Source organism: Diadema antillarum, unplaced genomic scaffold (genome assembly GCF_040938485.1).
Source record: "Diadema antillarum isolate AM-2024a unplaced genomic scaffold, OU_Dant_1.0 scf00000036, whole genome shotgun sequence".
Classification (NCBI taxonomy): Eukaryota; Metazoa; Echinodermata; class Echinoidea; order Diadematoida; family Diadematidae; genus Diadema; species Diadema antillarum.
This window is the reverse complement of record NW_027270925.1, coordinates 1,450,528-1,517,752: the sequence shown is the minus strand read 5'-3', so window position 1 is coordinate 1,517,752 and position 67,225 is coordinate 1,450,528. Positions and strand designations below refer to the sequence as shown.

The window sequence follows — 67,225 nt, the reverse complement described above, 5'->3', positions numbered from 1 at the left end:
AATACCGGAGGCTGAGAACGAAAATGTTACTAACACGGTGAAGGAATTTGGCACTCAACAGATGAAAATGCCTGCAGAAATTGTGAACAAAATAGAGTTTCAGTGGGCACACCGCATCATGGTCACTGGCAGTGCCACTATGGGTAAGTCAAAACCAATCAAAGTTAAGATTCGTGAGATACAGCCACAAAATGGAGGTACTAAAACATTCCAAAAACCTGAAAGCCACCAGTTTTTACGTTGCGGATGACTTACCCAAAAATGTCAGACTTGTAAGGCAAGTGCAAATTTGAGCATTCAAAGCGGCAAGGCAAGGGGGGAAATTGGCATATTTCTCTCGTTCAGCGCCTAAAAATCTCTTCATGGACCGCGTTGATTCCAAAGAAATATATAACCAGTCAAATTACGAGCAATACGGGATTTTCTGTAACAGTGTTACTTCACTGAACTTAAGTTGAACATTACAAGAATATGCCTGGAAAGGAAAGGCGACAAAAGTGTCTCTTCTAGGGAAATGTAAAAGAAAAATGATGTGTAGACATAATGTACAATTGACAGTATAAAAGGACGTGAATATCTCCAGCGTATATGATAACACATACATGTTCACTTTATCTGCAACATATGTCATATATAAATGGTGTGCTCAATGCAAGCTGATGTGCTCTTTGGTGCGACGCCTTTTCCAATGTACATAAATGTACATTTCAATAGCCATTCCCAATGTAACAGAGGCAACAGAGTTGGACTCTTTGTGGGCAAGTGTTGCCCCAAGAGGAAAATATCTGTGACTCTGGAAGCTAATCAAAGCCATAATGAGCTGTTTCATGGACCACAGGTAGAGAGCTCCTTCATTGTCACGGAGAGTGTCATCACAGAGCAAACTTCTTGCACAGACATAAAGACATTTAGCGCCATACAGATCGTAAAATTCACCTTGAAGTTTACTTGAAAGTACGGAGTCCCTAAGGGGACATGAAGTTATTATTATTTTTTTTAAATCTATCTCGGGGCCCCGACTTATTATCTCGGGGCCCCGACTTATTATCACGGGGCCCCGACTTATTATCTCGGGGGCCCGACTTAATATCACGGGGCCCCGACTTATTATCACGGGGCCCCGACTTATTATCTCGGGGCTCCGACTTATTATCACGGGGCCCCGACTTATTATCACGGGGCCCTGACTTATTATCTTGCGGCCCTGTGTTATTATCACGGGGCCCCGACTAATTATCTCGGGGCCCCGACTTAATTATCTCTATACGATACCGTATATGCCACGCGTACAACCATACAGCTACACATGTTGCCTATACTATGCTACAAGTACAAGTTATAGTCACCATAGCTTACAGTAAAAAAAAAAAAAAATGGACGGACAAGAAGAAGTACGAAATGCTATGATTAAGGTTTGTTTCGAAATGGGACTTTTGTATAAAGACATAGTGACTGTTCTTGCAACAGAGTGCGGAATTATCATTTCTACCCGTCATTTAAAACGGCTCCTCAAACAGCTTGGTCTGTCTCGAAGAAAAAACTACAGTCACATTGGTGAGGTTGTTGAATTTGTCCAAAGACAGGTCAAGGGTTCGGGTCGTCTACATGGTTACCGATGGATGTTTGAAAAATGTTTGGCACATCACATTAAATGCAAGAAAGAAGATGTAAGGATTATCCTCGGTGTTATGGATCCAGAAGAGACAACTCAGAGGAGAAGGAGAAGACTGAGGCGTCATCGCTACTCATCCAAAGGGCCAAACTATTTGTGGCATCTAGACAGCGATGACAAACTGAAAGTATTTGGAATATGCATAAATGGGTGCATTGACGGATTTTCCCGGAAGATAGTGTGGATGAATGCCTATCATACTTCGTCAGATCCGAAGGTGATTGGAGGATACTACATAGAAAAGGTCACAGAATTTGGAGGGTGTCCATCTGTTGTGCGTGGGGATCTAGGTACCGAGAATGGATACGTACGTGACTTTCAAAGGTTTTTCCGTGAAGAGGATGATGACGGCATGGCAGGTGTTCGCAGCTACTTGGAAGGTCCAAGCACTGCCAACCAGCGAATTGAGTATTGGTGGAACTTCCTTCGAAGAGAATGCATTGAGTTTTGGATCAGCCTCTTTCATGATTTGCAAGATGAAGGCAGTTTCATCGGCAACTTTCTAGATGTCAATCTTGTACGGTTTTGTTTCATGCATCTCATCCAGGTAAGAGTTAACAACTTAAACCAAATTCACCTTCAATACATATTAAAGATTGTCGATCAAGATTAAGATTCGATCCAAAGATTTAATTCAAATTATATGTAATGCAGTCAATCAGCATATAATTTCTCGTCCATCATCTTAATCTATGAACTAAATTATGAAATGGGTTCTTCAATATTTGCCTAAAAATTGGATGTGGCTCCAAATTAAGGGCAAGATTATTAAACGCCATGTGTTTTTTCTAGAGCTCGTCAGTTGGTTAACAGTATAATTACAGCAAATCGGATGGTCGCAGAGTTTCCAGAAATTTTCTCCCCCCCCCACACACACACACAAAAAAAAAGAAATACAAAAACAAAGACGGGCAATTGCTAAAACATACGGGTAAGACGTAACTGCCCAAAGTTTCAATTTAATGTGGTCTTCATATCAGCAAAATTTCTTTTACAGTACCTTCATTCATTTATTTTTTTTTCACAATGCAACAATGATTAAGCTGAATTGTCTATCTCTCCAACAAATTCACTAAGGTTATTTTTAAATTTTCATCGCCCGCAACGGCGTAGCCAGGATTTCATCTTAGGGGGGGCGGTTAGTCTGCGAGGGAGCGAAGCGACCGAGCCCGAGCGAGCGGAGCGAGCGAGGGGGGGAGGGTGTGGGAGGGGGGTGTCCCCCCTCCCACGGTAAGAACTTTTTGCATTTTGATGTTGTAAATGGTGCAATTTGATGCATGTTTCTGCGCGTTATATAGACGTGAAACAGTCCCACTTTTTAAGGCAGCAGTTTATTTTGATGTAGATTATTATTGAACAATTTGCCTATAAAATGCTATAAGTTAAATACACTTCTTGTATTAACTCTTTTCACTGAATATCATGAACGCGACTGAACCCGAGAGAGCGGAGCGAGTGAAGGGGGAGGGGAGGGTGTGGGAGGGGGGGTGTCCCCCTCCCATGGGGAGAACTTTTTGTATTTTGATGTTGCAAATGGTGCAATTTGATGCATGTTTTTGCGTGTTTTAACGAGTTGAAACAGTCCCACTTGTTTAAGGTTGCAGTATATTTTGATGTAGATTATCATTGAATAATTTGCCTATAATATGGTATAATTTAAATACACTTCTTGTATTACTTCTTTTCACTGAATATCATGAACGCGACTGAACCCGAGCGAGCGGAGCGAGCGAGGGGGGAGGGGAGGGTGTGGGAGGGGGTGTCCCCCTCCCACGGTAAGAACTTTTTGCATTTTGATATTGCAAATGGTGCAATTAGATGCATGTTTTTGCGCGTTTTATCGACGTGAAACAGTCCCACTTGTTTAGGGTTGCAGTATATTTTAGTGTAGATTATTATTGAACAATTTGCCTATAAAATGGTATACGTTAAATACACTTCTTGTATTAATTCTTTTCACTGAATATCATGAACGCGACTGAACCCGAGCGAGTGGAGCGAGTGAAGGGGGAGGGGAGAGTGTGGGAGGGGGGTGTCCCCCCTCCCACGGCGAGAACTTTTTGCATTTTGATGTTGCAAATGGTGCAATTTGATGCATGTTTTTGCGTGTTTTAACGAGTTGAAACAGTCCCACTTGTTTAAGGTTGCAGTATATTTTGATGTAGATTATCATTGAACAATTTGCCTATATAATGGTTTAATTTAGATACACTTTTTGTATCAATTCTTTTCACTGAATATCATGAACGCGACTGAACCCGAGCGAGCAGAGCCAGGGAGGGGGGAGGGGAGGGGGTGTCCCCCCTCCCACGGTGAGAACTTTTTGCATTTCGATGTTGCAAATGGTGCAATTTGATGCATGTTTTTGCGCGTTTTTTCGACGTGAAACAGTCCCACTTGTTTAAGGTTGCAGTATATTTTGATGTAGATTATCATTGAACAACTTGCCTATAAAATGGTATACGTTAAATACACTTCTTGTATTAATTCTTTTCACTGAATATCATGAACGCGACTGAACCCGAGCGAGTGGAGCGAGTGAAGGGGGAGGGGAGGGTGTGGGAGGGGGGTGTCCCCCCTCCCACGGTGAGAACTTCTTGCATTTTAATGTTGCAAATGGTGCAATTTGATGCATGTTTTTGCGTGTTTTAACGAGTTGAAACAGTCCCACTTGTTTAAGGTTGCAGTATATTTTGATGTAGATTATCATTGAACAATTTGTCTATATAATGGTATAATTTAAATACACTTTTTGTATCAATTCTTTTCACTGAATATCATGAACGCGACTGAACCCGAGCGAGCAGAGCGAGCGAGGGGGGAGGGGAGGGGGTGTCCCCCCTCCCACGGTGAGAACTTTTTGCATTTCGATGTTGCAAATGGTGCAATTTGATGCATGTTTTTGCGTGTTTTAACGTGATGAAACAGTCCCACTTGTTTAAGGTTGCAGTATAATTTAGTGTGTATTATTATTGAACAATTTGCCTATAAAATAGTATCATTTAAATAATCTTCTCGTATTAATTCTTACACTGAATATCATGAACACCGTCTGTTCAGCAGTCAAACAGAAAAAGCATGCACACGAGGGTGTAGAAATGGGCATATCCCCTCCCACACGAAGGTGACTTTGCGTTTTCAGACCTGAAATTCAGCGATCTGTTGCAAATTTTTGGTGCAATACTTTTTCATCGAAGTGATAAAATCACGGAATTTAGCTCTTATTCCGAATGTGCACCATCTGTGTGTATGTATAAAGTCTAGTGAGGTATATATAGAGGAAGGGGGATTCCTCCTCCCGCTCGCGGAGCTTTTGCGTTTTTAGAATTGAAATAAAGCGATCTGGGTGTAGCAACAGTCTATACTTCTATGCATGGTGGAAGGGGGAGGGGCGGGGGAGCAGGGAGAAGGCGTGGGCGAGTGTTATCCCCACCCTTCCCTTCCGATCGAGCTTTTGCCTTTTTAAGGTTGAAATTGAGATATCTCATCTACGCATTTTTGATGGAATCACCATTTGGGAAATCACACACACACACACACACACACAAAACTGATTGGGGGGGGGGCTGAGGGAGGAAAGGGTCGATTAAAAGGCCCGTTCCCCTTATACATGAGGGAACCTTGAGTTTTCGGAATATAAGTGATAAGTCTTGTGCACTCAGAATTATTCATAATTTTTTGTAAATCTAAAAAGTGTACTAAGCTAGGGAAAGAGGCATAGAGGGGGAGGGTTTGGGAGGGGGTATCCCCCTCCCAAGCACGAGAGATTTTGCATATTTTGAATTGAAATTCAACGATCTGGTGCACACTTTGAGTGAAATATTCAAAAAATATCTTATTTGATGAAAGGTTGCAAAGGAGACCCGCTTCATGTGCATGCATATACAGTATACACGCATTATTTTTTTTCCGCCTCCCAAATCCCCGGTCCAAATCTTAGGGGGGGCGATCGCCCCCATCGCCCCCCCCCCTGGCTACGCCAGTGATCGCCCGATGAGTGTAGAACACTGCAGAATTGATCCTCTCGTTTACAACAGCTTTTTTATTTTCGACCCCAACTACAGGGGGAGCTTGATGAAGTCGTGGATACGTGGGATCAGCATCTCATAAGACTATCGAGGAATGTCCAAGCTCCTACTGGTCGTCCCAACATATGTTCACCTTGCCGACTTTGTACGCGACCAGAGATTATCTGCATGGTGTACGTCGGGATCACCTGCTAGCATGCAAAGAAGAATGTGTCTTCAGAAAAACAATACCATATGACGAAGATGTGTTTGAGCTCTAATGTATCGTGATGAATGCACATGGATATGAGTACCCAAGAGACGCACAGGGTGCTCGATTTCTCTATCCTTCTCTTCGCCATGAGATTTTCAATCCTTCTGAACCATTAATTTCTATCTACATATGACTTGTATGTTTGAGAAAAAGAATACTTTCTACTGAAGGCCTATTATGTTTAAACTATGCGGGAGGTCAGGATTAGATGATTCGACATTGCACAGTGAGAACAGAGTCCATTTTCGCCATAATTCACAAATATTATGTATAAACTCCACAAACAAAGTTTGGAAACTTAAGTTTATATGGACATAGTATGGAATATTTATTTCCATATCGCGTCGCATCACTGAAAAGGGTGTTCTATTATCTAAAGAATGATGCATGTTTTGTTTCCACATGTTATTATTCCACAGCTCAGTAACTCCCTTTGAAAGGCACGACATCTAGTTGAAAAGATGATCGCAAGGAGAAATTGCCATATCAACATCCTGTAGAAATGATGATCAGATGAGATCTTAGATCTCATACTGGTCATTTCCTGGGATCAGTTCATATCGACACGAGATCTTTAATCTTCATATACAGTATCTAATAAATATTTTCTACAGAATGTAGTCACGACGAAATCCCAGGTAATCATTTACACTAAAGCAGTGAGTTTCAATAGATACTTCCCTGGTTGAATTTACGTGACAGCCTCGTCATGCTCGTAGCTATAGGTTTAACCCTAATCTCATTGTGCTTTTTTCATCATTTTACTCCATGGGGGTATATCAGAACCCGGGGGGGGGCACTCAACATATTGTTCATGGTATACATGTGCCGCCCAGAGGCATCATGAATTTTCACCTTCGCAAATCCGTTCCAAGGCATATCATTTCTTAAAATCTGCCCCAACGCCAAAGAAACCCGTTCCGAGGCATCTATTTTTTTTTTTACTTTTCGCTGAGGGAATCCAATTTTTTCCCCATTTTGCGTCAATCTGCCCATATTTATCCCATTTTCACCCTCGCAAATCCGTTCCAAGGCATATCATTTTTTAAAATCTGCCCCAACGCCAAAGAAACCCGTTCCGAGGCATCTATTTTTTTTACTTTTCGCTCCGGGAAGTAAACAAAGCACAGTTTGCTGAACAAGGTCCCAAAGAACACATTTAAGAGCAGAAAAAGAATCAGGTTTTACTGCTAAATCCACATGTTTGCTGAAAGTAGTACTCAAAGTAACTTTTCAATTCATTTAGATAGTGATAAAGCTTCTCTTCTTTCTTTGCTTGTACAATGGAAATCTTTCTATTCATTGAAAAACAACAGTCACAATTCAGTAACAACTAGCTTTGAAGAGATGGAGACTCTTCCTTTTTTGGACTCATTTTTTGACATTCTTCAAGTCTTCATCCTAAAATAAGCATCTCACCTCTTCTAAGTTTTTGTCATGTGGACTCAGACAGTTTAATTTGGGCAGCTCATGAGCCAGTTTGTAAAGGAATTCCTCATCCCCTCCCGCCCTCCTAGAAAAAAATGATCGACAATTTTAACATTGAGCAATGGGATGCCATTATTGAATTCCTTGCTTTCCTCTCGGAAGTCATGAACCAGATCGGGGCTGCAAAGGTGAAGAGTTATGCCAACTGTGATATTGTGGAAGCAGTCTTGAAGACAATCAATCCCGGACTGAAGTTGAGATCTAATTTGGAGAATTATAGAGACCTCACCCTAGACACCCTCAAGACCATATTGAGGGCTCATCACCAGGAAAAGGACACCACCAAAAAGTTTCAGGAGCTGGTGAACATCACACAGGGGAAGATCGAGAGTGCTCAAAGCTTCAATATGAGGGCACTTGTTCTTCGACAAAGCATTATACAGGCTTCACATGAAAATGTGGAAGGGATTAAATATAATAAAGCATTCGTAAAGAACATGTTTCTTCACATGGTCATTACATGGCTGAACAATGACAGTGCATGTGAAGATCTGAAGCCACACCTCTACAGTGCAGGGCTTCAATGATACTACTTTTTCGTAGCTGGATTTCTCAAACAGAAAAGAGATAGTAACTCAAACAGAAAAGAGATAGTAACTCATACGGCAACCCCTTGGACCCCCAGCCTACGTAGATTCCCCCCCCCCCCCACTATCATCCCTAAAAGTGCTTGGAGAGATTATCAGTCACCATCATTGCTTTCAAGCCTACAGCAATGTGAATGGATAGCAAAGATGAAAAGGCAGCCTAATATCTGACAGCAAGCTTGAAAGGCAAAGCACTGTGACATGTAGTGGTCTAAGTGGTGAAGTAAGGCGAAACTGATCAGAATGCTTGGAAGGAGATTTGGTTCAAGCCAACAAGCAGAGGATTATCTATTACTGGAGTTGAGACATAGAAAACAAGGTCCACGAGAACCTCTGCAAGAACTTGGACAAGCCATCCATGAGCTATCAATTACAGCCTATCCAGAAATTCTGGCCATGGCACACGAGAGACTAGAAAAGAACCACTTAATTGATGCTGTAGAAAAATCAATCCACCCGAGAGGACATTCATCAAGCCCAAACATCCACCCTAAATGAAGCTGTGCAAGCTGCGCTCGAAACTGGGAGTTTCTAAAAGGCAAATTCAGATGCAAAGGAGAAGTGAACGTTACAGGTCTGGTCTACATACAAGAGGACTTAAACATGACCCAGATGCCCGTCTCTAACAGGCGGAAAACATGCTAACATAGTAAATGAAGTACATGCAGACTCTCACAGAACTGCTCCAGAAAATAGAAGCTAGCCAAGCAGGTGCAGGTAAAGCTCAGTCTCCCCCTCCATCTAGCCAGGTCGGCTCAGATTGTTCACAGTGGGTAGAAGGAAGAGTCTGCTATAGATATGGAGAAACTAGACATTTGTGTCGCCAACGCCCTCTGCTGAGAAGGAACAATTCACAGTCAGGAAGCATGGTGGGTGTATAGGTAAGTTTGTAATCGATGCAGAAGGTCATCGGGAGAGTCCATCGACTCTTCTTTCTTCGCTAGTACCATGTAGCGCTTTCTATTTATCAAAAAGCAACAGTTGCCATTCAGTAACAACTAGTATTGAAGAGTTGGAGACTCTTTCTTTTCTTCAAGACTCCATCTTACAAAAAGCATATCACCTCTTCTAGTTTTTGTCATGTGGACTGGGGCAGTTTAATTTGGGCAGCTCAAGAGCCAGTTTGCGTAGGATCTCCCCATTCCCTCCCTCCCCCCCCCCCCCCCCCCCGAAAAAAGAAGAAGAAAGATTGACAACTTCAACATCGAACAGTTGGATGCTGTCATTGAATTTATCGCTTTTATACTGGAAATTATCCTGGAAATTGTTGCACACATGGAGGACCCCCTCATTGACCTCAGAAGTCTTTTTGACTAGCAGCCGAGTTGGGGCAAATTAGAAGAAAGTGGCATGACAATGACATGACATGGCTTTTGGAGCTCTCACCAAGGGTGATGAGGAGACAGAAAGATCCTTCAGACCACTCAGGAGACCACTTCAGAAAAACAGACAACATCTATCAAGTGTCACCACCCTGTGGATTGAGTGCAAGGATGAAAATGGGTCTACTTACCATGCTCTCTGATGCCAGTGGATCAATAGTGGACTTACATTGACATAGCCCCATGTACTCAAAAGCGTGTGGTGGTTTGCTGTTTTTGTGCTGCTGCCTTGATACGACTCTGGTCTTCTTATTCTTGTTTAAGGTATGCTACCTGCATTCGCAAACAGCTGAACACTTGTGATGTTTTACCAGCTAATTTTACCTGCGGATGGCATGCAGAGTTGCAAACAGGTAAGCTTCATGATACCTGTTCAGTTGTGTTGTTTTAGACTGAGCAATAGACCCATATCTTCGACAACATCATGTGTGGTCATGCCTCACGTTAGTATCACTTCTGTGATTGTCCACTGGATCATTCCTTGTTGACTACCTTAACAATGGGCCTGACCAATCTTACCATGATTGTGCTGGTTGTGGTTGTGCTAACTCTGAATGGCCACTCTTCTACTTGCTATTAACTGAATCATCACTGGCGTTATGCTAGACAGCGCATTATGTACTCTATCTTGGACATAGAACCTTGTACTATGCTAACTGATGTACAGCCAGTTTTCAAATTCAGGTAACGGAGGATCCACATTTGTCATCTCTATCAGTATGCTTCCTGTTACCTTCTGGTGACATTGAGAGTAATCCAGGCCCAGGCACATCTTATGGGAGCCATGATACCACGCACAAGCATAACATTACCCTAACACTGGTGAATGTAAGGAGTATTAGAAAGAATTGTCCAGAGTTTCTCTCTTACATTACTGTATGCCAACCTGACATTGTCTTTTTTGGACTTTTTCAGAGGACATGGCTGACAAAGGGGTGGAATACTTGTGGCTGTTCATGCTTCACTCTCATCAGCAAGATGTATTGTCACTGAAATTTTTTGGCGAGAAAAGACATATCTTTCGGTTGCTCATTTGTTTCTCTCTCTAGAACCATCAATTGTTGTTTTTATTTGATATTTGTTACATTAGCGAAATGCCTGTTCAATGTTGGACTTTCAGCTTGGATTTTTAGCTTACGTGCATGGTGTTTCCTCATATAAGTTACTCTATCAAGTGGTGGATATGTTTCTCTTTGTCTCTGACAAATTACTAATTTGAGACTTTTTTGACCGTGGACTGGAGCTAGTTTTTTACAAGTTGGGGAATATTTCGTTTCTTTGGAGCAGTTCTTTACTTTATCTATGATTTTGCAGTTTTTGAAGCTGAATTAGCATTATTTTCATCATTTTTGACCTGGGAGACATTTCAAATACAAGGACCTTGACACTCATTAGATCTCCGAGTACCCTCCACAAGAGAGAGTCTACACACCTGTCACCAGGGAAATCCTAGCTCTACCAAAGCCTTCCCTATGCTCAACTACATAACAATAGTTTCCATTGTGACGTCATGGCAAATGGAAACCGGTTTGACCTACTGGGTGATGAGGTTTCCAAGAAGAAGAATAAGAATCCACCATCAAATTAAAGCAAGGCACAAAATTTTGCCTGCAGACTCGCCACAAAGACTACGATTTTGCCAGTGGTTTACTGATCAGTGTCACGCAGATGGCCAGTTCCTAAGCAATTTTGTCATTGGAGACGAAAGTAGCTTCTGGATGAACGGAAAGGATACGACACATAATGTTCGTTAGTATGCTCCTAAAGGTAATCAACTGCATTTAACTATGACGTCAATTTTCGTAGAGAAAAGCTGAATGTCTGGACTGGACTTTGTGGAAATGGTTTGTTCCTTGGGCCCTTCTTCTTTGAAAGCAACATGAACAGAAATGGATACATACAAATTTTAAATGAACATGTGATTCCTGAATTTATGGAAAATTTTCCTGTGCAACTAAGGGGTGTGTTCAGACACCTATGGTGGGCACAGGATGGCGCACCAGCCCATCGACTAGTTGCAGTAAGAAACAGATTGGCTGAGGTATTTGGAAATCGGGTGAATGCCGTATATCATGATGTGGAGTGGCCATCACAATCTCTGGATCTGACTTGTTGTGACTCTTTTCTTTGGGGTTATCTTAGCCCGACCAGACGATGTTACTACGCTATGCGAAAACAGCGTCTGACGAGCGAGGCATGCAGCCTCAAAGTGAGGAACCTCAACACAACTACAAAACTTAGGAAAATGTATACTTTTCTTCTTTAAACAGAATACTTTACTCACGTTAAATGCATGTTTCTATTACAGAAGAATAGTTCGCCACACTGGGTCCATGGAGACCACTTGCAATACGTCCGTGGAACAAACAAATGACACTTTCTGGCGCAATTCCTGACCGTCGGGGTTCGTCGTTGCAGGATTCAAAATGGCGCCTTGACCTCTGCCAATTATATGCATGCGTGACCGGAAGTGCTCCAGAGCGAGCGTGCGGCGTGTGCGTTGAAAGTGTCGAACAAACCTTGGCGTCTGCTACAAATAACCGTGGTATGGAGCTCAATGCTCCTCGCCCGACCAGACACCAGTCGCCATCAAGCCCTGTACAGTTTATAGCTGTATACTAGTAACCGTGCTTCGCATTGCGTCTGCATGGTGGTTGAAAGCAGGATGACAGAGTCAGCAGTTACCATGCTCCATGCCATGCCCCACGCCGTGCAACTTTGCATTTCATGTAAAAACGCATTCACGCCCAAAAATTGTGGTTTTTATAGACATAGAGTGACAGCAGTAGCGTCCCCACGGACGTTTACTGCTGTCTATCGAAAGCCGCAACATTATCATCGGAACGCTTTCATTTGCAGGTCATGCTACAAGTTCCTGATCTCCAAAACGCGCCCTGTGAAACTTGCTAAGGCAGGGAGCAAACGGGGTCATCTGAGGACATTGAAAACTCCAAAGCCACATGGTAAGGATAAATATCACGGAGAGATCTTATGCGTGCGTGCGCTGCTTGAGTGTAGCAGCACGGTTGACAGCGCGACCTTTTGAAAGGGCATTCACATCACGTGACCACCCGATATCTAAACTTGGCCTGGCGTGAAAGATTGTGTACCGTGTGGACAAGCTGGATATGATGATCAATTTCGGTAAGTTTCATAACGTACATTTGAATACTGATAGCATAGATATAGAGTCTCATTATTGAAGAGTATATTAGATGAGTTTGAGGTGACAAAAATGATCTTAATTATCAAAATTCAAAGCTATCGGAATCCGATTACGTCGCTCTCCTAGTGGTTGGTGGTCCCGCTCATACAGCCCTGTCACAACGTACCATGTACAGCGACTGGGCTGTGTATAGTTAGGGTTATCTCAAGAGCAAAGTGTTCATTACCCCTCCACCTGACATTGCAACTCTGAGACAAAGAATCACTGATGAGTTTGAAGCTCTACGCCACCAAGCCCCAATGATTCGCAGGGCTGTGCGATAGATGAGAAAAGAGCTAATCTCTGTGTGGAAAGGAATGGTGGCCATGTTGAGGGGCATGGGATGTTGAAAAGAGATATCCGAAAGAAGACAATGGTAAGTTGAGATTACTAATTTCATTATTCCATTTGTTAAGTTAATTTCTAACAAGAAGAATTGATTCTTGCAGTGTCTAAACTTGGTCCCAAGTCCAATTTGACCCTTGTCCAAAAAGAACGATTACACAGCCATCCATGACCGTTTATGAATAAATAAGATATCATTGGAAAGAGATATGTGGTTTTAAGATGTTGCTACTCAGTTTCATGTAAAGTTAACACAATCTTCACAAATTTAAAATCATATCTTGTTGCGTTTTTTTTTTTTTTTTTAATATGCACTGTATAATGCACTGGCTCACAATCAACCAGGACATCGAGGAGATTGTTAGTCAGTGTTCTACATGCCAGAAGCAAAAGCCTTCGAAGAGCCATGAACCACTCATCACACATCAACTCCATACACGTCCATGGCAGATCCTCAGACACAATCTCTTCCATTTTGATGGTCATGATTATTTGATCACTGCCGATTGATCACTTTGTGTCCAAGATGCTACTGAACTGTTTAAGTCTAGCAGTTATAACGAAACCCAGGAAATCCTCCCAGAACAGGGCGGCAGTACCTGAGAAGAAGATAAGTAACAATGGCCCACACTATGACTCAGCAGCATACAAAATATTTGCCAATGAGTGGGGTTGCGTTCATATTACTTCATCACCTAAATACCTGTGCTAAGATGGGTTTATCGAACCACTATCCAAACTGTGAAGCAGATGATGATGAAGGCCAAGGTGAGTGGACAGAGCATGATCAGCATGGCCCTGCTCAGCCTGAGGACAACCCCTGTGAGCAGCGACATCCTGAACCCAGCTGAGCTGCTGAGTGGAAGGAAGGAAGGCAAGGGTAATCTGCCCATTGTCATATGTAACCAGAACCCAACAAAGGAACAAATTTACTGTGGCACGCTCAAATGTCAAGAACAACAGAGGTTCTGCCCCATTCGACATGCCAATGAGCTAATATCACTAACACCAGGACAAGTGGTTCAGTTAGTACTTGACCAGCAAACTGGCCTGTGGAATCCCGCAAGTGTCAAGAAGAGGCAAGAAGTGGCAAGAAGTGGCGATCATATATCATGGACACCAAATGGTCGCGAGCTGTGCCGAAACCGCTGCCACCTACACAACAATGAGACAGTGAGATCAGTGATTGGACAGCAAGTCACATTTGAAAACGATGTGCACTATCGCAGCACACCACATACTACTGAAGCATCAAACACCAGCGAACAAAATGACCAACTTGCAAACACTCACACCACTACAAGATCAGGAAGAGTGGTCAGACCACCAACTCACCAAAATTGATTTTATAGAATACTTGTGAAAGTGGACTAAAAGCACATATAGGTGGTTTCGGGACCGACATGTAATATATTACTCATACTGACAACAATACAAAATTGCAGTTGTGCTCCATAAAGTACACTTTGTGGCGCAGGCATTGAAAAAAGACAAATCTGTGGCTGTTATACAATACAGATGCCATCGTTTAAAATTTTACAAGAGGAAAAAAAAAATGTAACAAAGGAGAGTGCTGCAGTATTTAAACTGATCTTTGTCAGACCTCATTTTAGAGTGAGCTACAGAAGACACTGGATTTGGGACCGGGACCAGGTTCTCAGCTATGTTGGTTCACATGCTTAACTCTTTGAAGACTACACCATTACCACATGACTTTTCACAACTGCTGTACGTCCTACCAGTGACCTGATCATTTACCATTTTGCCTGTCTTCGGCAAGCTTAATGCCTTTTCCTGGAAACCAGCTCATCTTCTCAGTTGAAGATCATACTTTGGTCAGACCAATGGGTCCACTGGTAACCAACCAGTCTCCCTCTGGGCACAAGGTTGCCCATTCATCATCTGTAGGTGTCCTAGCTCCCACATGGACAAACTCCAGTAGTTGAATCTAATCACAGTCCTGGACGCAGGTATCTGTAGAGACTCGGTCACCTGCAAGGTATGCAATGATGTAATGACAAGAAACATAATGCTCCTAAACACAAAATTGCTTGATCAGATTGAGAGTACATATGGCTGGTTACACTCGCCTTAAGGTACAAAATTGTAAATAAAGGAATAACTGAATGGGCGATATTATGTGACATAATTTAGACAAAGTTGATTGTGAAAACATGGTTGTTTTGACCACATTACCAAATATGTCATCAATCACACCATGACCATCAAGAAATATCAATTCTCTACTAGACTCGTGAACTGGTAGACGGTAGACTTAAAGGGGAAGGCTAGTAACTGATCAGTGGGAATCAGTCGAAATGCTGGGAGATGATTGTTCCAATCCTTATGGGATTCATTCAAGAGTTCATTGTATATCTATTGTTGTGTGAAAATGATTTGCTTCAGAACGGTCTCATATTCAAATAATGTGCAGTTTAATGCTTCCAGGTTAGCGTCCCTGGTCAGTGACGGAGCATTAATCTGCACATTACTTGAATACGAGACCGTTCTGAAGCAAATCATTTTCACACAACAATAGATATACAATGAACTCTTGAATGAATCCCAGAAGGATTGGAACAATCATCTCCCAGCATTTCCACTGATTCCCACTGATCAGTTACTAGCCTTCCCCTTTAATGACATCATAAACACCACAGATTGTGCAACTGTACTAAAAAAAGTCTTTCTAAATACATTCCACACTAGCTCATACCGTGAATCTACCCAGTCACAATTGCACCGGGAAGAATTTATTCCACTCTTTTTCATTTTACTCATTATTATTATAATACTGTATACGCCATATATTTCGCGAGTCTAAATTTTTGCGAATCGGGACTTCCCGACAATTTCGCGAGTGGTTAAATTCGCGATCGTGGAGGCCTGTATTGAACAGAGAAGTGTACACGCGTACGTCACATTCACATCGGGATCAGAGTTGATATTTTCGCGTGTCTTTCATTTCGCAAATAGCACCTGACTGGCGAAATTCGCGAAAATAAAACCCTCGCGAAATATTCGGTGTATACAGTAACTGAATTATCTTGGATGCTCTCAAACTGAACTAACTTTTTAGCAAACTAATCCTTCTTAACCTGTTGAGGACAGGCTGATTTTGCAACACCACTCATTTCCCATAGACACATGCTCGAGTAAACACGGGACTCGTCTTCAATGGGTTAAAATCAGTAGGTGCATATCTTTTACCTCTCAGTGTTCTGACATCATTCAGGCACTTGTCAGCATATGTGACCATTGCCTCAGTTTGCGTTTCCCTTCAGCGGCAAACAATCACTCGTCCACCCCAGGTGCAGCCGGCCACAATGCTGGGCATAACCGGGTGCCAAGCCACGTCGGTGCAGGCACTGCCGTCCTTGCCAAGACCAAGCTCCCGGATCAGGGCGGTGGTGGTGTAGTTGTAGAGATAGAGCTTGCCGTCGGCACTGCCGCTGGCCACCATGCTGCCATCTGGCGAAAAGTCACAGCCGATGCTGTATCCCTCAATCTGTAGAGAGGGAAGAAGGGAGATGAAGTGAGGAGGGAAATGAGGAAGGGAGATGAAACAAGGAAGTGAATGAGGAAGGAAGAAAATATGATGAGAATGAGAGAATATGAAGATGATGTGTGAATGGATAAGGGAAAAAAAGAGAATGAAAGACAGGTAATGAGGGAAGGAGGAGAAAATGAGGAAGAGGAATAAGGAAAGGAATAAGGTAGGAATGCAGAATAAAGATAGGAGAGGAGGAGCAAGGAAAGGAGGGGATATATGGATGAGAAAGAGGGAATGTGGAAGGGAAAAGAAAAGAGCATCAGAGGGAGGAAATGAAGACAGGGAGGAAGGAAGGAATGACAAAGTGAGATGAAACAAGGACAGGAGGGACAGAATGAGGAAGGAAGGAGAAATAAGGGAGGGAGGGAATGAACATGGGACAAGAAATGAGAGTGATAGGTAGTTTTACTCTGCAGTCAAGAACCGAGAAGTTACCCTGCTGCTCACATTCAATGCAATGTGTCCATAAGCTCATCCTACTCCAAAACATACTTTCTCACTACCTCTCGAAACATACCGTACTGTGAAAGTGGAAATTTTCGTGGTGTTAAAATTTTCACACATATCTCGCAACCAGAAGTTAGAGTCTAAAGAAGACCCTAGAAATAGAAGAGGGTCTAACATGAAACAAGTCGAGCCCCCAGCGAGAGGGCCTTTGGGGATCAACTTGAATTTCTGAAACTTGCACCTTCTGAATTATTAATTTTGTTGGTAGTATGTGGTAGCAACAATCACAACATATCAGCAAAGCACCACCCCCCAAAACAAACAAACAAACAAACACACAAACAACAAACAAACAAACAACCATGCACATGTTTTGCACTAATGGCTGATGGGGTATTAAGCAGTTTCATTGTTTGAAGTGACTAACTGAACTATTCAGTAGGATTGGTGTCAGGACCAAGCTCTCTACCTGTCATGAATAATAATCACAATCGCAGATCTCAAAGGCCCATGCACTGACACGCTCAGCTTGGCTCTCTAGCTCTTTGCTCATGACTGTTAGCTCTATCAACAGCCTGAGGGTCTTTTATTTCTCAAAAAATTAATTTAAGCTTTTATCATCCTTTTATCACTCCCAAGCTGACAGACCTGATGCCCCTCAAAACGCTGGTACTTGTTGAGTCGGTAAGGCTTCTTGGTGGAGAAGAGTGCCAGGTAGTTGGCGTTGGACTGTGCCATGAAGACGCCCTCTGTTGGATGAACCTTGAAAGATGTGCAGGTGTACTTCTCCTGGAGTCAAAAGATAAAGAAATATGCCAAAACTTCAGCAGGGTCAAAATGATATTTTTTACTAGTGGTTGAACAGCATTGTCACTCAGTTCATCCTACTACCATTTACCTATCAAGCATAAACAAACAGAAACCATGTATCTAGACAGTTTATCTTACTTCTTGTGAAACTATATATAGTTTTGTGTAGAGTGACTGTGCAGGGTTAAAACTTTGAATAGTTTGTGATGTGATAATAGATCTACCTGTATTCATGTTTGTTTACACAAATTGTGCATTTGCATTTTTTTTTTTAATATTCAACAAGGGCATGTGGTTTTTGCCTGCACAGAGCATGCCTGTCAGAGACCAAAACTACAGGTAGTTTCATGTCACTAAAACTATAGGTAGTCTTGTTTGTAGTGTGACCACGTGCTCAAACTTCTGGCAGTTATCAAGAAGCAAACTGGACATGTAATTTCACATAGTGGACATACATATTGTGGATACTATATTTTTATCATTTTGCATGGAGACTCACATGATACAACTGATTAGAGACAAGAGCTCCTGTGTCGGTGTCCCACACCATAATGGTTCTGTCGGCCGAGTCCTGGCTCACTGTGTCACAAGAAGCGACAAACTCTGCCCCCTGGTTTATAAACTCTACGGAGAGGATCTGGCCCAGCTTACCACTGTACTGATGAGCTATCTAAATATGCAACAAGAAGAGAGAAGGAAGTGAAAGACCACATAAACATTCAAAATCCCTGCTTGCATAGAAGTATGATGTGCTCGGCGATTTCAGCAGCATCTTTATGTAATTGATGTATAAAAATTATTTATTTTGATCTCATACCATTTGAGGTCATCTCTTCAAATAATCTGATTAACACTGAACTGTTGAACAACATAAGAGAAATCAAGGGAATCATTAATACTTGGTGTTGGATAAGACTTCCTTTTACCAGGAGTTACAATGTACATTGTATTCGCTAGACCTGTACATAAGACATTACAACATTATTAGTCAAAGCACTAGCACTTTAACAATTTTCAATGCATTTTACGCAAGAAATGTAAAAGTCTGAAATGTAAACAAGAAATGCAAGTAATGACTTTCAGTTCTTGTTTACATGATGTACTCGCTGACAGATGATTTGCAGCACTTAAAAAACACTCCAGAAATAGGAAAAAAAGTGTAATTTCTATACCTTTCCTGTCCTGGTGTCCCAGTTGAAGATGGTCGAGTTGTAAGTTCCACTGATGAACATCTGAGGATCAGCAGGGTTCCACCTCACACAAGTGACATAGGATGAATGGTCAAATACTTGGAAACTTGTGCCTGCAAAAGAGACATACAGAAATATGACTCTCATGCATACACAATATGTGATTACCCATCCATGAAATGTTACCAATGAACAAATTCATTTATAAAACAAAACCTCACAAATCCTGAAAAAGATGATATTCAAATTTAGTTGTCCTCATATTACTATCATGGAGATCAAAATGATTCGGTAACTACATGGAGGGATTTGCTTCCAGTGTTTGTTTGGTTGCATTTTATTAATGTACCGGTAATTAATTTTGCACAAAAAAAAAAGAAAAAAGATAGCTTGTTCATTGTAAAAATAGAAATGCCAACTTGAGTATCATTTTTTCAGACAAATTTTCAGTTTTCAAACAGATTGGAATTTTGTACAGAGATTAGAATCAGAGCACTAGCATTAGTACAAAGTGTAGCAACAACGATGTACAGAACTATTAGCATAACTACCGCATATTTCTTGCATGCATGCAAATAAAGTGGCCAATCAAAAATAAACATCTTTTTCAGTTGTATCCTTAACTCACTTCTGTTCAAATTAATGAAAATGATGCCACAGCAGTTGTGTATCAAAATGAGATCTCATTTGATTTTTTTTTTGGAGCAAATCTTACCACTTTGTGCATCAGTCAGCCGAGCAGTCTTGTCGAAGCCACAGCTCAAGATTGACCTGCCATCTGTGCTCCACTGCGCATCTTTCACTGCTCCCTGATGACAGTGCAGTGTCTGAACACACTTTTCAGACAAATAGTCCCACAACCTAACAGTCTTGTCCATCGAAGCAGAGAGCATGAGGTGACTGTACTTTGGGATGTTCCATTGAACGCGGGTGACAGGTCCACTACGGGAGCTAAAACCAAGAAGAACATGCCTTGGAGGTTTGTTGGATATGTTTGCTCTAGCAGCCTGACAGGTGATATGGTCATTGACTTCAAACAGATCACCACTGGCCCTTGCCACTCCACCTTCTGTGATTCCACTCTCCTGTCCTTCCATATGCGCTCTGAGTCTTTTAGGAACATATGGATTCAAATTCATGACCTCTTTCTTTCGTTTCACTGGCCTAGTATGATCTGCTGGAGCATAACCACCAACTGTCCTGTGCTCAGCCTGCTGGCTTCCACATGTCTGGAACTGAACACCCTGTTCTCTGCCGGCTGCATGAAGATGCCGATTACTGTGACTTAGGTCATGGGTCAAGTGGGAGCTTTGATTGACCAGCGAGTGGTGTTGTGATTGGTGCGGCTGCAGATGCCTCTTTGAATCAAAGTTTGTAGGTACAGCTGCCATATTATCCCCATGATTTCCTCGCCGATGATATTTCTCTCTGTATTTCTGCTTCTTTACACATGTATTACCATAGATATTGCTATTCACTGGATCTGCTGTCTTGGGTGTTTGTAGATGCAGAAATGTTCCATACCCCCTTGAAGAAGGAATCAAGTCAGCATTTGTGGCCTTGGAATGCAGATTTTGATGAGGTTTTTCCCTGACCAAATTCTCTGCTGGCTTTGGTTGTCTTGGGTTCCTCACAATGCTTTTTTGCCTGAAATATAAAATTTAAATTGTTATCATGATAGCACTCTTATAAGATTATGAAGGCATTCATAACATCCAAACACTATTCTGAGTACCACTAATAATGTGCAATCTACTACAAATGCATGCACTGCGGTATTCTTTGCAATATTCCGTTAGACCCCACACAGAAATTCATAAGTTTACGTGATGTCTGTCAAAACAATCGCACAATGACAATCTCTACGCATTCTCCGCCACCATATTATTATAAAATTTATAACATTTTCTTACACTATTCCCTTCCATCTCCTTGAATGTGGTGTTTTGACCAACTATCAGCTCTGTCCCTCCTTGACATCGATTTAATTAGCCTTTTGCAAGTTTAAGTAACCAAACATTCACTGCACAATTCAGCTACAGATAGTATAGTCAGCTGGAATGAGTACTGTAGCGAGATTTCACGGTGTCCTCAACCCCCGCTGGCTAAGTTGTTTCACAGAATTAATCAAGTATATTGTGCCTTCAGACTCATCACCCAGTTCACTATTCACAAGTTCGCTATACAACATGTTTGTACGAGTTTACAACAGAAAAAGCGAAAAACTAAATCAGGAAAAAGGTAGGGCCTACATAATACTGTGAAATACGCATTTTTCAAACAGAAGGAGAACAAATGCTGATAGAATAAACTCTTATCTTTTTATCAAACCCACTTTACTGGGCATTTTAACACAAAGAAACTAATTTAGGCCACTAAAGCAGGCACTCTTGTCTTCATTTTGGGAACCTGGTATACATTACGTTACAGGTTCCCGTTGCTCGTATGGGAACAAGGAACGAGTTAATTAATTTAAATCTCATAGACCTCTAACATCGATGAACATAGACTAGGGACCCTAATTCCGTAATTGTAGGGAGTACAGGACTGAGTACATTTCTACAACAAGCTATAACTTAAAGGGGATGGCTAGTAACTGATCAGTGGGAATCAGTAGGAATGCATGCTGGAGGGTGATTGTTCCAATCCTTGTGGGATTAATTTAAGAGTACATTATATACCTATTGTTGTGTGAAAATTATTTGTTTCAGAACGGTCTCATATTCAAGTAATGTGCAGATCAATGCCCCGTCACTGACCAGGCACGCTAACCTGGAAACATTAAACTGCATATTACTATGAGACCATTCTGAAGCAAATAATTTTCACACAACAATAAGTATATAATGTACTCTTAAATGAATCCCACAAGGATTGGAACAATCACCCTCCAGCATTTCCACTGATTCCCACTGATCAGTTACTAGCCATCCCCTTTAAATCAGTAACTCTCATCTGACCTCAATCTAACGACAACGAATGTGTACTGTCGTCAGAGCCACACGTTTTACACAGCGCGACACAGACAGGCACACAACCGTCATCATAGCCTACCCATCACGATGCTGTTCTCCATCACCATGTCCATCCTCTCCTCCTGAATCTGAGCTGGCGTAACTTTGAATGGCATCCATCATTGACTTCACTATGAAATTCAATCAACTATCGCAAAAGGAGAGTTTTTGTGAACACTATCACACAGCTGATTCAGCAGCAGCAGTGCCAGTATACAGTAGACCGTACCGTAAGTCGAGCGTTCCTATCGCACTGGCGGCGGGTTCGCAGCAGACGTCGGTACAGTTCGCGTTCTGTGATTGTAACGCACAACGTTAGGTTGTAATGTCTAAACGGGAAACTAGTCTGTATTCCATACACGAAACACTTCTTGCATATCTTTGTGCAGGGCATTAATTATTTACACCAGTTTAACTGATATGTTGCTGTGGTACTTCACCCTAATCCTCCAACATATTATCATTGAAAATAAAAAGTCTGTCTATCTAGATTCATTTATCATTCTGGATATATTATAGAATGAGGTCGTAATCAATTGTTTGACTAGAAGTACGATTTTACCAAAGACTAGAGTAAATTAGCCTGCATTCCAGATGATCCCCTCAATTCGTGTTCTTACCCTTTTCTCTAAAGCTTTTCCCTGGAAGAAAGCAGTGTGCATTGCATTCACATTGCTTTTCTTGGACAAGAGAAAAATTACCGTTAGGAATCCCTTTAAATACACGTAGTTTCGAGCTGCTCATACATATGATAATCTGATGCAATGTTCATGAAACTGGCTGCCTTCGTGAGAGTTCCCCATACATAGCCTTAGAACAAGTCATCATTCATCAAGCATCACACAATGGACACACGACAGTGCGTGATACGATCAGTGATTGAAGGTTTTAGGTGGGAGTGGAAGAAAGGTGTACACATGTGTACGTGCAGAGTAGTTCATGCTACCATGCAGAGTGCCTAGCTAGCTAGCTTGTGCCGAAGCTCTCCGCAAGAGAAACGTGCTGATGCCAGATGATCATTCGCGGTGTCGTGCTGTTCAGCTAAATCTGAGAGTAAAACAGGTCAAAATTAGACGTCTTGTAATTCAGAGCCTAGTCCGGAATTGGTAAGTTATGCGGGTCCAACACGTACACTGCACTATGAATCCAATGATGCCATTGTGGTGTGCCATTGAGATGATCTATGAAGTTTAGCCTGAACTAGTGTAGCAGCTGGACTCGTGCTCATTGCAGTCGTGATCGTGGTGTGTTTTTATGAGTGTGACATGAACAATCATCTAGTCTAGTGTGTGTAGGGAGTTCTTGTTCAGGTATAGACAGACCTAATAGAACTTCTAAGCATACTAACGTTAGAAATTCTTGGTAGACATGCTTACACCTTTTGAGCTTGCTTGGCTGGCCTTGACCACACATGTCATCTTTTAAAGTACACAACTGTGTAACTGGAAACATAAACAAGGGGAACCTCCTGCTGCTCAACCTGGCCTAGCCTAGCACTGAGCTGAGGCCACATTAAATTTGACATAAATTTAGACAGAAAGATCTGTCTGTCCGGAGGAGTCTTTTTATTATTATTATTATTTTTTTTTTTGGACGTTATCGCTCTCCTCCATATAATTTAGGAGGGGATTCTGTGAAGCCAGATTCTGTGAAGCCAGATGCAGTCTCTGCGGAACATATCCCTGACAACCAGATACAGACCAATCTTTCAGTCAACATTTGACATTAGAAGTCTACTACTAGTACTCCTGTAGTAGTGCTAGTTGTATGGTAGGTGTTGAACCGGGTCTACAGACTGTATATCAACCGACTGCGCACTATAATGGCATTGCGCGTACAGAAAGAAAATGTACGCATGGGACTACGCGCAACGGTGTTCGATTCTTCACTGGGCTATGCTACCGAGTAAAATGAGGCAAAAACAAATAAGTATTCCCTCTAAATTAACGAAATTTAGCAAAATCGAATAAGATTTATCGTGTAACTACATATAGCTAGGCCAGCAGTGGCCTACCTTTGCTGACTCGTTGTTAGATGTAGAGTATCCTTCCGTAATAAATTTGACGATTTTGACCACAAAATTGTCACCGCCGCTTGTACGATCGTGCACACACGTTACACATACACATGGCATAATTATTTTGTCGCCCGCTACGACCGTACGAGTTGAAGCAGAAACGAGAAATGAATGTGAAAAAAGAAACCGACTCATCTAATTTATTTCAATTACGATGAAAAGTTTCCTAATGAAAATCAATTCAAATTCATCAAACAGTCCTTCAAAAGTAATATCGAAGGATTCAAAATATATTCAAATATTATTGGGGAAAAAATGACGGCTAGAAAAAAACAGCGGCCTGTCGAAAAAACGCATTTAAGTGCCCTTTATACGTATTGTTAGGGTGGTCGGTTGAAATGAACAGGGCAACTGAGTGCGGAAAAAATGACACCCCACGTGTTCGAAGCCGCCATCTAGAGCGCGTACCTCAGATCGCATTTTCAGTGCGCGCTTGTGAATCCGGAGTATTTTTTCCACACGTGAGTAAAATTTCAGGCAAATTGTGAGATTTTTCACGTTTCTATTGAAAGAAAAACGTTAGGTGGCCGGTATTATGAACACCCAACCATACTAGTAGTTCTAGTTATAGTAACACAATCTTACCATGTTCATGCATAAAGATCAGGTTTAATTCTAGCCTACTGCACATAAGTTTATAACTATATAAGCCAGTTAGAAAAAAAAAAAAAAGAAGCTCAATAGCATGGCTGGCTGTTCTTGAAATTCAATATCAACAATTCATCATCTATTGGTACCTCCGCCAAGGGAGGAGGTAATAAATGTTTTTCTTGCCATTTGTTTGTTTGTTTGTCAGTGTGCAAAGTAGCTCAAAAAGTAATGAATGGATTTGGATTAAACTTTACAGGAAAGGTTGTGAATGACACAAGTAAAACAGATGATTAAATTTTTGTAATGATCCAGGAATTTTTGTAGATTTTATGAAGGATTTTCACTTTATTTTGGCAGGTTGGTAGGGTCAATGAACTTGGGAATTCAAGATGCGCATTTTTGAGGTTTTCTAATGTGCACTAAGTAAAGTGTGTGCTTAGGTTTCTGCTGGGGCGAGGTGCACCACGCAGCTGCACTGGAGGTTGATGATGTAACAATTTAAAGGCTTCTATATTGGGAAATTCGTTAACTTTCAGCATGCATATACGTATGAGTGTTCAGTGGAAATCACTGATATCTATGGAAGAAAAAGATCAGTGGTGGCAATGAGCTGCTTGGCAGAGGTCTGTGCTCTCAGAGTGCTTCTCTACTATGTAGTTGAAGTTGTGGCCATCCATGGAAGGCAAGTGTAGGCCTACTGGTTTTACATGTAGGCCTACAGGAACAGAACAACAGTATCTGTCCGGTAGTATACTTTACGTGCATGCGCCCTCCTTTAATTTTGTAAGGGCACCTTCCCTTTATGGAATTCCTGGATCTGCCCCTGCAGTCCAACCCCCTCAGTTATCCAGACATCATTTCTCTGAATTTCTATTATTTATGGTAATTATCGATGATCATCCAGATATTGGCTCGCTTACTGACATTTTTTTCCATGTCTTTATGCATTTTCAGTGCCAAATATGCAAATCTCACTCAACATTCAGAAACAGTAAAGCAGTCCAGAGAGGTTCCATTAATTCAAAGATGTTTTTACTCTTTGTAGTTTTTCAAATTCATGAAATTCTTCCGTTGAGATGTTTTCATTGCAACTGATTGACAAATTGCCCTACATCGACGAATTATATACGTCGTTGTAGGGCAATTTGTCAATCAGTTGCTATTTCTGGTTTGTTGTGATATAGTGCAGAGGGTTTCTCCAAAAAAAAAAAGTATAGTATGAACAATACTGAATCAGTACCTAGTCCATTAAACTTACAATACTTTGCTCTGCCGAAATCCATATACATTTGTAGACTTCCGTAGGGCAGCTACATCATGTACTAGATCACCAGTGCTACCAGAGTTGGCTCAACCCCAATTTTCACCAGTCTTGCATCATAAAATTTCACTCTGTGTTATATCCCATATGATTTGATTGTGCTACTTATGGGCTATGGTAGAAACTGAATGTAGGCATTCAGTACCTCAACTTTCAAGATCTAGATTTTGTGTCTTCAAAATAACTAGGCATGTGTTAGCATCAAGTATCTTTCTGTTTATGAATATGTAGATATATCAAATTAACGTATATGCTTGGGCCTTTGATATTGTGATTATGAAGACTTTTGTGTTTTTATGAATTTGTGAAAGAAAGGTTTTTTTTTATATAAATGTCTTAATGGTCCTTGGAATACATGACATTTTCAATTGTCCTCTGGTTCAATGTTTGGTGTGTATTACTTCTTGTGTCACATCAAGATCATATTTATTCAAGGACTTTAACATTTCTGTCAATCATAATATCACTGCCAGCTTGCTTGATTCAACCATCTTTATGGTACGGGTAGTCCCTTCAAAGCTAGAACTTTTCTCATTGCTCTTCTTCAGTGTTTAAAGCAGAAATACATTGTGTTTATGTTTAAAAAAAAAGGAGGAGCCGGTTGTTGTTGTTATTGTTGTTGTTGTTGTTGTTTGTGTGTGTGTGTGTGTGTGTGTGTGTGTGTGTGTGTGGGTGCATGTGTGTACACTTCAATACTCATCTGAATGTTTTTATGTGACCCTGGCTGTCTAAAACATTGGACCCATATAAAAATGTCCTTGAATTTTACTAATTATTAGCTATAAATGACTTGTGTTCATTGTAGATCCTGTGGTTAAGCTAAGGATGGCTGCTGAAGAACAAAGTGTGGATGCCAAAATGGAGGAAATGACGGTGTCGGAAGGAAGCGCTCCCACAAACCCAGAGGGGGAGGAAGATGATGGCCAAATAGTGGATCCGTGGACTGTTAGCACTACATCAGACAAGGGGGTGGATTATGACAAGCTTATAAGTAAGTTTTCTGTGTTTTTTTTTTTTATTTTTTTTTTTTTGTTTCTTGTATTAAATAGAACACATTCATCAATTGTAAGTACCAGGAAACTTCATAGTGGCAGTAGGGCATACTGTAAAAGTGGAAATTTCCGCTCATTTCGCGCAACCAGAAACCAGCGCAAAAATAAAAGCACGCAAATATTTTTGCTTGCCTTGTGTTCCTGTGCATGATGTCTTGATTCCGCGGAATTAAAAACACTTGAAACTCTTCTGACCTGGCAAAGCGCGAAAAATTAGTCGTACGAAAACATCCACTTTTACAGTACACGTAGTGCATCAAATACACTGTATGTAATATGGTAATCAGCAAAAGCATGACAATAATACTGATGTGGGCCGTGTAATGTAACTTAGTGCCATACATTGACAGTGCTAAAAAATCACCCAGTGTGTTATATTTGTCACCCTGTGTCAAATTATTGTTTATGTTTTAAATCAATTGATTCATGAAGAAAATCAGAGAAAGCAAAGGTACCTGTCATCTGTCCTTGAAGAGTACTATCTGCTCAAGTGATGAAAATTTTTTTTTTCTTTTTTTCTTTTCCCTTTTGACATTGATTTGTGTTGTTGCAGAGCGCTTTGGCAGTACAAAGATTGATCAGGCCCTCTTGGACCGATTTGAGAAGATCACTGGTCACAAACCACATCGCTTCCTCAGGAGGGGTATCTTCTTTTCTCAGAGGTGAGATGTGCTTATTACAGAGGAAACAATTCTGAACCTTTGCATAAATCAGCATGTGGCTTGGTATTTAGCTCTGAGGGTAGTTTCCCAACATATGTTTTTCAGATTCAAACAATACAGGACTAGTATTGGTATGCAAGCTATATTTCTGTTCACACCTTTTGTGGTTTCGCGCGAGAGTAGATTATCTTTGTGAGATTTGAAACAAATTGGGAGTCACATATATACAATATGCTCATAGTAACAGACTTCTTTCCTTGTACGTAGCTAAAATCTGGGAGTGCATGTGTACGACTCAGTGGTTCCAATTAATGCACTGTAGCTTGCCAGAGGTATGACAGGCTGGCAAAATCTTATGTCTGCATCAAGCATGTCAAAAGATAGGGATGACTGCTCTTCAATGACTTTGTGGAAAAGTTGCAGAAAATGTTGATGATTGCAAGTGTCTAAGCAGAGCTTTGATTGAATATGATTTTATATATCTGTAGCTTCACTACATTGGAAGGGGTTCGTTCCTGTAAATGCACTGTTGCATCACTGGCACACGACCAGTCGTGAAGAATATTTTGAAACACTGTCCAATTCGTTGTTTGCTTGAATCAATAATTCAAGCCTGTCCCAATATAATGAACAATTCATCAAAACACTCGAAGAATCACGATTGAAAATAAATACACCAATGTGTATCCAAAGTGATGTGATGTGAACTCGTGGTTCGAACGCGTGATGAAGTGATGTGATGAAGTGTCGTGAAATTTTGCAGTGTAGTGTCGTGGTGAAGTGTCGGGGTGAAGTGGTTTACTGTAACAAAGGATACACTTTAATTGTCCCCGCCGAACGAGTTCGAGCAGGGGACTATGAAACGGGCTCCATACGTGTGTGTGTCCGTCCGTCCGTGTGTCCGTCCGTGTGTCCGTCCGTGTGTCCGTGTGTGCGTCCGTGTGTGATCAAAATCTTCAATTTGCTACTTCTCTGTCATTTGTGAGCCAATTTTGATTCTGTTTGCTTTATATGATAGCACTACATGGGAGCTTGAAACTTCTACACAGAATTTCAGTCGTGACCTTTGACCTTGACCTTTGACCTATATTGTACATTTTGCTACAAAATGCTACTCCTTCGCCATTTCTAACCCGATTTCGATTCCGTTTGCTTTATATGATGGCACTAGGTGAGGGCTTCAAAACTTCTACACAGAATTTTGACCTTTGACTTCTTTGACCTTTGACCTTGATTTTTGACCTATATTGTACATTTTGCTACAAAATGCTGCTCCTTCGCCATTTCTAATCCGATTTCGATTCTGTTTGCTTTATGTGATGGCACTAGGTGAGGGCTTCAAAACTTCTACACAGAATTTTGACCTTTGCCTTCTTTGACCTTTGACCTTGATTTTTGACCTATATTGTACATTTTGCTACAAAATGCTACTCCTTCGCCATTTCTAACCCGATTTCGATTCCGTTTGCTTTATGTGATGGCACTAGGTGAGGGCTTCAAAACTTCTACACATAATTTTGACCTTTGCCTTCTTTGACCTTTGACCTTGATTTTTGACCTATATTGTACATTTTGCTACAAAATGCTACTCCTTCGCCATTTCTAACCCGATTTCGATTCCGCTTTCTTTATGTGATGGCACTAGGTGAGGGCTTCAAAACTTTTACACAGAATTTTGACCTTTGCCTTCTTTGACCTTTGACCTTGATTTTTGACCTGTATTGTACATTGGCTACAAAATGCTACTCCTTCGCCATTTCTAACTCGATTTCGATTCTGTTTGCTTTATGTGATGGCACTAGGTGAGGGCTTCAAAACTTTACACAGAATTTTGACCTTTGACTTCTTTGACCTTTGACCATGATTTTTTACCTATATTGCACATTTTGCTACAAAATGCTACTTCCGGCGGGGACATATATTACACACCGCGTAATTTCTACTTTTCCTTGTTACACTGTAAATTCTACTACATATGGTACATAAGCGTTGTTATAGCTCACCTTGTGTATACTTGGCTAGTTACTAATAAACATTAATTGATTATAGTACAGTAATTAATGAACATAACATAACACTTGAATTGAATGATATTTACAATGTAATCAGACCAAGTGTTATTACTTCATCATTCTGAAGGGTTTACACCTCATAACCTTCTACTAATTATTATGTACAATACCTGTCTAGGTAATATGAATGGAGTATTGCTTACAGTCATAACAATGCATGGAATTATGTGTGTGTGTTTGAATCTCCTTCAAATAATTGAGATTTAACATACAAATGGCTGTAAAGCTTTACTCCTAAGACTGTACAACTATACACGCCTTTAATTATATCAAGTCATGACGACAACAAACATTTCTTCTTACATCACAGTTGAGTTAGGACAACCATCGATATGTGGCTGAAATAACAAGTATTAAACTTTAATCTCAACTTACCAACTGTTTGAGAACCCCAGTCAATTGTTGCCATACAGTCCCATACTGTATTTTTGCAGCCTCCACTGCTTCGTTGGTTCTGACTGCCTTCTATCACCGATAGTTGCACAGTGAAGAAGTGTCAGAAGTTTTGCCTGTTTGAAACCAATTCTCCCTTTTCTCTATACAAATTATATCAACAACAAAAAAAAAGATTTCTAGAAGTGAAACCACTTGAAACAGTGCTGACAGTGGTGCTAAGTGCACTGGTGTCGGCAGAGTCCCCTTAGTGATCCGTCATCTTGACACGGCTAGTCCACTTTTGACCTCTGTCATAACCCTTATGACCCATGTTTCCCTATGAATATATTTAAACCACTGTATATACATATCAGGTCTCCTCTACTGACCTCTCATTATTCTGAATGAATGTAGGCATTACAAGGAAAACCACACTTCTGCCGCTACATGTCTCTTATATCTATTTGGCATTGTCACTGTGTGATAATGCAAAGGAATATGTTTGTGTCCAGTCTGTCTTGTGATACCCTATTGGTTGGTTCACTGCCTGATGATAATGTAGCATGTTGTATGCGACAATCACAGAGAGATCAAAAAGTACTTTTAATTTTTATTTCCATGTCAGGGATGTCCATCAGATCCTGACACGATATGAAGCCAAGAAGCCATTCTTCCTGTACACTGGAAGAGGCCCCTCGTCAACTTCAATGCATGTTGGTCACCTTATCCCATTCATTTTCACCAAGTAAGTTGGTTTTTCAGGATAGAGTTGATGATACGATTTGCAAGATGAAATGACATATGTTCCTGCAACAGTTGCCCCAGTTTCTCCAAGGATTTAGTATTAAGGTTAGGGTTATGGCAGGGTTTTAGCTTTAGTTTAATGTGAGGATTAGGATTAGGATTAGGGTTATGTTTGTGGGTAGAATTTATGTTTGGCTTAGCGTGCAGATATATCATGGGAACACTTGTTGCAGGAGCAAATGTCATGGGACTGATTTTCAAATCGTCCTATGTAACATGATCCATGTATGGAAGAGTTCCCTCAATGTGTGAGGACACATGTCAAAATATCTTGCAAGCTATGCAGATGCACAACAATGAAACAAGTATTGGGGTATGTGTGTGTGTATCTGTATCATCAAGACTTGGTATCTCGTGTAGTTTATGTGTATTGGGAGAGGCTTCATTAATCTCTGGCTGTATTAATATTTACACATGGGCAAGTCATCCTGCAAGTTCGTTAGCTTTGGGCTTGCTTTTTTGAATCTTATATGTAGCTAAAAATACATTTTGTATTTCATCCCTGGATGATGTCAACAAACCGACCGTTTATGTCATGACATAGTCTGCCTCAGCATCCATTTTGATCCCATTGTATTTCTTGGATGCAGTTAAGTACAGTGTATGCTTGGTTTGCTTATCTTTTGTGTTTGTCATTTTACCTCTGATGAAGATTCTGTTAACATCAAAAGCTCAGTCCCCATTTTATGCAGTTTAGTAAAGTTACACAAAAATATAAACATCAAATTTTAGGTGGTGAATGGTAAAGTGAACCATTGTGTTTTGTTTGTTTACCCTGTTACAAAATGTTGTTAGCGTCCTTTTGTTTGTGCAGTTCATACTTATATGTATATATTTTATTTTAAAGATGGCTACAGGATGTGTTCAATGTGCCCTTGGTGATTCAGTTGACGGACGATGAGAAGTTCTTGTGGAAGGACCTGAAGGCTGAGGAGGCTCTGAAGCTGGCCTACGAGAATGCCAAGGACATCATCTCCTGCGGCTTTGACGTCAACAAGACATTCATCTTCTCAGACATGCAGTACATTGGGTGAGTAGTGGTTGTATGTCTCATGAAATCTCGGATGCAATAGAAAGGAAGAGAAATCCACAGACTGCAGACGTTCTACACACCCTTCTTTTGTTCTTCAAAGCTTGATATACTGTACATGTCATCACAGTGATGTTCATTTCCTTCTCTTTTTATTCTGATAGTTTGCATCGCTAGATGATATACAAATGATGCACAGGATAGAATGCATCTCCACTAACGCCACGAAATAATCCTGTGCATCATTTGTTTTATAAAATGGGTCGAAAACTAACAGCATTTTTCATGTACCTTTGTGGGTCAATACCAGTCAGCTACATGTAGCACTCGCTCAAGTCAGAAAGTCAAGATGTCCGAAGATGTTCGTCCCAAACATTTACGCACGTCGCACTCGGAAATCCCGCACATATAAGTACTGTACGTATAAGAGTATACGTACGCCACATGTTATGCACAAGAAAGGCCGGCCGGCAGCCCGAACTAGAAGTTGTTTACAGGATTGACAGCGCGTATAGTAGCGCGCGACGCACTTGTAACAACTGATTGAGTGCGCACTGCTAGTGTAAACATTGTGACGTCAGGCCGTGCATGTTAGTGAGAAATTAATGCATGCGCACGTGACTCATTTCAGCGCTTCCAATTGGCTACATTCTTGAACCCATTTTATAATACTTATTATGGAAGGGTAATGAGGTATTGTCAATAAATGCAGGTGGACTGCACTTCTGGTTGCCGAACATGTGTGTGGTTAACTTTTCTTGGGACCAAATTAGTTCTGTATGAAATCTTAAAAGCACCATATGCGTGGGCAGCCCCCCTTGTATGTATAAGGTATTTTCGGTTTTTGTATAATTTTGACCTTTAATGTATAATATTGTTAAAAAGATAATAATGTTAAAAGATTATATGGATTGAAATGATGATTCTAATAGAAATACAAGATGAAAAAGAAATAGATTCATTGTTTTATATCTCTTTGCACATCTCTTTCCAAGTATTCTCTTCTTTCTCTTTCTATCTCTTTTGCTATCTTCTTCCTACCCCTTCTTGGTTTCTTTCTCTCCGTCTCCATACACAAGTGTTTGATATCTCTTATGTCATCACGGCCCGCCTTATTTTTTTTTTTCAATACATGTATCGCAAACAAAATTTGAAAGTTGTTGGAGAAGTATAATGATTTGTGTATATTTGATATATTTTAGTCTATAAGTTTGTGTATGCATATATGATTGTGACATGAAGATTTTGTTTAATTTTTCTCGCAGCTCTTTCAATGTGTATGTACAAGTGCATTTGATTAATTTTGATATTTTGGTCGTCAGGTGTCTTTTATATATGTATATATATAATTGTGTAGTTTTATATTTTAATCGAAGAATGATTGTATGTTTATGTATGTTATTATAAAATGAAATATGATATTTTTGAATAAACCATTACCATTACCATTATACCATTACCATTACCATTAAACATCTAATTCAAACACTGATGTGGGCTCCATTTTACAAAAAGTTGCTGTGATAATAACTCTTGCTGAAATGGAAAGTGTTTTGGTAATGACAAGAATTCTGGTTCTTTATTGGCTGTCACTTAGAGATGTTGCCATTCTAGTAAGAATTGCTATCATTACATTTATAAGAGTCTTGTTTACAATTTGAAACATGTGAAGAAAATAGATTCATGCAAAATACTTGGAAAGTATGCATCCCATTCAAATTAAGTTTTATGGTATCTGTAAAGAATGGCTTAACAGTTGCAAACACACACATATATGGTAGCTTTGTGAATAAATTTGAATTGTGTGAAAGTTCAGAATATGAAAATGAGCCATAGTGATAATATTTAATTCTTCACAGATCTTGCCCAGAGTTCTACAGAAACGTGCTGAAAGTGCAGAAATGTGTCACATACAACCAGGTGAAGGGTATATTTGGATTTGGAGACAGTGACTGTATAGGTAAGTGACAATCTCTAGAATTGACATTATATGATGTTGACTGCCTGTTTTGTAGAATATCACAGAATATGAATATGAAGGGATGACGAAAAGTGTACCATCTTACAGCATTTTATGCCAGGAATGAAGACATTGCTGTCCAAGATGGCAAAGAATTTTTCCATGTTATATGGGTTGTTAGTGAAATATATAGGTAAATAAAGGATAATGTAAGCATGTATAAAGGTGAGATAATACTATGGGTAGCACAACTGATTTCTTTCACATTTGTTTGCTTGTTAGTTTGTATTTGTGCAAGATTATGGGTATTACACACCAGCTGGAGCTTATTTTAATGAAAACCAATGATATTTGACAAACATATTAACCACCACATGGACTTCAAACTTACATCAGTAGCTCAGGGCATACCTCAATCCAAGGCTGCTATGGACATGACATGGGATACCCTAGAGCTCTAGATCAGTCTTTGGCCATAGAAGTTTTGATGCCCTTTTAATTGCCTTTAGAAAAGGGGCTCTACCCTGGAAGAATTTAGATTTTGGGGGTCTAGAGCAATTACCCCCAGGGCAATTACCCTGGATCCTTAACCTGACCCTTGCCCTAATCCTAATCCTAATCCTGAGCCTAATCCTAACCCTTACCCAAACCCTAACCCTAAACCTAACCCTAACCCAAATCAATACTCTAACCTTATCACCAACCAGTATTTAGCTAGGGGGTAATTGCCCTCAGGGGGTAATTACCCTGATATGGATTTAAGCCCTACAGATGTTGATTGTTGTGGGTATCACATGTATGGAATGATTTGTGTGTATCCTAAAGAGTTACAGAGATGCTGTTAAAAAGTGGGCGAGGCTTACCAATGAATGGCAATGTATACCTGCTGTGAAGTTCATTCGAAAAGAACACTACATGTTTATTCAAGGCTTGATATAGAAAACCTCAAACGTAGTATACTGATGAGTGTTTGGACCGTTTATTTCCTGTGCAGGAAAGATCAGCTTCCCGGCCACCCAGGCATCCCCGTCCTTCAGCAACTCCTTCCCAGCAATATTTGGCACCAAGAAGGACATTCCCTGCCTCATCCCATGCGCAATAGACCAGGTACATTATCGCTCATTCACAACTTAAACTATCAAGTCCAGGGGTAAATTCACTTCTGAAACTGTCATTTCAAAAAATCAAATCGTTATTGATAATAACAATCAAATCTTTGATTAAGAATTATTTTGTAATACTTTACAAATCAAATCTTTATCTACAAATCAAATGTACACTAGGTATTCAATGTTAATTTACAAATCATTGTGTACAAATCATAATCTTTATTTCAGAAGAAAGTTTGTTCTTATGAAAACAAAACTGTATTTATGAAACAAATGTGCATTTACAAATCAGATCTTTATTTATAAATCAAATCTTCATCACCAAATCAAATTTTTATTTAAGAAACATAATCTTCTTTTACAAATCAAATCTTTATTAACATATGCAGGATCCCTACTTCAGGATGACGAGGGATGTAGCACCACGGCTAGGCTACCCGAAGCCCGCCCTCATTCATTCCACATTCTTCCCAGCACTGCAAGGAGCTCAGACCAAGATGAGTGCCAGCGATCCAAACTCATCCATCTTCCTCACCGACACACCCAAGCAAATCAAGACTAAGGTATAGAGCATTTCATGAGAAAAAGACCTAAAGCTTACAAAATTTGACTAAATCTGACTCTGCCCTTTAAATGCTATCAATCTATCATAGATAATATGAAAGCTGTTGGTTTGGCTATCAATCAAGCTGCTGCCAAAATGAACTGCATTTAAATTATTTACCTTTCAAGCCTACATCACCCACTCTCCTACGCAGGCAAATATGGTGTATTTGTAACTACATACACCTTGTATTTTACCAGTGTTATTTCAGTTACAGGACCAAGGCAACATGTTTGGTAACTTAGTAACCCATAAAGGATATACATTTTAACATTCTACTCAATTTTCATTTTCTTTTGGCTATCTAACTGCCGTTTAGTTTGATTTTCCTATTGATAAAACTCTCACAAGATTAATTAATTTGTGATATTGCTACTAGAGCTTAGATGTCTATTGTAGCTTTTCATATCTAGCTTGCATTTTCATATCAAACGCTGGAAATTATGCATGGATAATTTTATCTTGCTTTGTCTTCAGGCCCTGCTTCATAAACAGATTCATAATTGTTGCATGATACAATTGTTGCAATTACCATGACAACAATAAAAATAATGGCCATTGCATAGCTGCTACTTTTTTTTTTTATTGGAGTGTTGCTATCAAAAGTTGCCCATGTTGTGAAGTGGCGTGCATTTAACCCTTTCAATCCCATGGACTTTGGACAATGTGTGCAATGCTGTGAGGTTTGTGTGCCAATCAGCACTCAAATCACACAGATGGTTAAACGTTGAGTGTCTGTGTCCCGCCTAGATCAACAAGTATGCCTTCTCAGGGGGCGGAGCATCGGTGGAAGAGCACCGGGAGAAGGGTGGAAACTGTGATGTGGATATTTCCTACCAGTATCTCTCTTTCTTCCTGGAAGATGACGTCAGATTGGCAGAAATCAAAGAGGTATGATAATTCAGCTATGTTTGTAATGATGTTGTAAAAGCAGAATGATGTTTGTGTGTGTTTATGGGTGCATGGTATATCAATGAATCAAGTGGAAATGAAAAGAATACCAGGGAAAAGAGTGTGGATGTGTGTATGTTTGTGTGTTTCTGTGTCTGTGAGTGAGTGAGTGTCAGTGCCAGTGACTTACTTTGCAGTATCTGCAGCTACAGTCTTTAAAAACCCTTGGAATCTTCAGTTTTGCCCACACGACTTGCTCAGTTTTAATGGAGTATGATATGTACTGAAAAAAAAAAACAAACAAACAAACAAAAAAGTGTTGCATTTCGTATGTCATTGAAGAGTCCATACCATTTCATTGTCTCCGCCGCAAAGGGTGCCAGAGGCATTAAATGTCCATTTCATATAAACTGAAAATTAAGGCGGCGACATCATCCGCTCTTTTTTTTTTGTATTTCTTATTTGTTTTGTTATAGCAAAATTTCGATATAACCAAAAAAAAAAAAAAAAAAAATGCCAGTCCCGAGGACTTTGTTACAAGGGGAGTCCACTGTATGTTTTTTTGTTTTGTTTTGTTTTTTACCCAGCTCAGGTATGCTTCAGGACATTTAATTGGGCTCATCAGACTTTAGATGAATCTGTCATGGTCAAATTTTATCTAACTTTGAGTACAAACTGGGTAGGAAGGCAGCTTATGCTGTAACTTCGGCTAGGAGAGTTGAATTGTAATATAATTCACAAGGAAGAGTAAAACTAGATGTTAGAGTGGTATATATATATCACTTTTTGGGCCTTTACCAGGGCATTCATATGCTATAGTGTATATAGAATTGACAAATGTAAAACATGATATTTTCGTGTCATGAAATTTTTGCAAATTGGAGTCGACGGCCTTTTTCGCGGCATGAAATTTTCGCAAGTTGCTTCTAATCGTCAGTGCGTATAGTGTAGACAAGAACTTTTTTGGCTTTCTCAAAGTTTGCGAAATTGAAATGCACATGAACATTCCTTGTTTTACAGTAACTGTTTTCTGTGATTTAAGACATGCTTCCAATGTGATTCAATGTACTCAGCACAAAAATGTAGATAAATACTTCAATCCTTGTTGTTAAGCTTATGACAAGGCCATTCAGTTTGACCAATGATGTATGATATATAACCATGACATGAGAAACGCTTAGTGGAAGTAGGCCCTCATTGGCAGCTGTAGTACAGTGTGCTTGGATGTTGTACCCTGTGTTCAACTTATTAACATAATTATGGTATCCTACAAAAATGTGTACTCAGTACAATGGTCTGTTGTAGAAGTATGCCCTCTATAGAGGATCTCTGGCAAGTAGTAAAAAGGGTTTTCCCAATGCATATTGGCCAGTCCGGTGTATAGTTATATCACCTGGGTTTTTCCTTTCGGTATCCATTATGAATCAGGGAAATATGGTCTATCACTTCCTTCTCCGATTACCGTTGCCTTTGATATGAGTTGATACGTTGATATAAGTATGCAACCAATGTGATGGGATTCCACAGTATGGGTCATACCAAAACTTGCATTGCATTCAAAATAGCTTTAATGCGTTGTTTCCAAGGAGATGATTAATTTCTGTAAGGTCCTTTATATTCTTTTTATAAATTCTATTTCTGAAAATATGATGTTGTTTTATCTACTGTCCTGAGAAAAAAAAAAGAAAAAAATCTTCATAATTTCTTTGGTCAAAATTAGTTCACAGAAATATTTCAAAGATTTTTATGTTCTTCTTTGGAGGAAGATACAGGATATCCTTTCCAAGTGACTGTGTTGACATAGCATTATTTTTATAATAGCTCTCCAAACTTTGCATCTTTTGAATTAAATGTTAAAAAGAGAAAAATATGAATGGTATCCTTGATATCAAATTATTCTGGAGTTATAATAACCTAGCAGCGATGACTATGTATGTGGAGAGGGTTTGTAGTTGCTAATAATAGACCCAAAACATGATTTTTTTTTTTACTTTCCTTTTTCTTTTCTTCATATTTGAGGGAGGAGTGAGGTAAAAACTGTTCAAAGAGATAAAAAGTTATGACTTATTTGCGTCAGTGTAATTTGCACATGTGCTTGCAACCAATAATCACTATTTTGGGAAAATATGTGGAACTGTAAGAATCCCTGGCTTTTTATCGTAATACATGTACCTATTTTAATGAACTCTATGTCCAATATTAATGAAACTGCTGCCATTCGAGTGATTGTCAATTTGACGTTATTCTATGAATTAAAGTCAATGTGAGCACAGAGTGATGATTTGGTTTGTACAAGGTCACATGAGTCTGGTTCTTCATGATTTCATTTTGTATCTGTACCCCTTTGCAGGAATACAGCAGTGGCCGAATGCTGACAGGGGAGCTGAAAAAGGAACTGATCACAATCCTCCAGTCCTTGGTCGGAGAGATCCAGGAGAGGAGAAAGCAGGTCACCGACGATGTCGTCGCAGAGTTCATGTCGCCAAGGAAACTGAACTGCCAATCATGATTGAAAATTTGCCATTAGTAGAACTTAGGTCAACAGTTTGAATGCAGACATATAATATGTAAGCATAGTATGTATGTGCTGTATTCACACACACCCACTGCACACACATAATGATGTAATATGTATATATGTATATGCATGCTTATAACATGTGTGCGTGAGTGGGTGTTTGTGCATATAAATATAAACATATAATAACATACACATATGATACACTTGTATAATGTACTGCTTATGTGTACAATGTATATATACATATCAATATTATGTCTATGCCAGAGACTCCAACCCTCCCGTTTTCGACGGGAGATCTCCCGCCGAAAGCCCATTTTTGCAAAATCTCCCGTTCTCCCGTTTGAGATTTGATTTCTCCTGCCCTGGCTCTGTGTCTCCCGGTGGAAAGGATTTCTTACTTATTGCTATCGTATGTTGAAAAAATAAGCCTTAGATAGCACCAGAGAACATCTAAAACCCTAGGAACTTCGCGCTTCGCACACATCAACTTGGAGTCTCCTGTTTGTTAGGGGTTTCGGGCGGGAGAATCTCCAGATCAGAAGGTGCTTGGGGTTGGAGTCTCTGCTATGCTGATTGCAGATTTGTAACATCTTAAAGATGTCCTTCATGTATTGGCTTATGTTTCAGAAAAGGATTTCAGGCCCTTTTTTATGTGCCAAGATGTGTATCAGTTTCTTTATGGGCTTTGGGTGTTTATTTGGGGGTTTTGGGTTTTGGGGTTTGTTTGTTTTTTCTGGAGTGCCCCCCCCCCCCCCCCCCCCCCAAAGGAATCCCAAGGTTGAGAGATGGTGGCTAGGATTAGTTTGACCTTCCCGAGGCAGAGAGTACAGTTGTATATGCTGGCCGAAGTAGCACTTATATATGACTACAAATCTGAAGTTGTGACCATTATTTGCTGGTCAAGAGATGTGAAATTTTCGAGACTGACAGGCATATAATTCTTTTACTATTTGAAACTCGTCTAGCAACTATTTCTTGCTGGTGTCTTTTGATACGAATGTCTCTTGCTGTCTCATAGCATTGGTTTCTGACAACTAGTAATAAATGTAATATTTGCCAATTTTATAAGTTACCCCTCGGGAACTTCATACAAGTCTTCATAGCACAATGAAGCAAACCTTGATCTGTGTTGTTAACCCACGTTAACCCACCCCCCCCCCCCAAAAAAAAAAAAAGAAAAAAAGAAAAAAAGAAAAGCAGAGCTCCAATACACGTGGCACAATACTCACGTGTTAGTGTTACTGAAGTCATGCAATGAGCTAACATAGTTACAATGTTAACCTGTAGGGTATCTTATGTGTTTGCGAAATTTGTGGCAACGACATAAGTGGATCCCCTGGCATTGGTCATTACTTCTGCACACTTGCAGAATGTTGTCCAGGCATGAAATATGGATTACAGTGTCCCACTCTCCTTGCACAGGGTGGTAATGGAGAAAATGCCAAATGTACCCACAAGAATGGTAATATGATGTGGGGCATACAAGTAATCCAAACCAATTTGAGAAACGGGTTTGATGAACAGAATACATATCATTTGTCTTTAATGGCAGAGATACTATTTGTGGAAAGATGTGTGGCGTAAAAGGTGTGTATTGCATTTATTTGCATACAAAAATACATTGCATATATATCGCAAACATAATGTATGATCCATTTCATATGCATTTTTGTTATCAATTTATCAACGAGACATTCTTTAGACATTTAGGAGCGGTGACTTTTGGATGTTGGTACCCCTCCCAAACACACACATGCACTTTAAACATCAGGGTATTTTGCAGATTGGAACCTTTCCCACATCTCACCACACATGTGATGCACAGCGAATGGATGATACAAAAGAGTTGTATGCGAAACTTGAGACCTGTGGAAAAACAGCTTGACGTGAAGATGAGCATAAAAAGTGACCAGATTATTAATGAATCCTCCTCCTCATCATCATCTGTATATCTTAATTTCTCATTGTGTGTGCTTGGATGTTTCACTTCTCCGAGGCAGTCCAAGCTGTGGTATCCAACAGGGCAACACCACTTGTATAAATACATGTAGCCTGCGGTCACATTGTGACTTGTGCTATCACGTTTGACTTGGGGGATTCGCACGTCAGAGCATCAAAAACGACAGGCCGTGGCATTTCCCTTGGAGATGTGCCACTTTCACAACCACTAATTTGCGGTACTTAACACCAGTGTGGGCTTCCCCTGTGGACATCTAATGAAGAAGGAAAAGTGAGATACACACTTGATGTAGTTTCAGCCACTTAATGGCTTTGAATGCAATAAGACTATATCCATCTTGTCACGATATCAATCATGAGTGATGAATGGCATCAAATTTTCTGAAGAGTTGGTTGGTTTTCTTTTTTCCTTGTTTTAGATGAACACAAAAATGAACACTAACCACATTGTGATATATTTTCACATTGCGTCGACAGACAGAACACCGTTTTATTCATGTATGACCTTGAATGTTAAACATAGACATGCGTTTAGCTTGATTTAGCATGATACAGGATGCTATATATTATGTGGAATGTGGACAATCAAAGATACTTTTATGCTATTTTAGTCAGGTGAGCTCATGACAAAATCATGCATGTCAGTAGAGCTACTGCATACGGCATATATTTAGCAAGTCTACTTTTTCACGAATCGGGACTTCCAGACAATGTCGTAAGTGGTTAAAGAAGAATATTCATGAATAAGGACTGATAAAAAATGTTTTCCAAAAAGAATGTGAGATTTCATATCTTGTCGGATTTCATACGATTGTATCTTCCTTATTCCTTGTCTGATTTTTGTCATTTTTGCAACATTCTGTAAGGATTTTTTTTCTTTTCTTTTAAAGATTATTCATTTTGGGGGTGGATTTTCTCTTTAAATTGATAATGGAGTACAGGACTGAGCAGAGAAATGTATGCATGCACATTGCATTCATGTGAGCATCACAGTTGATATTTTTGCATGCTTTTTAATTCGTGAATAGCACCTTATTTTATTCCCAAAATTTGTGAAAATTAAAACCTTGCGAAATATTCAGCGTATACAGTATGTGGTGATATACTGTAGTATAACCAGTGACTGTATTTTGTGATATTTTCATGTGTCCAGTGACTTTATAGCAAGAAAGGACTGTGGACTTCTTTTAAAAAAAAAGATTTGAATCAATAAATCTGTCAGTCTCTGAAGTGCATATGTTGATGATGTTTAGTAATTTTTGTGATATGAAGCAGATGGTCTGTCTTGCTTGTTTTGTTGATGTTTTCATAGGTTTCATTCTTACAGTTTCTCAAGTTTAATATCAAATTTATGGGTGATGTTCATTATTCCAAATGTTCTTTTATCCCAGAATAAGATACGGTTTGTTATTCCGAAAGTTCATTATCCCGAAAGACACGAATTCCCCCAAACACAGATGTTTGTTAATCTGATATTAAGATAGGGCTTGTTAATCCAAAGATTTGTGGCTTTTCTAAAGGTTTTCATTCTGAAGGTTTGTTACTTTGAAAGTGAAATAAGGTTCATTTTTCTGAAGGCTCATTAATCTGAAAATGAAATAGGATTTGTTCAATTAAAAAATGAAAAGACGATGTGTGCTAATGACCCTTCAGAATTATGAGCATTATTTTGTTTTCAGATTAGTGAATCTTCAGATTAATAAACCTTTTTGGATTAACGAGCCTGTGGAATAATGAACCTTCCGAATAACGAACCTTCGGAGTACTGAACTGTAACCAAATTTAAACAACTTCAAAAAAAAGTGAAGGACCACTTTTCCTTTGTGCATAACTTTTTTTCAACGAGGTATTTTGCTCCTGGAAATTTCCCAATTTCTCATCATTAAAATGTAAAACCAAAAATTAAAAGAATAGACTCCACTCATGGCTTGGAAATGAGTTACAAAAAAAAAAAAAGGTCCTTAACTTTGTTTATTTGAGTAGTTTAAATTTACATTTCGGCAGTGTTAGAATAACCTCGTGATAATAAGGTACTTTTTCTTTGACTACTATAACAGCACTACTCTGAAAGATGCTATTGCATTTAAAAACACAAATTACTTCTGCTTAAATGACGTGGAGAAAGTGCAATATTCCCATCATATCTCAGATTAAAGTCAGACTTATTAATCAGGAGGATTTTGGAAAGAATTTCTCACACGACTTGATCTTTACTTACAACTCTTACAACTTTTATTTGCATAAAACCGAAACTGAATTGAAATGAACTTGTGCATTAGTGACTGGCTTAAATTAGTTCACACAGTATATGTTCAAACCTAGTTTATGCAAGCACAATGTCAAATACAGGAAGTAATCCAGCCTCAACAACGCCGGGTTCAAAGACCTTTAGAATATCAAACAAGAGACACTGTTAGGCAATACCGTTTTCAGACAATAAGGCATTGTCTGACGATATTCATTTGAAGGAAGTCCCCTCAGCTCAGCTGACAAAAGAAAACTACAACAACAACAGCAAATTCTTGGGGAATCCATCAGGGATGACCTCTTAGGGAAATTTGCCCACCTCACATGATCAAAGATTCCCAACATTCTATTACTTTTGGTTTCTGTTTATGTTAGGCAGCACGACAAAAAATGCGAAACAAAACAAAATGAAATTTTCATGTCATGTATTAAAATCTATGTTTAACTTTCAGAGCATGCTACCTTTCATAATGTACATTAATAAGTAACTTTTTAATGTTTGCCTGTTTGATATTATTTTTTACTATACCACAATAAACTTTTCAGTTTCTAGTTGGCAAGTTCTATATTAAGAAAACGTATTGTTCTTTTATGCATAGAAGATTCAATATGTATTCATTCAAACATCAATTGAGATTTTATCTTTAACGTGCCGTTTTGATGCAGCTTTGTTTAGATCGTTAACATATCACGTAATGCAATTTCCAGTTTTTATGTCAATAATGAAAGGCAATTAGGCTTACACAGTTCAATAATTTGTTGCAAAGGATATATATCTCTTGGCTGGGTTTTTTGTTTTTTCGACGTAAAGGAAATATAGTAAGAGGTCAATCTGAAACTTGGGAGACGGTGACGTCATCGCCTCATGTGATTTGCATTGTGGCCTACAATGATATCACTTTTTCTTGAAAACGAGCAAGAAGTTCAAATTGCACTGCTTTCTTATCTACATCTGATTTTGTTGACACTATCTCTGATATGTCAAAGTCACTTTGAAAAGAGAATCGATTTTACTTTAATGTTATTTTCCATTGGATAAATTGCATGCATTGGTGTCTTTATTTCAATTTATCTTTTTTTTTTTTTAAATTTCAAAACGATCTTCATGATGTTCATTCTATGTACAGTCGACTGACTGAATGACGATAAAAGTTTTCAAAGAAAAGAATGAATCCAAAAGGCATTTTCTTTCCACCATCGAAAAAGCTCCTGCCATGCAGATATACAACTACTACATTTCAACAAACAAACATACATACATACATACATACATAAATTTTCTACTCAATCCAGTTCAGTTTATTTCCACACATCTGATAAAACACACACACACACACACACACACACACACATATATATATATATATATATATATATATATATATATATATACATAAATAACAGCAACCAGTTTCTGCTCGGAGTCCTAATAAACTATAGATTCACAACAGATTTATATCTGCTTCAAAATAAAATGTCAAATGTATTGACTTGACAAAGCCCTATGGGCGAAAATTCGTCATATTTACGTCTCTAACGGAGTTTTTATATTGACCGACTGTTGTGAATATAAATATATATATATATATATATATATATATATATATATATATATATATATATATATATTTATATATCTCAAAGCATACAGGCATATAAAAAAATGTACGGAGGCTATAAAGAATAATTAGTGAGTGGAGGACCCAACATTTAAAGGCTACGACCAGTAGAGATTTTCAGTTCATGATAGTTCAGGGGCGTGGGGGGAGGGGGGGGGGGGGGCAAACCCCTTGAAAATTATTTGGGGTAAAAATTTATTTGCCCCCCCCCCCCCAAAAAAAAAAAAAATAAATAAATAAATAAATAAATAAAAATAATAATAATAATAATAATAATAATAATAATAATAATAATAATAAAAGTCCTGACATGTAGAAAACTTTCTTGCTTTTTTTTAAATCTAAAATTGTCCAAATATTTCATCCAAAGTATGCACCGGATCGTTGAATTTCTGTTGATACCAGTTGACATTTGTGTATAAATACTGTATATTTTCCTATTCAGACACAAATTACCTCTTCCTGACTGGCCCTGAGAACTTCTGCGATCATGTACCACTTGTTTCTGTTTTGTCAGCTTCTGTACTGTCTTTGTTCGTACTGTTTTTTAAAGTTTCTCTACCCCTCCCCCCTCCCCCGTCATTTACTTCTGCGTTTTCCCGAATGCTGCACAGTCAGAATGCGCTATTTTGTTCCCTCTTTTTTTTTCTTTATGAGCAGCAGGAGTTACTTACATTTTTGTGTGTCGTTTTTTTTTCTCTTAGATAACTGCAATATCAATGCAATGCTTATAAGCAGTCCCCTCCATTTCCAACTCCACTAAATTTCCCATTATTTGATATAACGTTAACTATTCTTAGAGCTGATGTGAATATGCGAAACATTTATGTTTACAATTATGTTTAATTGCGTTTGATTGTGTGAAATTGTTTATTGGAAATGGAAATAAATGAAATGAAATGAAATGAAATGAAATGGATTTCAATTCTAAAATCGCAAAATCTCCCTCGCGTGGGAGGGGGATACCCCCTCCCCCGCTTGCTCCCTTTTCATTGATTTAGTACACAATTTAGGTTGACAAATTCCTGAATATTTCATCGAAAGTATGCACCAGATCGTTATTTCAGTTCCAAATATGCTAAAGTTCCCTCATGTTGGAGGGGCAAATCCCCGTCCAACAAACCCGACGGTACCCCCCCCCCCCCCCCCGCTTGGTTCCCCCTTCATATTATAATGCAATACAATTTTTTTAATTGACAATTTCCCAAGTTTTCCATCCAAAATGTCTATACGATATCGTTTCATTTCAATTCTAGATATTCAAAAATCCCTCTCATGGGAGGGGTGGGGGATGTCCCATCAGACACCACCCCCCCCCCCCCCCCCCGGCCGATTCCCCTCCATGCATAGACTATTAAGGCTATACTTTTGGGATTGAAAATTTTCTAAATATTCCACCAAAAGTGGGCACCGGAATTTCAATCATAAAAATGCAAATGCTCCCTCGTGTGAGAGGGGATCCCCTCTCCCACACCCTCCCTTGCTCACCCCATAGACCCCCCCCCCCCATAGACTTAGTACACAGTGATGACGCACGCGCGGAGCAAGAGGTGGGAGATACCGCGATTTAGTCATTCATATCTTCTGTTTCATATTTCCTTTTCTTACTTTTTCTTACTTTATATCCTAATATTTCACCAAAGTGTGAACCAGATCGCTGGATTGGAGTTCTTAAAGTTCACCCCCCCCCCCCCTCCAGTTCGGTTGTTCCTCTTCCGCTCACATATCCCCAAAGTTTTAACCCCCCCCCCCCCATTCATGAAAACGGATGGACGCTCCTGTAATGGTAGACACGTCAATAATTACACGATAAAAGGTTAGATTTAAACAGAAGACAATGCATAGGTACAAAACGTGCAAAGGACAAGAAGACAAGACAAGTTCTAAAAAAGAATAAAAAAGTCAACTTTAATCTTTTGATCTTGTCCTTTCCAAATCAGGTCTTCGAATTGCTATTTGAATATAGGGTTTAGTCCCGAGCTATTCCATTAGCATGTTCCTACTCAAGTGAATTACTATACATGGAATCTAGTTAATATTATGTATTCGTTGTTGATATGTCGGGCAAGTCTCCAAAAAGGTTTTTCATTCTCAGAACAAAGATTTGCAAAAAAAAATGTGAATAGGTTTATGAAACAAAGATTTACTGGTAAAATGACCGTGCTGCATCGTCAAAGTTTTTCTAAAACGCGGGCAACACCTTAACGTGCTGATGGGAAGACGCTTATTAAAAACTGCAAATCATGATTGGACTTCAACCATTTTGTGTTTGTTTTAGACAAACATGTTCATTATAACTAAGAATGTATAACAGTCAGCACTATTGACGCTGCATGCGGCTCTTCAACAGTGGACGCGGTCTGATGATGATAGCGATGATGCAGCGCGAAGATTTTGATCACGTTTTGCTTATATTACTCCGCTATTTGATGCAAAATATATTGGAGGGCATATTATGAGTTTGTTGCTCTGCAGACCCTTGAATTGCAATCAAGAATCGACTCTTGTGGTAGTCCGTTGGAGGAGGCTTCCAAATAAAGATTGCTTGAGTCCCCTTGATCACATGAATGCATCTCGTCAATGTCATCAACATTAACCAAACAGAAACCAACTGGTAATTCTAGTCAATCAGACGAATGTTCTCATTATTATGGTGCTGGCAGAAGAGAGACCGTGCACCAATAATAACAGTTGTGAATTTGACTCAGTTGTGTATATGGTGCTTCACTTTCTGTTCTCAGACAAATATAGACCTTTCCGATTTAGAAATGCGTCATACAGTGCGTTTCATGTACGATGTCAATGGTATAGGTGAATTACCTGTAAGATCAACTAAGCGTCACATGATATTGGCATCCGATGACCTCGTTACTTCATACCCTCCAGACGGCCATTCATGATTTGCTTTCTTGACTTCGTTTCTCTTGAAGAGTACATCAAGCCCAAACATGTCTCGTCTTAGATATCGTGCATGTCTAGAAATGCAATCTATGGGACTCCCCTCGTTGCCTTCAAGCAGGGAGGTATCCAGGAATGCGCCAAGTTCCGAGGGGAATGCCATTTTATTTTTCTTCGCATTTTTTTTTTTTACGTAGAGAATTTCTCATTGCCATGACGACAGGAAATACCGGGTTAATTCCGGATCTTTTCGTCAACCTAGTTTAAAGATCCAGGATCCGATCTTTATCTTCATTTCCGGTCGTTCGATTTGCTGGAAGTCTAGTGACAAAACCCCCAACTTTTTCGAAATGTGGTTACATTCTGTCCTTCGAAAAAAAAAAATCTATACTGTGATAAAAGATGTTAATTGAGCTGTTTCGTCTGCAATATTCATGTGAACGTCAAGTGGTTGGGCAGAAGGAGGAAACGCTATAGAAACAAGCACGGTAGTCCCATCTCGATCGGATCTATTTGGTTCTCGTCGACTCGCGCTGTGCAGTGTAATAATTTTTATGCTTTCGAAGAAACATGATATATAGGAACGTGGGAGTGCAGGCATTGATAGTGTGACTGTGAGCGGCAATTCCAACTCTCCGAGGACAAAATATAACGGAAAGATCGAACATAGCGAAATAAACATCGTTAGAACCAGAAAACCATCATGTTTTCTCCTTTCCGAAGACCAACTTATTATTATTTTTTTTTTGATTGCGGTCAGCATAAAAGTACATGTGTATTTATGTAAGTTAACAAATTTACAGAAATAGTTCTGGATTCCACATTTATCTTTTAGCACCATGTCCGAATGGCTTCTAGAATATCAACATGGCATGTAGTAGGCCCCTATAAACAGAGTGCTCAGTACTTATGCTGCAGGAAATTGATCTTTTCTTCTTCTTTTTTAGGCATGATATAGTGGCTTTTCAGTGCGAACTAAATCACAGTTTTGCATGGTCATTGGCTGATGATGATTTTGTTGTCCTTGGAACTGAATGATAGGACCTGTAATGTGTCCGGCTCCTGCCGATATACTCCGTATCACAGCTAGATGCAAGGCGAATGATAGGAAATGTAGCAGAATATGGCGTCCTTGTCGTTTCCAAACAGTCAAACAACTTTGATTCGTTCTAGTCTGATTTCCAGGCGCTCTCTCGAAACATAACTTTATAAAGGCTGCAATCTATAGACAGTCGGCCCGTGTGCAAGGGTGCGCCATGACTGAAGAGCAAACATAATCATGTGTTCTGTGGGTAAGGCTGTTTTGTGTAGACCTCAGGCAGGATAAGTACGGGAAATCAGGGATTTTTCACCTGACGAGCCCGCAAGAAACAGGGAGCAGTACATGCCTTAAAGTAAATAGTTTACTCTACACCAATTCTCTTCCTCATTACCTGTATCCTGTTAGAGGTTATGTCCACAATAAAGTACCTTGGCTCACTCTGGTGGTATCATGGCTCTTTGTTGCTTCGTCAGATTTCAGGAATTGTTGGCACGACTCGGGTTGAATTCGTTATGTGGGAGTTCAGCGGCAATATCCAACACCAATACTATTCATCATAATGTAGAAGCTGCTGCCAAGGGCCTTTTTTCGATACCTGCCGGACGTCAAGATCTGTTACAAGATTGGGTTGTTTATATGTGTTTGTTGTCGTTGTTTTTATTTCCAGGAAAACTCCGGTAGGCATTTATAGTTTCCAGTGGTAGATACCTTAATACTTCCCCATTATACAAGGATATAATGATCGGGGAGGGCATTGTAAACTTCACGGGGTCAAGGCGAATGTGTTTCGACCCGTTTGGATAAGGATGTTTGCTTCTTCCTGTGTATCATAACGGTCAATGGCACAATGAGCGCAGAGTATGGTTGGCCCTACATAGAGCTTCTCAAACTATATCCTCCAGCAAGGCAAATACTGTACACTTATACATTAAAAATATGACAGGATTTTATCCGAAATGATGAAAGAATATAAGATATAACACCATAATTGTGTGAAATTCCGAAGTTAATGACTTATATATGACGCATTGTCCTATAATGTCCAAGCAGGTTTCCCGCCTTTATTTGTTTTATGAAAAAGAAAAACCCGAACGTGGATAAACTCCGTATAAGTTGTCCTTGCACAAAAGGTTTTTATTATACCCACGATAATGCACGATAATGTCCCTTTTTACCAGGGTGTATCTAAAATACAATGTGTGCCTGTCGATGGCAACGCTATATATAAAAAAAAATGATACTGGCAGAGTCCTGAATAGAACAGCTCATGTTAACTGAAGAGGCTTTCCTGTATAAGAAAGACTATTATAATAGTTTTTATCATTATCATCACAGTTCTCTGTGCTCACCGTGACATGAACGCAACGTTTATTGAAAACAAGAAAGAATGAGAAATTACCAAAATTGATTCAAATCAACGCAATCAATTTCATTCTGATTTCATCATCTTCGTTTTACTTGCATTTTGAAGCGAAATACTTGTATGTGTGTGAGTGTGTGTGTGTGTGTCCTCATTCATTAATTCACTTCCAGGTACAATAAAAACCACATACCATACCAGCTGTGTTCTTACTTGTAATCATGCATTACATAAAAACAGACAAATGCGACAACTGTCCAACTGCCGTGATCAAAATACAATCTCCCATGTTTTTTGAGTGTCATGAAAATTTGTATTTGCATATAATGTATATGTTAAATAGGCCTTTTGTTTGGATAGAAATATCAATGTAGACTGGGATTTCACATAGGCGACGACGATTTTATGAAAGTGAAAGAGTTCTTTCTCTCAATAGACCCTATCCATCTACTTCCCTTGGCGCGTATATTCTTATCGAGATGTTGAGGATTTAAGAGGTATGCTATACATTGGGAATACCGGCTGCAATAGAAAGTAATATTCCTTTTGGGTTTCCCGATACCGTTTCCATTGATTGATCACCATTTTAGAAGGACACGTGAACAGCACCAAATGTACGGAGATATACCATTGCTCCTTTCACAATCAATTACCCCCGTCACTATTAAATACCCCTATACCCCGGTTCCGCTGTTCCTGATTCACCCCCCCCCCACACACACACACACAATACACGGCGCGCGCGCACACACACACACAACACACGCTTTTAGTTTGTTTTTTTTTTAAATAACTGAAATGATTATACATTTTCATGTTTCAATATAGCAAATAGAAATGGCAATAGTATAGGGCCTACGGCATCATTTACCGAAGAAAAAAGAAATGTAAGCTATATTATGTCTAAAAGAAAACCCATCCCCCTCCAAAAAGAAACCAATTCTCCCTAGCTGACCTAACGACCCTTTCTAACCATATACTACTTTACTATAACTACCCCCCCCCCCCAATTACCCATACATAATAACCTAAACTTTTCTTCCCGGTGGCGGATCCAGAGGGGGCGCAACCGGCGCACATCCCCCTTTATTTTTGTTAAAAACAAAAGAAATAAAAAGAAACAAAATGAAATGAAACCCGGAAGTGGCACCAGAAATATTAGTTGCGCCCTCCCCCCCCCCCCTCTCAGAATTCCTGGATCCGCCCCTGCTCCCACCATTACAATTTTACTATCTTAGTACCTAAACACAACCACACACACACACACACACACACACACACACACACACACACACACACACACACACAAAACACACAAACACCATCTGCACGACGGGAATGATCAGTCATCGTTTCCCGCTTTCCCCAAAATGGACGACAAAATAGGTCCTACTCATGATGACGATAGTAATTTTACTGTTAAAGCTATCATCATCATCACCATCACCATCATCATCATCATCAGTGCTCTCTCTACATGTCTGTGTTCACGTTAATTTCATACTATTCATAGACGTGTGATAGATAACAACTCGTCCATGACTTGGTAATACATGTACTACGACTTAGCCTTTTATGACGTATTTTCATTTTTTTTTTTTGCTTCAGTTGATATACTAACTGCATTTGGTGTTGCTTGTTTATTTGTTATCATTGCATGTTTGTATTCTCTTTTGTATGGACCCCGTAAGGAAAACCATTATGCAACTTTGTCACGCTGACAAAGTTGAATATGGGCAATCCATCCGGTCTTTTATACATGTAATTGTTCTACGGGAAATGAATACTATAAAACTGCAATATTACAATTTGGATTATGAGAATGACTCATGATTTAACTCTGTATATTCCCCATCATAAATATTCCCAATTGCTCGGTTTAGCACCTATGTAGGTTTTCCTATTGAAAGTCGGTAAACCCGACTGATGCCGATATAATCACCAACTATCACTAGATAGGTCCGGGAATGGGAATTTTCGTGAAAGCTGTTGAACCTCTCAGCATGAATAGTTCATGTAAAAGACATATTTTGACAAAATCAAAATTGTCTCAACGTGGCATCAGCTATAAGTGCCGCGCAAAGTTCACGGAAATTTTACCAATATTTTCACTGATTCTTTCTTTCACGAGGGTCCACACTTTACAAACTTTATCTTTTCAGTGGTACCCTCTGTTTTTCGCCTAGTGTACATTGATATTTCAATTTATTTCATTTTACTTCAGCCATTGTAATATATCTTTACTGTAAGTATACAAGTATTGTTTACTCTGTTAAATTCACATTGTTTGGTTGATACGATTTCTATCGCTGAAGAAAGTGTGATGTATGTTATGTTATCTTTTATTGTCGAAACACGGAAATAAATTCGAATTTGAATTTGAATTTGAATTTGAAATGCCACAGCTGTATACAGCAGTCTCGCATCTCCCTTCCAAAACAAGTACATGAACATTATACTGTATAGTGCAGAATTTTACACTCACGAAGTTAAAATGTAAACATACAACACAAATTCTGCCATTCACGAAGTAGATTTGTTTGTTTGTTTGTTTGTTTGTTTCATTTTCCATTTAAGAAGATAGCTGGATAGCCCATATTCAGCTGCCATAACCTGTCTTGTGTCCATCAGTTGGATGTGAGGGCCGGACCACTTCACCGAGGTTGATGCACCCTGCTCCTCTGCGATGAATGAATGGAGTGGGGTCTTTTACGTGCATTAAGTTGTGACTCCGTCACACGCGGGACCTCCATTAAAAAAGGGACAAAGTGTTTACTAGACGGGAAAACTACACACACCATTGATCAGTTAGACTTGGGAATCGAACCCGGGTCCTTTGGATCTTGTGGCAGACGCTCTACTGACTGAGTCAAATCACCGCCCTATTATGCTCAAGCAATTTTTATGCCTCCGCCACTAAGTGTCGCCGGAGGCATTATGTTTTCGGGTTGTCCGTCCTTCTGTCTGTCCTTCCGTCCGTCCGTCCGTAATCGATTTTGTGGACAGAGTAACCAAAAAACCGTTTGAAGTATCCTATTGAAACTTGGCATGTATGATATGTATATGAGTGGGCGAAGTTGGGCATTTTAACTTTTTGGTGCACATGCTCAAGGTCAAAGGTCAAAGGTCAAGGTCAAATGCTCAAAATTTCACTATTTCCCCCATATCTATGCAACGCCTGAAGGTATTTTCTTGAAACTTTAGTGCATACAGGTCATGTAATACCAAATGAAGATTCTCCAGACAGATTTTTGGGTCATGAGATTGAAGTTCAAAGGTCAAGTGAAAATGTTACAATTGTATTTTTCCTCCATATCTCGGAAGTGGTTCAAGGTATCTTCATGAAACTTAGTACATATGCATGTACTGACTGGCAGTGATTATCTAGGGAATTTGGGGGTCATGGGATCAAGGTCAGGGGTCAAAGATTAAGGTTAACTTCTCAAAATTTCATTTTCCCCTCATATTTATGCAATGCCTGCCGGATTTTTCTTGAAACTTGAAAGTGCATACATGTATTACACAATTTGGATTCCCTGGGAAGTCTTCCGCCAAAAACGTCAAAGGTCAAAATGTCAAAGGTCACATGAAAGTGGTAAATTTCACTTCTTCCATATCTAGGAAGTGGCTCAAGCTATCATCGTGAAACCTAGTACATATTTATGCATGTTCTGCCTGACAGTGAGTCTCTTGGGAATATTAGGATCATAAGGTCAAAGGTCAAGTGTCAAAGGCCAGGTTGAAATGCAAACAATTTACTAATTTATACTGAAATTACACTTTTTCTCCATACTTTGAAAATCATTCAATGCATATGAAACTTATAAAAGGGTCAAAAGTCAAGTAAAAATCCTCAAATCCCCAAATACGGGCTCTCTTAGAAAATATAGCCAATCATCCAATTAAATTCCAGTTCAGGGAAATTCATCACATTCACGTCATTTTGATATTTTGCCAATTATGTGAAACTGTCATCTCACATTGTCAAGACGTACTATTAGACCTATTAGGAGAACCATGCATTATGGCGGAGGCATACCAGTCGCCACAGCGACATTTCTAGTTAGATTATATAATGCTCATATTTCACAGTGAGAATTCCTCCATATCAAATATTTATAAACATAATGATACACATAATAATCATTTTCTTCATGATTAGTGGCTACATAAGCCAATAATAAACAGCAGAATGATATGAATATTCTTGACAAAAAAGAAAGTGCGATTCTCTGCAAGGCGGAATGTCAAAAATAAAAATGATAATTTTAAAGGTACCGGGTATAAAACACGAAGAACATTGACGGAAACAAAACATGGCTTTGTTCCGGACCCTTTGTTTTATTTTTGGATGGAGAGATTTTGAGTTTGTTTCTTGACTCAACGAAAATAGTATCCCTGAGGAAATGACTTGATAAAACTCGGCTGATAAAATAATGTCGAGGATGATTAGTTTTACTCGTCTATGGTTACATTGTACTTTGAGCGCATTCAAACACGATAGAAGTGTGAAGTTCTATAACCTGTCCTGCATGCAGTAAACTGACTCTTCACTAAAAGTTTTTTTTTAATTCAATCGTATAATTTTGCTGCGTAATTGTTGGAAGCGATTGTGATTATAGTCGAGATAACTGCGCATGCGCTGAAACGTTGCTTGCGGTTTGTATTATAATACAGTATATCTGCATATGCTTTGTTCCTTCGTGCTGGGAAGTCCCTTCAAAGAGATTTGTTTGGTTTGAACATCTTTGCCTTAATAGCTATTATTATTAGCTATTATTAGCTATTGTTGTTGCTACACCCTCAGCAGCTGTTTCAATTGGTTTTTCTTCCTTGCACACTTCTATTCGTCACAGCGCTGAACATTTAATGCCCAAATCTTCATCCACCTTGCAATTGCTAGCATAATCAGTGCAGGCAGTTCATGCTATATGCCTCTGAAGGATTTGTATAGATTTTCTCCTTTTGTGATTACGTTCCAAGCTCAAGTTGATCAAGTTGACCTAACGAATCGAGTTTCTATATAGACCTAGGGTTTCCCAGATTAATCGAATGCTAATTGTTTATAGAGGGAAGTGAGATATACACTACGCGATGGGTTGGAAATCCCCGGCGTTATTTACACAGATCATTAGATTTTAAAATTCATGCATGTCTTGTTGACATAGCATGGTCCTGGCAGTAAGAAAGCTTCACTCTTGGCACGCAGTATATGACATACAGTGGATGAAGCGTTAAGATGACGTTTGTATCAAAACAGGCGAAATTGAATGGCTCATTTCCAGTCCTCAGTGGTAAATGTATTTTAAAGCTAGGCCTATATTCCGGGCGGAAGCTCGGTAGTCTCGTGGATATGTATGACGCCTGTCTATAGTGATCAGGATTCGAGACCCACTCGCGAATTGTATGCCGGTGATTTTTTGTTTTTTGTTTTTTTCGAGTTATGGCTACAACTCAACTCCTGAATAGCGGTGTTTATTCATGCAGAGACTCCAACTCTCCCGCTTTCAACGGGAGATCTCCCGCCGAAAGCCCATTTTTGCAAATTCTCCTGTTCTCCCGCTTGAAATGATTTTTTACTCTGTGTCATCGTATGTTGTAAAATAAGCCTTATAGCACGAGATAACATCTAGGACCCTAGAGTTGGACCCCGGCAGCAAGGAACTTCGCGCTTCGCGCACATCAAGTTTGAGTCTCCCGTTTGCTAGGGGTTTCAGGCGGGAGAATCTCCAGATCAGAAGGTGCTTGGGGTTTGAGTCTCTGTTTATGTCGATCTTTGAAATTTTACTGATCAGTTGCATAAGTGATAAATTTGCCATATCAATTCAAATTGATTAATTATCATATGAGTAAAACCAAAAGACCAGAAATCAAGAAAGCCAGCTCGACACCAATCTCCTCGATTTGGCTGTAAGTTGCATCTCTCAAAAGGTCAAAATACTAGGACAGTAATATTGGATGGAAGCCGGCCTACCGGTTAAGAAATTATTCATGATGGAGAATTCCATACATTGTGAAATCTATCAGTAGATGATACGTGTCATTGTCTCACAATATGTAGCATAAAAGCCGTGGGACCCTCACCGATGAAGCATATATCATTTTAAGTGCCTCATCATGTCGATGTATTCAGACTATACTATATTTTTCTTCCTGACTTTTTGTATCCACAGTTAAACGTAATTTGACCCGAGGACCTGGGAACTTTTCACCCAGTGTTCCCTACCCCAGTGTTTCCTACCCAGCGTTCCTACATTTCAATATCCGCAGCTTATATCGACTGCATTTTTCATTTGTTACTATTGTCGCTCAGAGGCTGGCCGGGCCTTCTGGTCGTCATGATTGAGCAAATATGAAAGCAGGCACGATAAAATTTGAATAATGCACCGGATGGAAGACCAATCGTGCGAATACAAAAAGGGCAAAAGAGCAGAGGGTATAGTGTTAGCGTGTGTGTGTGGGGGGGGGGGGGGGTGAGGGTGGGCTGGTTGGTTTAACCTGTACTTTGTATGGCACACCAAGTTGCTTAAGCTTGGAAGTTTAATCACAATAAGCCAGTCACGGGAGTAAGAATTACCTTTAATGGTTCCAGGTGAGGTTTTGTGAACGGCATATTTCAAATTCAGCTTGATATTGGAAAACCAAACTACATTCAAATTCGAAAAGTCCCATGCAGTATAGAAGTAGAATGAGAATGGATTAATCGTAGAAGTAGGTAAACTCTATACGTTAGCACTACTGCTGTCATGTAACTACAGTCGAATATGTATTGTTTTCATTATTGCAATCATTTAAGGTCGAGTGTGTCTAATTTTGATATCTGATAATCGATAGCTGAGTTAAGAGCTGTTTTATCATTCAAACCATACTGCTGACAATTTATTGTGAAATTCCCACAAGGCAATTTAACTCTTTTATCTATTGGCAGATGTGGTTTAATTGTGTTCTTGCGTGTTTCTGTAACATCCATTAAGTACCGTCCCAGGTCCGTTGTGCTGTAGGGGATTCCCATGGTATTGTGTATCTAGCACTGAGAGGCTTCCGAGGTTTCAATGGGCATACAGTATATCTCGACATGTCTGTGTTCAATGGGTTCGAAAGGCTCAACTTCTACAATATATCATGCAGTCATATAATCATTAAGTGTGCCGTATAGATATTAGGGAGAAGTCTTGTGCAGTCGCCATGTTGTCAAAACCAACCTGAATTCAGGCTTGGTATATTGCTGATTTGAAAATTCGAAAACTGGAGCTGACCGCTTAGTCATCTCGTGTCTTGTAGAGACATGAATTTCCAAAACTTGGCAGTGATGTTCACTTATAGATGATAATTGTTTGAAAGGTAGAGTCTGAACGGATTGAGGGCCGGTCATTATTCGAAGTATAAGAGGCATGCACACTGAAGACAGCTCATCAGTGGTTTTTGCTCTTTTTCACATAAAGATATAATTTTCGGAAATTGAAATCTCACCTGTAAATGCATACCCCCCCCCCCCCGTAGTAATATGTAGCACACGTGTAACCACTTTTTTTTTTTGCAATAAAAACCTCTCACCTTACAAATTTATGGAATTATAAGGTTTTTTCATGGTCATAATCATCATGAGCTTCTGTTTGCCTTTAATTCTCACTGATTGATGGTAAGACTCATTTCAAATGCATTCCTGTGGATTGTGGCCTAAAATTGTCTTATCTTCAGTTGCATGGACTCGTAATCAAAATTGTTTAAATCGCTTGCTCATCTGTTCCTGTAACACAGCAACAACAGAAATGCACAGTTATACGTCGATCGTTCAAGGTCATGAACATTGTCCAAGCTGACCGTTTAAAGAACTAAATTTCTTGATGTTTAGCCACGGTTTCAATATTGCAAAGGGGTCATTATACATTAGTATTTTTTAAGTATACTTACGTCTCTCCAGCTCTTTTTTTTTTCTCTAGTTCATCAGAAGGTTCTTTTTCACCTTGACTTCTCATACTGTTATCTTCTTCCAGTAATATCACCACCACAACCACACTATTACCATTACCATTACTATAATAAGCATTATTACCAAGAACATTCCTAATGTTCCTAGACCAACTCCATCACCTAATACTGCTCTATGTAGCTATCAGTGTAACAAGAACTATCACCACTAAATGCTAGGCCTACTACAAGAACTACCCTACTACTACTACTACTACTGCTGCTACTACCACTACTACTACTACTGGCTTTACTATACTGTACTACTACAATGTACTACTACTGTTGTTTCTGTTGCAGCAGCCTTACTTCAAATACAATGGATCCAAGGGTTTTATTGATATAACTAACCGGTTGTGGTATTTAACCTATTCTTGTTTAGACAAGTTGAAATGTTTCGAGAGGTAAACCGCTGCTAACCTCTGCCCTCAACCGCCAGGGTACTTCCCTCGGAGCGATTTCGCAATCGTCCTTGGACGCGAACTTTAAAGCATGCGCTCTCCGCATGATCTGCTTTCAATTTGCATAACAATTGACATGGACTCCGTCCAGGGTTTCACTGCAGAAAATAAACAAGCTTTACCATACTATCAAATTTTAGTATTTCCCTCCCCCTCTCTCCCGAGGACCCTGCACCGAGCTGTTCATTCCGCCTCCTCTAACAGATTGGTTTTAATGTTTGGAATTGCGTATACAGTAGGCCTCCATGTTTGTTGTGTGTCGGACAAGGGTTTTAGTACAAAGTTACATACAATATTTGCAAACCAGGGACTAATGGCCATCTTGCACTGTAACAGGAAGGGGGGGGGGAGTTTTTGTGTTTTGTTTTTGTTTGTTTTTTCAGTTGGGGGTTGTCAAGGTCAATGACAACTTCTCACTTACAAGGAAGAATAGGGACGGACGTTTTGGAATTTGAAATTCATAGGTGGTGTGTTTTTCCCCATTTTTTTCTCGATCTTTTGTTTTCCCCTTTTACGCAAGTCAACTACGTGTGTGTGTGTGTGTGTGTGTGTGTGTGTGTGTGTGTGTGTGTGCATGCGGGAGTGCAGCCCCCCCCCCCCCCTCCCGCGACTCCTGCACAGATTTTTCTTTTTGATTAAAAGTAATAAACAAACAAACAGCTGGAAATTCATAACTGTAAAGCGAATTCGGCAAAGCCGTTTTGTCGTTAAAAAGACAAAAATGTGCGACAAAGACAAAGACAAACCCCCCCAAAAAAAACAAACAAACAAGCAAACAAACTAACTACGCTTCGAATGGTTTACTATATGATACGTTTCATAACTTTTTGAATCTTGGTCGTTACGCATGTGAGTCAAAAGATACGCAAACACGGGGCATGAGTGTGTTTACATCAAAGAGGTTCTGTATGTAGAACCTCTTTTGTTTATGTAAGTACGCCTACATCTATGGTGGATTTTCAAAGCTCGACTGAGCGACAATAAAGGTCACAGTGTTCGGCTGAAGAATGTTTACCAAAAAGGACCTAACTTCACGATGAATGTACTTAAAATCCCCTTGGGCTTAAGATTGCCCGCTTCCTCTTCCCCCGATTTCTGATATCTTGTATATACTTACGACCTCCTGCCAGATAAGTTGTTTATTGTTTTTTTTTTTTTTGTAAACTGCTAATATCCTAGGAAGCCACTGTTTTGTGGTTTGAATGTTTACAGTGTACTCATTCACTGTTTCGTGCTGCTCGAGTTCACTTTGGTAAATGGAGTAAAAAAAAATAACGAAAATTTAAGGTAGAAATTTCATCCGAATCGAACAAGAAGCTATCGTAGAAGTTGACAATATCGCGTATGATATTGTCACCGAATGGTGAATGTATATCTTGTTCCCGACCACAAAACACGATCATTAGCTGTTGTGATGGTGTTACTAGTATCAACCCACATATTAGTGCGTGCATACAAAATAACAATAATAACATCAGTGAAATCCCACTGTTATAGTCGACACTGGGCAACCACAAACCTCCCCGCTTGAAAAAAAAAAAAGTGTCATTCTTAATCACAGTTCATGGCAACACATGTCTTTTCTCTCTCTCTTTTTTAAATACAGAAAATATACATGGAGCTACAACAGTATATCATTTACAGCTCCATCATGGGATATACAAGTTTTATCTTTGATTACACCTTAAAATGAAAATTTTGGGGAATGAAGGAAGCTTTTGTATAATAATTATGCTAATGGGAGACTTGAAGGACTATGATGCATCAGCTTATCTAATTAAAAAAAGAAATAAAGATTAACATCAAACAAAAAGAGAAGCTGGAAATTCATTACTCAGTATGTAAATCAGAGAAGAAACGTAATTTTGAAAGTGTCGGATTCTTGTAGGTAAATACAGGCATACACTATCGTATTGAAAATGTTACAAAGTTATCATATTTTAATGTTTAAAGTTATCATGATTTAATCTTAGTTTAATCACAGTTTATACAACTTTAGGACAATTTTATTAGGACAAGTCTGCTAACTTCTCCAAAAAGAAACAAAGAAACAAACAGCAACCCCAAACAGAATGTATAACATAGATGTATGTGCCAGTCGATAACGTAATAAGGTGCAGACATTTTTCATATTTTCAGCGTATGTTGGCTGGGACCAAAATCATCGTCCCTTCAAAATACTGTAAAATTTCAAAATACCACAATCTACTCGGTTTTAGTCCGATTGAAGTAGAACGTTTGATTCTGAGTTTGTTTGATTTCATTCTATACTATTATGATAATGATGAAGTGAACATGTATAGTAGAGTTTCAGGTAGAAATGAATGTAAACTAATACCTGTCAATCATGTGAGATATCCATTGTTTCGTTTGACCATGGACCTACAACCCATGGTTTGACTTCTACTCACCGCTGAGTTTGCACGGCGCGATGACAACGTGTACAGCTCACCTTTATTTGGATGATTTTGCATCATTTTGTATTCATGGTCAAAGACGCCTCTGCGTCTCACGCAGTCGATTTTACGGCGCCGGCCAAGGACAAGTGGTTGATTCGTTTTGGAGTTGTTGCTCTTGTTTTGCTTGTATAAAAGTGTCGTTCTTGTGGTGATTGCGGCGGCAATAATATCATGTTGATCCATCTTCTCTCGTTCTTAGAAGCATTTGCCAAATTTCCACTCATACTGCAGATGACACATGCAGCGTCGACAAGTATTAAAATTAGACAAGAGAGAGGGGAAAAATAGCCTTAGCCATTATCCACTGTACTAATTTGTAGTAAACATTGATGCAGCATTAAATTTGTGCTCATTGATTTGTGCAGATCAGCGAGCTCTGAACAACTATTTCAAACTATATAAGCAGACGCTTGAAGTGAGAAAAGAAAAACAAAACAAAAAATGATAGGGAATTCAAAGGAAAGTTTAAGTTTTCATTTATCATCATTAGCCCTCAAAAATGTGCTTGATCTAAATTTGGGTACAGGGTATTTTTACGATTAGCTTCGGATGATAATATTATATGTTTTTTTTTTCATACTGAAATTTGGAATGAGATGGCTCGGTGGGTAGGGTGTGCCTTTAAGCAGACGCGGAAATTGGCACGACGAATATTCCAAACAGAATATGTGGCTACAGATGGGGAATTACTGTTTGCACAGCGTCAACTGGCAACGCACGATAACAATGAACATGCACATAAGATGCGCAGCATAACTTTATTGTTGTTAGAGTTTCAGACCAGCCGCGTGGCAGGGGAATCCCCCTGCTGTAATTTGAGAACTGTGTTGACTATCAGTCGCCATCACGACTGTAATTTCAACCACACATTTATATTCTGCCTCCGTAAACCGCATTATCTTATTGGCTGTTCTGTGCTTCACTTGCTCTTGTTTTTGTTGTTTTTTTCCTCTTGAGTCGATATCATCATTATTTGTTCTTTTCGTTGTTGTTGTTGTTGTTGTTTTAATCGAATGAATTATCTTCAGCGTCATGATTACCAACGATACATGACATGTCCCAGCAAGACGGCTTATTAGTGTTGTTGTGTGTGGAAGGCGGCACGTCATGAATATTATTTGCGCAGAACATACCTCGTCCTTTAACGAAGCCGACCAATATGTTGAGTCTCGTTTTGCCTCTCCTTCTCTATCTCTCTCCCCCTCCCTCCCTCCCTCTCTCATGCACTCTCTCCCACTCGTAAACATTCTTAGTCATACTTTAAAGGACAAGTTCACCTTCATAAACATAAGGATTGAGCGATTGTAGCAATATTAGTAGAACACATCATGGAAAGTTTGAGGAAAATCGGACAATCCGTTCAAAAGTTATGAATTTTTGAAGTTTTTGTGCAGTAACCGCTGGATAAGGAGACTACTGCAGTGTATGAATAACTCAGATGTCACATGCGTACAACAATATAAGGAAAATATAAAGAGAATTTCACAAAATTTCATCTTTTGAAAAAAAGTACACATTCCCTTGACTCGTTACCGACATATGTTATGGGTAATATTATTCCCCCTGCCTTTAGAAAGAGACAAGTCAAGTGGTCTTTTATTATGCGAAAAAAGTGAAAATATGTTGAATTTTCTTTACATTTTCTTTATACTGTTGTACGCATATGACTCACAAGCTGCAGTAGTCTCTTCATCCAGAGGTTCCAACACAAAAATTTTTAAAATGCATAACTTTTGCATCGATTGTCCAATTTTCCTCAAACTTTCACTGATGTGTTCTACTTATATTGCTGCATTTTCTCAATCCTTATGTTTATGAAGGTGAACCTGTCCTTTAAGAGCGATTTAAAGAGCGCGTTTGAAATTTAGAAGATTACGAAGATTTCAACGTCTCAATCAATCTCAAGGAGTTTGAAATTAGACGATAAAATTGGATCTGCCATGCTGCATTGTAAAGATAAATAAATCATTAAGAAAATATATATGGGGAGAGTATTGAAAGGGGAATACCCTACGGTACCGTCAACGTGGCAGATTATCTCCATATTTGGTTGCGATCCCTTGCTGAACCACAACTAATGCTCATTTGCATAATATACTGGGTCATTTTAAGTACCATCGCTGCAGAAAGATCTGTCACTGCCTTCGACTGTTCATTTCACTCAATAATATCGTCATGGCAGCATGATTTAGTAGCTTCATTGATCTCTTTGATTTGCTCATTGATACCATTTTGTTGGCTTCTCATAATCTTAATGATACAGACACACCAACATAATATTATTTGATAACGTATATGCATGTTGTATGAATATCATGAGACTTCATCATCCGATCATCCAAAACGTCAATGTCGTACCCTCGATTTTTATCAAACTTGTAATAGGAATCATAGTGATGACAGTTGGCAGGACAAATCTAGCCCCTCCCTCTAAAATTTTTAAAGAAGCTATTATACTCACCCCTTATGCCGCCCAAACACGCATGTGCACACTGAGACGCATGCGCACTTGCGAGATAAATAGCGGGATTTTTGGCGAAGAGTTGCGCAGAATTGTACAGGAAAGTACCGACTGGAGATCGGGCATACCCCCACTCGACAATTAGCCAGCTTCACCAGTATACGAGTTGCATTTCCTTGTGTTTTTTTTTTAATGTTTACTTCCCCCTCGCGTTATTTCAGTTATTCGCCTTTGATAAACTTCGACGATAAAACCAATTTAGTACATATTCAAATTATGTTTATACAAAGCCAGATAATTATTTGGTAACTTTCCTGAACCATAAATTAGCTTCTCCACTAATGAATGCGACAAACGCTCAATGACTATTCTGAATGCCATGAGAAGGCAATCATAAACATTATGATGATGGTGAGGGGCCTACTTGAATGATCACTCTGCCAAAACTGTTGTAAACACAATTCCTGGTGTTGGCGTTGTAGAATTCTTTTACAGGGGAATTCCCATTTCGAAAAATGCCCATTTTCTACGGAACGTGCTCCAAGATGTCTCTCCAAATAAATCATTCCACATTCCACGCTTTGTCCCCTGATGATTTTACCAAGACCTCCTACTGCGTAAGTACTCTAATCTCACTGACGTCAATGCATTAAAGGGTGTGTCGCGTATACCAAAATTACCCGAAAAGTTTATAATCATGTAAGACTAGTTACATAGCGTATCACATAATAAAGATAATTGTAATGATAACACTCACAACAACGATGATTATTGTGACATTCATAATGCTGCTGATGATGACAATCGCAACAACAATGATAATGATTATAATCACCATTATCATCGTAACGACAACGATAATTTGCGTTATAACGTCTTACAAATTATTCGTCATGATGCTCAAAGCACCCCCAACATTATTGCCACGATTACTGTAATATAAAGATACGTTTGGATAGCATGAAATAAGCTCATCATTGAGAGCCAGATTCAAGTTTTATACAATCACAACTACATGTAAAATGTGAAAGATAATATCACCATTAACCCATCGTAATTAGACAAATTCAAGTTCAATGACTTGCGAGATCGATGTTCAATTTGACCTTGATGCATTGTATAAAGAGAGTGCAATCAGTCAATTATTTAAAGACATGGTAAAAATCTCACTTAAATAATCTTGGAGGAAATGAAAATGATTTGAAATCTTATAGTTTCAAATGTTTCAACGGAACGGGAACATAAAGCGCATGTCAGCAACATCAGCAAGATGAATATTCATTATGTTATGACCTTAAGCAGGTAACCCATGAAACTGAACAAAAGTCTTCATTAAATGTTTTTTTTTTAATGAAATAAACATGGAACAATGATTTGCATCAAATCAACGTTAATCTGTAATAATCAAGCAATTAAAGATGGCTTTAGGCAGAAAATGTACTTGTAACTGATAGAATAATTATTGACCAATGACATTACATTATTTGTTGAGACACACACACACGCACAAACACACACACACACCTATGATATTATATACAATAACTTGTCATTGTTCTCTCAGAATCAAAAGCACTTGAGAAAGGACGAATCGCCCAAAAATTTATGTGTCAAAATAAACTGATGATTATGACAGCATGAACTTGAATTCTGTTCTATTATATTGTTGCATCAACACGTGGACTACATCCATATTGGATATATATATATATATATAATATATATATATATATATATATATATATATATATATATATATATATATATATATATGATGTATTGTACGATGTTCTGGGAGTTGTGAGGAGGCGACATTTACACCTCTTCTAGAAATAAATTTGTGGTTCATACCAGAATCCCTTTTCAGTCAAAACATTTGCAACTCTAAAATTCTTGAATTCTTGAATGTTATTTGATTCTTGCTTATGCAGCTTATGATAACAATTCGGGACTTTTCACCACTCATATGGCGCCTTATAATAGTGCTGTATACCACTGAATGTAATCCAAGTCAACCTTGCAGGATAAAGTAAAGAAAACAAACAAACAAACAAACAAACAAATAAATGAATAAATAGATAAGTATATAGATTAATGAGTAAATGAATGAATGAATGAATGAATGAATGAATGAATGAATGAATGAATGAATGAATGGATTGATGGATAAGATAGATAAATATAAAAAATACAGCCTTGGGTGTAAATGAATAGATAAATAGATAAATAAAATATTTAACATAGAAGACATGAAATTTTGAATATGTACTTCAGTCAAACCTGTCTTAGCGGCCACCTGTCTGTAGCAGCCACCTGCTTATAGCGGCCAATGCAAAATCTCCCGCACGACATTACTGTATTGTAGACCCTTTATATAACGGTCACCTGCCTAACGCGACTAGCGGCCACTCATTTTGTATCCCGTGGTGAATATCTACCAGGATAATAACTTATAGCGGCCACAAAATATATGAATACGTTGGCTTTTACATTCGTTGCGTGAATTCTGCCGAGTCCGTTATAGCTCCATCACAATCACACAGACATGATTAACAAAATTTAATGCAGCTCTTCACCATAATGAGCTGTCTTGCCACTAACTTGATCTATAGTCTTCAGTAATGCCTGAATCGATGCTATAAGACAAAGACGGCTCCTAATAACAACATCATAATGCCGACTAGTATTTGTGATTAGAGTTCATTTGAATAAGGACAATGGGTACTTGTCTGGGGGTATTGTTGGTTGTTTACCTCAGTTTCGCACATTATCCATCCCCTCAAACTCACTCGTGCACCCCATTCATGCAAACCGGTACGAACCAGTGCAGTTATTTCAAAAATCAAAGAACGGAAGTAGGCAAAAAAAGTAATAAAATGAAGTAAATTGCACAAAAATCCCCATATTATTAGCGACACCTGCAAACTTATTTGCTGTTTGTTTTGTAAGAATAACATGCGGTATTTAATGCTGCAATGCAAATGCTGAAATTCTAATGTCCACCTACCTGTCTATAGGGGTCACTTTTGTTTCCCGTGAGTGGCCGCTATCGACAGGTTTGAGTGTAGATCGGGATGAAAAGGAGAGAATTAAGGGGGCATATATTCATGTCAAAACAGGCCTGCCTGCGAGAGGAAGACATTGCTTCCTGGAGAGTGGGTGCGGAGGTGGACAGGGATTTCCGATCTCTTCCACCCGCGCTCTTCATATCACAAGTTAGCAACTACATTACTATAATAATAGAGCTTGCTCATAAATCGTCAAACTTTGACACGCATTGTGGATAAACGGCAACATTATATCCATAATATTATGTTCATTACAAAAAATCGACAACATGTTAGTGACACGTCAGGCAACACTTCCTTAACGTTACCATGCACGTCCGTACTCCAATATCTGATGTTTTGTCACACACCTGGCAATAAGCAAGTAAGAAAACCTGTTATGCCAACATTTTCACATTAAAATCGTAGACTGAAAGATTCATAATCATAGTCGTTGCCGTGGAAGCTCTGTTTTGGTATATAGGAGTAAGCATAGTATGAAAATTGAATACAGTAAAATAAATGCATAATTTGCAGCATGGCTGGAGATGTTGACATGATTTTTCTGCCAAAAAGCCAATTTTGATGCTACTTGGGCATAATAGTACCTGTTTTCAAAGTCTTTGATTAAAAGAGTATATGCCTACTTTGATCATGT

At 39.2% G+C, this 67,225-nt stretch overlaps 2 protein-coding genes across 2 annotated transcripts; one reads left to right on the top strand and one right to left on the bottom strand.

The window, feature by feature from the left end:
* Nucleotides 1-16,240: 16,240 nt before the first annotated feature.
* Nucleotides 16,241-22,094, bottom strand: LOC139708143 (WD repeat-containing protein 25-like). Its single transcript, XM_071620123.1, has 6 exons — nt 22,015-22,094; nt 19,676-20,607; nt 18,943-19,073; nt 18,270-18,440; nt 17,609-17,749; nt 16,241-16,468 (listed from the first exon to the last, which is right to left on the bottom strand). The coding sequence occupies exons 1-6, from the start codon at nt 22,092-22,094 to the stop codon at nt 16,241-16,243; spliced, it is 1,683 nt and encodes a 560-aa protein (XP_071476224.1).
* A 913-nt stretch (nt 22,095-23,007) lies between these two features.
* Nucleotides 23,008-39,730, top strand: LOC139745080 (tryptophan--tRNA ligase, cytoplasmic-like). The gene is made up of 10 exons (XM_071655504.1): nt 23,008-23,080; nt 26,769-26,954; nt 27,569-27,677; nt 30,750-30,869; nt 31,776-31,958; nt 33,818-33,918; nt 34,913-35,025; nt 35,417-35,590; nt 36,382-36,522; nt 38,873-39,730. Exons 2-10 carry the CDS (start codon nt 26,789-26,791, stop codon nt 39,029-39,031), a joined length of 1,266 nt encoding a protein of 421 aa, XP_071511605.1. The 5' UTR covers nt 23,008-23,080; nt 26,769-26,788; the 3' UTR covers nt 39,032-39,730.
* Nucleotides 39,731-67,225: the final 27,495 nt, after the last annotated feature.

What these genes read in the sequence shown, in the direction of transcription:
- LOC139708143 (XM_071620123.1), bottom strand. Translation starts at nt 22,094, where the DNA reads ATGGATGCCATTCAAAGTTACGCCAGCTCAGATTCAGGAGGAGAGGAT. An exon ending in GGAGAACAGCATCGTGATGG is followed by an intron (nt 20,608 to 22,014) that starts GTAGGCTATGAT and finishes TTTATATTTCAG; the next exon opens with GCAAAAAAGCATTGTGAGGA. An exon ending in TCTCTAATCAGTTGTATCAT is followed by an intron (nt 17,750 to 18,269) that starts GTGAGTCTCCAT and finishes TTTTGACTCCAG; the next exon opens with GAGAAGTACACCTGCACATC.
- LOC139745080 (XM_071655504.1), top strand. Translation starts at nt 26,789, where the DNA reads ATGGCTGCTGAAGAACAAAGTGTGGATGCCAAAATGGAGGAAATGACG. An exon ending in ATCCCATTCATTTTCACCAA is followed by an intron (nt 30,870 to 31,775) that starts GTAAGTTGGTTT and finishes TTTATTTTAAAG; the next exon opens with ATGGCTACAGGATGTGTTCA. An exon ending in CCAAGCAAATCAAGACTAAG is followed by an intron (nt 35,591 to 36,381) that starts GTATAGAGCATT and finishes TGTCCCGCCTAG; the next exon opens with ATCAACAAGTATGCCTTCTC.